Raw genomic sequence first — 72,089 nt, 5'->3', positions numbered from 1 at the left:
GGCCATTTTGGGAAAATGTGAAAAATGTAACTCCAATCTTCATTGCTTCTTTGTATTCGTCTTTGATGTGAACTTGCAAGGCTTTAGTCTTTAGCAGCTTTGGTTAATTGATGTTGGCTCAGTTAACATTCCCCCCTTTCAATTTTAGTGTCTGTCTTAGGGGACTATTGAAAAGTGTCCATGGAGGCTGTGGAAGGTTGTTGATTAATTGTTAATGGGAAGTGTTTTCTTTATTTTTCATTAAATTTTTTGATGAGGTTCATTCCACTGTAGTATCTTGACTGTCCAAATTTGTCTTTGATGTGAGAGATGATGTTGCATATGTCCATTGTAGCAACATATGACGAGGTTTGCTAAAAATTGACACAATCAAAGAGTGTAAATTATTCATTTGAGCTCAAAAATACAGCATTTAACCATTACACACATCAGATTTTCAATAAATCATCAAATCAATCATACACATTAATAAACTTTTATGCACACACACACTAATAATTGGCATTTTTTACTAACTTTTAGGTGCACACACACACACAAGTGTTAATCATGTCAAAATTGTAAACCAAACACACAAATCTTTAATTGGAAATAACCATATCACAAATCAATCATCCCATTTGCAAAATCAATAAGCACACATTGATTTTTAGAGGCACACGCAAGGGTAAATTAGTGCACCCCACACCTAAAATTAAGCATACACGCACTCAATTAAAGTGCACACACACTTGATTTGGATTCACACAATTTCAATTGACCATTCTAGCATGCAATTAGGAAAATCAACAATGCACATTACCACATGAAACCATCAATTTATGCACATTCAATTATAGGAAAAGGTCGGCATTACGATGGCATGCAAACACACAAATCAAAAGCTCAAAATCACCAGATTGAATAATGACGATGCATATTGTACAAGTATTGAATCCAACAGCACCACACATTCACCAATTACCCATTGTTTAGATCGATTTTGTCGAAGCTTCAAGCCCTAATCTTGCATTCCAAAAGTCAACAAAGGGTGAAGGGAAGGATTAGCACAAACCGGCATTGTTAGAATGCAATCCAAGCCTTTAACTAGGCAAATATCAAAGCATAAGCACAAAATGTTAGTACAACTAGTAGAAAATTATAGTGTAAGTTATCAAAAGTTAGTGAATTGACCAAAAAAATAGTGAGAAATTAGAGTGTGTAAGCGCACAATTAACAAGATTTGGCGACAAAATGAGGGAAATTGAACACGTTTTCTTATGCACACACATCCAAGATCCACAAAACAACAACACAGGTGAAATTAGTGAAGAAATTGGTAAGGAAACCTATTCAATTATAATTACACTAGCGTAGGCCATCGCTCCCCGGCACCCGCGCCATGTGAAAGAGTGAGGGAGGAGATGAACACAATACAAATATGAGAGAGACAATGATATACTAAAATAGAAAGCTTTATTGATCAAAGGACTAAAATGAGATACAATCTGAGTACTTAAAGTACGCAAATAGGTATTGTTTACTGTTTGCATGAGGTACTCTCTGGAGTACCTTGATATGTACTTCGGAGTACCTTGATAGGTATTGTAAAGTACCTATGATACACAGTACAAGTACTTCTGAGAGACTCAAAGGATGATCCCCAACCCAAGCTAGAGGCTAAAATCCCAAGTACAATGAGTGTGTTTTCCCAATTAACAACACTCTATACAAGATTCATATAATGCCTCACAATGTCTCTCGCTATGTTCTCTCTTCTTCTTCACAATGATACGGTGTGAGTGTGCTTCCCAGTATCATCACTTCGCCACCTTGCTAAGATCACTACTTAAGATGTAGAGCCATCCCTGCTCTAGCCCAATATCATCTTGGAGCTAGGCACCAATACTAGGCTCTAGGCACTAGGGTACTCCTAGGTACAAATGTGTACAAAGGGACCACTGCAGCCTTCTTTGTTGCACTCTTTATAGCTATTGTAGATGAATCCTCCAAGTGACTTTTGGGGATTACTTTGGTAGTGGCATCCCTGCTCTAGCCCAATATCATCTTGGAACTAGGCACCAATACTAGGCTCTAGGCACTAGGGTACTCCTAGGTACAAATGTGTACAAAGGGACCATTGCATCCTTCTCTGCTGCACTCTTTATAGCTATTGTAGATGAATCCTCCAAGTGACTTCTGGGGAGTACTTTGGTAGGTAGATCCTCCATGATGTACGGAACATTTTGTCTTCACACTTCATCAAGGGATCATTGCTTTGTCTTTTGGTAGGTCACTCCCAAGTTGGTATGTTAGCTCTTGTGTGCTCAGTTTAAAGCTCTGCAGCTTTGCACATAGCCAACTTGGCACCTTTGCCAAACATGTTGGATGTGGAACTAGACTAACCCCTTTGACCAAATTGTAGTGCATATTGATTAGAACAACTTATCTTTGTATTGATCCATAAGATCACTATTGTAGGTGGTTGGTATCACTCCTATAAGGCTACCTGCAAATGTCTTGAAATTGCTCTCGACTTTTAGGTACTTTTCGTACTTTACTACCCAACTGCTTGGTAGTTATTTTAGATTCTTCCCATGTGTAGATGGGATAAAATCCATAACCATGGGCATGTATTTTCATGCCATAACGTCATGCTTGAGTCCATATTGACTCACTTCCATATTGCCTTCTTCCTTAGCCCTTGTCCACACATGTAGTAAAGATGATGTGAACTTGCATATTTCAACACGCCAAATGTTGGGGGTACCATTGTAGCATAGCTCCAATGACCATCAATAATTGTCAATCTGGAACAATGACCCACCTAGCAAGGGCATGGAAACACTCACCCGATTAGTGATCTAATCATGGCAATATGAACGTCGATTCTATGGGGTGAGCTTCTTGGCCTATGGAGGAGCTAAGCCATAAAGGTTGGAAGTCTCCACATCCACTTCTCTTCACCTCAAATCAACCAAATCACACACACTAACAATTGCAACGACGCACACATCACTAATCTTATCGTGCAACACATTAATCACAAGTGCACACACATAATGTATTGAGCATCCTCACTCCAATCAAACCTACATGCACACACAAAGAATAGAGGGCATTCACACAATATTAGAGTAGGATTAACCACTAATTAGTTAAGGTCAAGCTAATCAAGCATCACTAACAATCACAAGAGAGTATGAGAGAGGCATAGTGAAACAAAATCAAGCATTGATTAGTGTTAATCAAGTCACATGAGCAAGGAGAAGCTCAAGGACTCCATAGCCATACACCTCATGAGCTCTCTCTAAAGAGTGGTCTCAACAAATGAGGCTAAGAACCCTAATTCCATTTACATATTGCCTTATATATCTAGGGTAAAAATATGCAATGTCTCAGCACCCAAGGCCTTTAGGGCTCCATAACTTATTGAATCTGAAATCTAGGTACACTAAATGACCTTTTCTTTATAGTTTGGAACCCTCATTGAGTCTGCAACACTTTACTATTATTACAATGGTTTGAAATAAATCAAGAAATTACAATACATAGCTATTTTGGGAAAATGTGAAAAATGTAACTCCAATGTTCATTGCTTCTTTGTGTTCGCCTTTGATGTGCACTTGCAAGGCTTTGGTATTTAGCATCTCTTGCTAACTGATGTCGGCTTAGTTAACAACGGTCCCTTCTTGATTTATCATCAAGTCCTTATTGTGGCATACACTCAAGGCCCTTAATGATAGCAAATTGGTATTGTCCTCAAGCATTGGCATCATTCTCTTGCACTCTTGCTCGCCCCTTCCCTTTCCAAAAACATCAAAAAACTTATCCATCAACTCTCCTAAAGAGAGCACAAACACATGCTCATGACAATCCTTTCACTCTTCATGAGAGAGCTCTTAAAAAATTCATACCAAAGAAAGAAACAATCCACCTTTTTCACTTCTTCTCTAATCCAAGAGTGAGGGAGAGAGAGAAATAGCAAGAACATCCAAGAGCATTACAAAGCTCACTAAGAACCCTGTGTTCATCCCCTCTCCATCACGAGATGCAATTATTTCAAACAAAAAAAACAAGCCCCTCTTCTACTCCATTGAGAGTGAGAGAGACCCGACCAAACTATGATTGGCTAAAGAAGCTTCATCTTGAGAAGTATCATTTCATGCCAATTCCGTTTGACCAAACCTCGAATGCAACATCTTTTTAATAGACCATACTAACTGAGAGTAGGATCATCTTGCGAGTATTGAATTAGTTGCTTAGTGCCTTCAAGTACATAGTGGGTGATGTTTTTTTGTCAAAGAAAATACATTATGAGGGTCTTGGCTATTGATTAATTTTAGGATCAAGAATTTGGCAAGTATTACACCTGATGCACCAAAAGAGATCAATTACACCAACAAGTTGAGTGCATATTGTAGTATGTGTGGATGCTCAAGGAGCTTCTTGCCTAGATTTCACATGCTAATGAAGACGAGTAAATTGCATGGACCAAGAAGACTGATCCTAAAAGCAATAAGAAGTGTTCTTGAAACCACTAGATTCTCACAAATGGGATAAGCAATAAGAAGTGTTCTTGAAACCACTAGATGCTCACAAATAGGATAAGCCTACAATTAGACCTGGCTACAAGGAGATGGACATTTTTGGCAAAGGTAATCATAATTATCCATGCACCTCTTCTTTGCTACCATGATGCATTGTAGGTCTCCACACATGCAAGCACAAATGCTATTCTAGCTACTAGTGCCACCACCATGCCAATTATTGTACAAATGCTTGCCACACCATGCTTTCAATTTCTAGGACAACTCATGGAAAATAAACATAAGGCATTGGTTCTGCAAACTTGGTGTTGCTATGTGCTTTTGGTTTCCAATGGACAACCAATGGCAAAAGGCATAAAGGCACAGTTGTAAGTAACTATTTTGAACTTCAAAATCAAGACAAGTTTTATAGACTTAGACCTTCAATCAAGATGCTAGCATTGGAATGCCCATTCAGATAGTTTAAGGTAGCCTTGGTAACAAAATCAAAGGTAGTATGTGCATGGCTACTTGGAGTATGAAATTTGGTCAAAAGTGGTTATTGCATGGCCACCTAAGTCCCTCGCTAGACTCACATGCAAGAGAAAACTAGATAGTTACCCATATGAGTTAGTCCCTCGCTTGAACCCTTAGATAATGGAGACATCTTAGATTGTCATCCTAGGAGGAGCTAGTCCCTAGTTCAATAGAAATGAACAAAAAAATACTATCAATCATGTTTGGCAATTAAGATACTAGTCTCAATAAAACGGAGCAATGATCCTTAAAAAGACTTTGTTAACAAACCAAACTTGAATGAAGCCATATGGTATGTGACACAAGGTTTCATCTAATAGCTTTGTATACATGTTTGTGCTTGGCTTCTAAGAGGTTGTTATACCTGACAAGCAAGTTTTATATGAGCACATATAACGTCCTCAAAGCAAGAAGTACAGAGATGAAAATAAGTTATCTTTAGGAAAACATGAGTCTAGAAACCATGAACAGAGAGTTTTTTACCTTATGGTTTTCTCTCCTTAGATCTCCAAGGATCTTTAGGAGGACATAAACTCTTCTTCAAAGGAAAACATGAGTCTAGAAACCATGCAAAGAGAGTTTTGTATCTTATGGTTTTCTCTCCTTAGATCTCCAAGGATGTTTATGAGGATGTAAAGTCTGCTTCAAAGGGAGGCAATGTCATGTCATCTATATCATTGAGACCATGGAGCACATGTGGCATGCATATTTGGGTACTTAGTGCACATTGTTCATGCAAAGCTAGGGGTTGGAGTCCATGTTAGGGATATTAGGAGGTCTAGGATGGTCACACAGGTGTGTAGCGTGGCAGCACACCACATGATCGTCCAAGCGTGATTGTCCATGGCCCAATATTAATTTGAGAGACTCCCATAGTTGGGTGGAAATTATTAGAGTGCTCTTATGTAAAGATCTCTCTCCTCTCAGAGAGCTCACATGAGACACCTCAGATTTCACTTATGTTTCCATGATAGTACCCAAAAAAAAAAATGAATTGTAGGAAAATTTTCTTGAAAGCCTTGTGTTGCCTTGAAGTCCATGCTTCACCTTAGCCTTGCTTTGCCTTGAAGAAGCTTTAGTTATGTATTAAAACCTTGCACAGGAAGGGGCCCTTAGAGTGGACTCTTTAGGCATGTTAGGGCACCCATTAATTAACTCAAATGTTAAAAATAAGGGATATGGCACTACAAGTCGATGGAGGCCACGTGTGGGAGAGAAGAAGACCTTTGAAGGAGAGAATCTAGGGCCATCAACAAATGATGCAAGTTTATGGCGACTGGTTGTGTAAGAGAAGACGACATTGCAAAGGAGAAGAATCTAGGGCTATCGACAAAACATGTTCACCTCAATATGCATATGCACTCCCAATAATGAGTTCAAGCATGCCTACTTGATGTAGGTTGGTGTAGGTTGATCGCAAAGATTGTATGTGTGTAAGCAGCTCTACACATACTACCTATATTTAATATCACAAGAGGAAGAGGGAGAGTTAGACACGCAAACTAACCGTGGCCATGCAAGGCTTTTTCCCCCTCCTAAACTTTGATACTAATGTGAGAACCACTAGGTGATGGCCTATGCACTGCTCCCTTCCAACCTCTATATACCGACTTTTTATGTATAGGGTCCTTGTGCATGCCATCTTTAAGGCTTGCTCCCTAGGGTCTTTGCCATGAGGCTGTGCTCCCTAGGACCCTTGTCTTGATAGTAATACTTGATGCATTTGGAGAAAACAATGCAAAAAACAGTGGATTACAACCCATATTTGAATGGATGGTAAAGCAAGGGCCCATAAGTGAACAAAATCAAAGGCTAAGGGCCCACAAAGACAAAATGGGATGGATTTCCATGAGAATGTAGAGCTATTACTGAAGGGTGAGAACGAGGTTCCACTGAGGGGATTAATCAAATAAGGGCTATGACCCCATTGAAACTACTTACTTTCACCACTAATTAATTCAAATGGTGTTTAGGCAGGGTATATGATCCCATTGATGATGCTTACCTTCACCACCTATTAGATGCTTTACTTGATATATTGACTATTTCCTATGATGTAAGGTTTTCTTGCAATGAGGGGCTATATATCCATTAACACCAATTACCTTCATCTCATTAACTATTTGAAATATAAACAATTCATACATGATTATGCTCATCAATAGTGTATGTTGGTCATTTTCTTCTAGATCCTAGTCCTCGTGACAAAGTTAGGTCAACAAGTTTTCTTGTTAGGTCTATATACATCGTCTTCGTCTTTCTTGTATTATGTCACAAGTACTTTGTTTTCAATAGACCAACATAGAACCTCATGATTGCATGCATACAAGATGTAAAAGAATGAATATAGATGTTCATAAAACTACTGACAGATAGTGATTATTGGACTTGAAGAAATGGGCAAAAATCAAAAAATTATTTGCACATTGTAACTAATGAAGATGGTCCAATATATCTTGCAATTAGCAAAAGGTGGATTGCATCGTAGAAATCAAGAAAACAGCATCAGTGTGTCGTGCCATTCAAATGGACATCTTGGTTTGCAAGAAAACATTACAATTATTACCTCTACATGGTGCACTAGCATTAGGAAGCATGGAATATCACTTGTGTATGTGAATAAACGTGGACATGTGTGGTTGTGCAACAATTAAATCTTTTTAGGAGGTTCATATGTGTGAAGGATATTGTCTTTGTGCAAGAGAATGGTGCCTTGGTTTACAAGTGTAAAGATTGTATCGAGGAACACATGGTGAACAAGGATTATGGTCAAGAAGTGCCAAAAATTATTGTTATCAAGCACAAAGCTAGATTGGTTACACAACAATGTGGCTCCAAAATGTAAGTTGATCTTGTGTGTCATTAATAAGGCAAGTAGGTTTGCTTTTTGCTGGAAATTTCACATGTTTTGGATATTTTTCCCTTTTTTTACTGGTGAAAATGTAAGCTACCTTGCAAAAAATACTCTAGATCACCATGAAAAAACATAAAATCTACAAAAATTGAAGGGCAAGAGTGTAAGTCAAAAATCAACCATGGGGCAAGGCACAAAGAGTGGGTCATGATCATCTTAGGTTGCACACATCCAAGACGTGTGGTTACCCCTTCATGATTTTGATTAATATTTATTAGGCTTGATGGAGAAGGTGACAATAAGAGTGCACAAAGGCCATGTGCCAAGATCACAGGATGACCTATAGGGTAGAGGAGTCAGCTTAGGGATGCTCATATCCTAAGGTCAAATTTAAGGAAATTCAAATCTTTGCAAATACATATGTTATGATATACCATGATTTTGAATCAAATTTATGCCAACAAATAGCTAATGTAAAAATCTTTATGCACAAATGTCAATCTCGTCAAGTATTCATATAATAAAAACTTTATAATAAAAACAGATAGCTAATGTAAAAATATTTATGCACAAATGTCAACCTCGTCAAGTATTCATATTCAACTCTTGTCTTAGTTTTTTTACCTATCCTTTTATTATCTTCTGTACCCTAGCACTTACTGATGCATCTTGTTGTCAAGAGATGGTGCATCTTCGTGTTGCCTATGTTGCCATGTTGGAATGATGAGCATCCCAAAAGAAGCATTCCATAGTGATATGGCATTGCCAACAGGGCAAGTGTCTAGTTCTCTTTCTTGTATTTGACACAACATTTATAGAAATGGCAAGATGTAAACCACATGCCTTTCAAGTGGAGATAAAATTCTCTGCAGATATGCTAGTGACCCCTCTACAATTCAAGTGGCTAACAAAGTTGCACTCATGTTGAAGGTTGTTAACATGCCATGCTCTAAGGCATATCATGTCAGCATACAATCAACCTATTGTGACTGCCTAGATTGGTATAGCAACTTAAAATGCCTATATGGCATGTAACTAATTTTGAGAGACGTCTTACCACACCATCACCACATTCTCCCCATCATTGGCACAATGATAGAGATGGTCATGGAGTGTTATCAAGTAGGCTTTGAAGTTTTCCCCTTGGAAGTACAATCGTCCATCGAGGTGGATGTGTAAGACCTGCTTTCGTCTTACACATTAAGCCAATGCATCAAGGAGTTAAAATACCTCTTGGATATGCTTATAGAGCACATGCCATCATACCATGAGTCACAAATTCAATCATTGATGGGACTATTGAGAGTACTGTGTGATGGTCTTTGCAATGGAAGAGCACCCACAAAGATCTATTTGTGAAACAAGGGAAGTATTTCACAAGTACATGCACATGCCCAAAGCACAATGTTTTCTCAATCAATGAGACAAACAAATGGGTTAGGATGAAAGCATCAAAAGGGTCAAAAACAAGTGTGGCCTTCAAAGCAAAAGTGGGTATTTTGTCCATTGCTACACAAAGACTCGGGGTGTCGAGACATGTTAGTAGACTTGTCATGCACTATTGTGCAGGCCCCCCATAGCTCGCTACATGAGTGGCCCTTGGCACATTGATAAATTGGCAAGTCACCATGTTTGATAAGTCATATGCATATCAATGCCTTGTTGTTGTCAAGAACATGCAAAATCTTCATTAGATTTAGCTTGCTTTAGGCATAGACTCACCTTTGCATAGGTTGCATTTTTGGGTGCATAACCAAGATCTTTTCCACATACACCTTCAAATCAACATGCTTATAACCAAAAATAGGATAAGACTATTAACATGAGATGGAACAAGATTGAGGCGGATTTTTCAAGTTTGACCCCCCACCCCCCCAAAAGGCTTTTCATTACTCATGCTCTTGGAGCTCTTTGCAACAAAGAGAAGCTTGAGTATACATAGGATCTTAGAGACTAAGATCTCTATGACCCAAGTAGCTTAACCGCTTCCTTGATCATCAGATGTTGTTCTCCTCTTCTTCAAAGCATCAGTGAATAACCAATACAAGTATGTTGTAGAGAAAAGGAATGGAATCCTTAGGGATGTCGTGTTGAGCTTGATAAGAAGAAGCTCTATAGCATAGTAGTATATGGAATGCTAGTAGAAGTTCCTAAAATTTCTAATAGTATCTGATAATCCCTTCAAATGGCTTTTGTAATCTCAAAAAGAGCTTTCAACTTATTCTACAAATTTAAACTTGAAAAGAGCTAAATTTTGATAAAAACACTTTTTATATCCAATCGTGGATGAGCAAGATGTGTCCGATTTAGTGGAGACTACTTTTTCTCCCCTTTTAGAAATAGTAGCTTTGAATTTTTAGGAGGAGGTGAAAGAGTCCAACCTATAAGAGTATGAACGTGGAAATTTGGTATCTCTTGGGACTTTCAAAGAGTCAAATGAATGTTCTAGGCCCCTTTCCCATTCACATGTCCTTCTACCCACTTTGCCTTCCGTTCCCACCCTTGGTTGGCCATATTCTACCATTTTGAGCCTCATAAAATTCTCATGGGATGCACTTATAAAGTGGCATTCATCTTTTGGCACTTTGCTAGCCATGAGTGCACTTCCTTGCATGCCTCATTGTCCTTTGACACGTGCTTTCTCTCTCTACTAGAGTCATTTCTAGAGAGACAAAAGCCATGGTAAAGCCTAAAGTTCATCAACATTAAATTTTGATGATAGCATGTGGTTTGAGAATGAGGATGAGAAATGTTGTTTGGGGTTGACATTGGACAATGGGCAAGACATGAGTGTGTTTTAACATCAACACATTCGATTGTACTTATGTGAAACAAGCTTGTTGACACTAGTGGTGAATGAAGTGTTCGAGTCTACCTATGATAGTCGGAGATCAATTGATCTGCTACTACCTTTACAAAAGGTAAAATATTAATGTGGGAGGTAGTTGAAGCACCCCATAATTAAATTGAAGCAGTAAATCTGCCTTTTATGATAGTGGGCACCTCAAGTTTGTATGCACAGTATGGGGCACTTACAACCTAATTAGAGGGCCCTTCCAAATCACCTTTTGGGGTTCTATGGGGGACCTCGTAGGCTCTTTATCACACGCACATGCATGCATACACACACACACACACACACACACACACACACACACACACACACACACACACACACACACTCATGAGGCATATTTATGCTTAGCTTTAATTGACTTAATAACGGTTCCAAGTTGATTGCTCCATAACCAACCCATCGACTTCCGTTCAAAGATGCTATGATGCAGCACGAATTGTTACTACCTATGAAGATATCATCCTCCACCTCTATTAGAATGCAACTCCATCATCTGGCATCGTTTGCTTTACCCTCTACCTTCAACATGCATCACCTCTTCTCATCAATGTATTATTGATGGCAAACTACATGAGAAATTTAGTAGGAAGTTTGTGAGCATGGAAACCTATTGGAGAGTAAATGATGTTGGAATTAGGGTTGCAAGAAAACACACACAACTTGGAGAAGATGAAGGAATCTCAAGGCACACAACATAGAGTGTATTACTTAGTTTGCAATGGAAAGATAAGATAGCCCTAAAGTGATGGGTGTATATACAATGCACGGGGAGAAAACCTCCTAGCGAGGGAAAAAAATGCCTCTTTGATCCTATATGTGTTCACACACATCACTACCACACGTGAACTCTCCTGCTAAGAGCCTCTCCCCGACATAGTGGTAATGCACCTCAATGTGCTTTGTGAAAGCATGAAAATTTTGGGTTCCTTGCAACAACTGCCAATGCGCTTTTACTGTCAGTGTAGATAGTGTTGGCAGTGTCTTGTCCAACACCCAAATCAGCCATAAGGCGTTTGAGTCATACACACTCAACCGTAGCTGTGAAGACTACCCTGTAGTTAGCCTCACAACTAGAAGTGGCCACAATAGGCTGCTTATTGCTCAACCATGATATGCATGAACTGCCAAGCATAAAACAAAAACCGCTTGTAGACACTCGTGTGTTAAAACAACCAGCCCAACCTGAGTCCGAAAAGGCATGTAAATCTAGCAGCAATTAAACAAGCCAAGCTGTAAAGTGCCACTCAAGTAGTAAAAAATCCTCTTGACAATCTGTCAATTCTTAGATCTTGGGCTATGCATAAATCCGTTGACATGTGAGACTACAAACTTAATATTCGGCCTCGTGTTGCATACATAAATAAGGCATCCAATAGCAGTTTGTTAAAGAGTGATATCAACACCATCACTAGCATCATGAAGACTCAATTTCAAACCTATTTCCATGGGAGTGGCAATAGGTTTGCAATCCTCAAGTCCAAACTTACATAACAATGTCTCTATGTAACTTGTCTGACACAAGGCAATACCACCATCACACTACTTAAATTGTATACCCAAGCAATGATGCAACGACCCCAAATCTTTCATCTTGAAAGTAGCATTCAAATCAGCCTTAAATTCAGCAATATGTCTCTCATTTGTTCTAGTGATCAGCAAATCATCCACATAGAGAACGACAATGAGAAGTACATCACCCTCATGCTTTACATACAATGTGCTTTTTGTGGGACTGTTACGAAAGCCTCATTTTACCAAATGAGTGCCAGCCTTCTCATACCAAGCACGAGGAGATTGCTTCAATCCATACAAAGCTTTCTTACATTTGCACACTTTATCCTCTTGTCCTTTCTTGACAAAACCGCGAGGTTGTGTTACATTAACTTCTTCAAATATGTCACCATTCAAGAAAGCAGTAATAGTGTCACACTGATGTACATCCCATCCAAAATGAGCTGCCAATGCACATAGAAAACACACAGTAGTCATACGACAAGTGGGAGAAAAAGTCTCTTAATAATCTATGCCTTTTTGTTGTGCATAACCCTTTGCAACAAGTCGAGCTTTATAGCAATCAATCTCACCATCCAACTTGCATTTCAACTTGTAAACCCACTTCGTACCAATGGCCTTTTTTCCAGGAGGCAAATCACATAAAGTCCATGTGTCATTTTCTATAAGTGCATCATATTTTGATTGCATGACAGCAATCCGATTTTTTGAATTATGTGCTTCATCAAAAGATAGAGGTTCCTCAACATCACATAAGTTAGACACAGCCACAACATAACAATCTGATGCATAAGATGCATGGTGAGAACCTAAAAGAGTACGACTAGACAAAGGTACATTCAATTTTCTGCCATACAAAGTATGCACCAGCCATTTTGGCATACCTCTAACCTGCTCATTCTCATACCTTTTGTCATAAAATCTAATATCTAACCAACCCAAATTATTTTCTCGTATTAAACAGATCATTTAATGCGAGAGAATAGACGAGAACAAGGGTTAGAATATAGACATGTGCTTACAGATCTATCTCAATACGGGGCCAATGGCAAAGGGGTCTAAATGAGAGATGGTCTATGAAAGAGCAAGGGTAGACAATGGAGCTTAAAAGACATTAGGGTTAGCTTCATTAAAGACCTCCAAAGGTTAGTGTTAAAAGTCCTTTGACCTTAGGTAAGCTAGGGCTGAGCTTGAGGTGGGAACTCAGCTCAAGCTCGAGGTGCTTGTCATGCTTGATGACTAAGGTGCTTGAGGTATTTGTCGTGCTTGCTGACTAAGATGCTTGAGGTATTTGTCATGCTTACCGACTAGGGATCTTGAGGTGCTTGTGGGAACACTACTCAAGCTTGAGGTGCTTTGTCATGCTTGCTAACTAAGGTGCTTGAGGTTAAGGTGTTCAAAACTCAAATCCCATCCCTACAAGAGAGGGGGCGATCCCTAAAGCTAGGGAGATGAGAGAGAACACACACACCCTCACACAAGGCAAGCTTGGTACAAAGAAAGCAAATAGGACACTTGTCAAGCTCCTCCTCGTGTTGCCCACATGGTGTGCCTAAAGCCTATTGGTTGACCTCCCATGGGGTCCAATGATAAATTAGTTAGTTTAATCAATTGTTTTTGCATTTATCAAGTCCTCTCTCTCAAAGGGGAAAGGGGGACACTTGTCCCAAGACTACCCTTGTTGCTTGATATGCCTCTTGCTTGTGATTGGCTAGGCCTGAAGGGGTCCAATGAGCTTCAAGCATGAGCTACAAGGGGGGGGGGGAGGGGGGGGGTCGATCGAAGAAAGAAGCTTGGGAGGTAGAGTGTTTAACACGTGTGTATACTCTGGTGATAAAAAAAATATGCTAAAATTTTCCATAAGTAAATAATCTTGATTATTTACTTTTGTTCTATTTTCAAACACTTTTGGGAAACCAAGCATACCACAAGCTCTATCATGTTGTATTGAGCATTCACATCAAATTTGGTAAGATTTGGATCTATGAAGTAGAAATTGTGGCCAATTTTATAAAGACACTTTGCAGACACAAAACTATTGACAAATTGAGCAAGGTTCATCCAAACTTAGTGAAACCTTGCTAGGGAGCTTAAGTTGAGTTGCTTTACCTGTTTGTATCATCATCTTGGCAAAAAATTGCTAAAAATCCTCAAAAGTAAATACTCGCGATTAATTACAACTACTCCAAATTTGAGAGTTATTGCACAACTGAGTATACCACAAGGTCAAGCACATCAAGTAGAGCACTCATATCAAATTTGGTGGAATTTGGATCACAAAAGGGAGACTTAGACCATATTCTCAACAAGTTTCACTGAAAATTGAGCCTGCGAACACTAAACAATTGATAACTTGGACAATTCTTGTTCAAACTCAGTGAAACTTGTTTAGAGTCTACAACAAGGTGTCTATATGGTAAAACAATTCTAAAAAGTGAAAAAATTTGAGAAAAGTAAATAATCAAAATTATTTACTTTTGAGTCCCAGAGACAAGATTTTTGACTTTTGAGCTTGTATAGTGTTAAAACAACATAATACAAGGCCACTGGTCAAGTTTGGGTTTCATCGAATCCAAATTAGGATATGTTAACTCAGTTTCCAAGTTGTAGATTAGTCCTTTAACTCCTTGCAAGGGTAGAATTTGGAAGTCTCATTTGCTAACTCACTTAGCTCAGGTCGAAGTGGTATACACGGACTAATCACAATAGTTAGCAAAAATTGTATAGTCTTTGAGAGAAAATTGCTAACTTGGTTAAAACTGACACAGGAACCAGGTTGTAGACAAAGGATTGAGAGCTTGAGAGGAGTTCATTTCAAGTCAAGTGGAAAAATGGATAACAATTCAATCCGACAGTACTCTATCTAGGGCATAACAAGTCTATATGAACCTTAGATCTGGTTGTATACTAGCAAATCAAGGCATATTTGGAGAGATCACTAGTAGAGTATACATCGGAAAGAGTGTGAATCAAGGTGATCAATTGGGCACTATCTTTGAAGAAGTCTCAGACACTTATTCCGACTCGACATCTGAAATGTCTTCCTATTTGACTCAGTCTAGGAACCGGAACAATAGTGCGATATAAGCACATACTCACCTTTTATAAGACTAATGTCCATGGAGCTTAGGTTTACCTGGATCCTAATGAAGAGTATGGCATTTACATTGATGACCATGACATAGAGTTTGAAGAGGAAATCAGGGTAAACAAACAAAGAAAAATGTATATGGATAAAACAAAACTCAGTATGTAAAAGTTGAAAACCCTGATGTGATAGACAAATGGGGGTTAGAAGTGAATATAATAATTTCGGTTATGGCAACAAAAGAAGGTCCACCGACTTTAGAATTTGAGGGATATGATCAAGTTGATATGAAACCTTTGAACGGCTTAACACTAATAATCCTAGGGTTGGAGTCTATTGTTGGGATGATAGGAACGTCAAGGATCTTTTATGGACTTCTCATGCCAAACCAGAGCAATTAACACACATGAGGATCATCTATATCTTCAAAATCAAGGACAAGGGTTCATCAGATCTACCATCTTACCTATTTAAGGATTGTTATAACAATAACTTTGTTATGATGAGTCCTGAGGAGGTAGAACATACCAAATATCAAGGGTACTCTATAAGAGATTGGATATTGGTGCAAGGACCTGATCATATTCCAAGAGAGGAACTCCACGAGAGATCTTTTGGGAGCAATGTTAAATAGAGATAACTACCTTTTCCAATCACCGTGCATGTTTTAGAATGAGTTGCAAAAAATAAAGCTTATAGCTTTTTAGACGGCTTTTCGGGGTACAATCAACTTTTGGTTGATCCAAAAGATCAACATAAAACTGCATTTGCAACCGAATGGGGTATTTTTGCCTATAGGGTTATGCCTTTTGGGCTAACTAATGCTCTTGCCACCTTTCAAAGATTGATGAGCCATGCTTTCAAAGAATATCTTAGGAATTTCTTGGAAATTTATATAGATGATTTATTTGTACATTTATCAATCCGGACTGATCATTTTGAACATCTCAAAAGGTCTTTGAAAAATGTAGACATTATAGGATTTGCTTAAATTAAGAAAAGTGCACATTTATGGGTGGACAAGGAAAAATTCTTGGACATACAGTGTTTAAAAATGAAATAGCGACCGATACGGATAAAATTCATGCTATTGCTAAATTGCCTAGATCGACACAATCAAAGGGGTTCAGGCTTTCATGGGACATTGTGGATATTATAGACGATTCATTTACATGTATGCTATAATAGCAAAACCCATGTATGGCCTGATTACATTCTTTGTATGGACTAATGTGAGTGTGAAGAATCCTTCATGAAGCTTAAACAAGCTCTCACTTCAGCCCCAATATTGAAAGCACTAGATTGCAATAAGATATTCCATATACATGTTGATGCTTTCAATTTTGCCATTGGGTATATATTAGCTCAACCACGAGAGGAAAAATTTGATTTTCCCATTTCTTATTCTAGTAGACAATTGAATGTGGTAGAAAAAAACTATACAACCACTGGCAGGGAAGGATTAGGGATGATCAATGCCGTAAAAAAGTATAGACATTACCTATTAGCCAGCAAATTTGTGTTCTTTGTAGACCACCAAGTTTTATTGTACTTGGTCAACAAGCCATGCAACACAGGGAGAATAGTGAGATGGTTCATCATTCTTTTGGAATTTGATTTCACTGTAGTTATAAAAAAGGGCACCACACACTAAAGAGCAGATCATTTGTCAAGGATTATTTCAAGAGAACCACCAAAAGGGATAGACAATGATCTACCAGTTGCATATCTGTTCTCTGTGGAAATGATACCCGTTGGTCAAAAATATGGTTTCATTGATGATTATAGCTTAAGTGGATTACACCAGGATTAATTGGCAATCAACTATGTATCAATTACTAGCTGGAAGGCTATACAAAATAAATCAAGATGGAATATTGCTTTTGTGTAAAACCTAAATCAAGCACATATGACCATAGTAGGACTTCACCTTGCGAAAGACCAAACTATGCAACGAATCTTGAGACTTGGAGTATTTTGGCCAACCATGAGGAGTGAGAATCACTCATTTGTGAAAGATTCTCTTCAATGCCAGAAACAAACACCCATACCTCATGTGATATTATTTGAAATCTCCCTAGTGCAAGTGGAGTAACTATATAGTTACTTACTTATCAAGCAAAACATTTTCAGAGAATATGAGCGAGTGCCGCCAAAGAGCTATTGAAACTGAAGCAAGAGACTATGCTCTTATTGGAAACCAATTGTATCAGAGAGGAAAGGATCAACATTTGCGTCTCTGTGCAAATGAAGATAAATATATTCCCACTCTAGAACAAGCACATGCTGGATTAGCTGGAGGTCACTTTTCTAATGAAACCACTGTTAGAGAAATTTTAATGGCAAGCATATGGTGGCCAACACTTTTTGCATATGCCAAAGAATATGTTCAAAGATGTGATGCATGCCAACAAGGGTAGATAGCATGGCTTTAAGACCAATGATGGGGGCTAGAGCTTTTGCAAAATGGGACATAGATTTTGTCGGATCAATACAACCACCTGCTTATAGAACTCAAGCTCAATATATCATTGTAGCTACGGACTATTTGACCAAGTGGGCAGAGGCTAAGGCAACCAGGAAGAATGATGCTAGAACCACAACCGCATTCTTGTATGAGAATATATTCACAAGATATGAACTACCAATAGAAATTGTTAGTGATAGGGGAACTCATTTACTCAATGAGGTAATTGAGTATCTGTTGAATGAATTTATGGTCATCCATAACAAATCCGCTCCATATCATCCACAAGCAAATGGACAAGTTGAGCACACTATTAAAATTCTTAGCCCGGTATTGACTAAAGTGGTTAGTTTAGGACGAATTGATTAGGAAATGAATCTACATGCCACTCTATGGGCTTATAGAGTTTTATTCAAGACAGCTTTAAATGCTAAAGCCTATGAGCAAAGTCTCACCAAGTTTGGACAAGATTTATCAAGTCAAACTCAAATTTTTGACAATTAATATAAATTTTAGTTTTTATCGAGTTTTTGGTATCTTTTGTGATCCAAACTCTATGAGACTTCACAAAAGATATTTGTAATCATGCATAGAGTCTTGGTATCAACCTTGATCAATTTTGAGTTAAAAGTAAATAATCACGATTATTTACTTTTGGCCTAAAATGAACACTTTTTACAAATTTTTCAATTGTGACATGTTTAAAGCCTTTGAGTCAAGTCAAAACTTAATTTGGCCTAAATTCTCAAGAAAATGTAAATAGTCTGAACTCTTGAAAATTTACCTCAAATGCATCCTTATGCTTACCCACTAGTTCATACAACTTTTATGAACATAATCTCCAGCTAGATTCAGTGGTTGAGAGTCGTTTCAAGTCGTAGACATGAAATTTTGCAACTTCACATAAACAACTCACAAATGATTCCTTTGGAGTGAGCAATGATTGAGATCCCACCTCGTATCTGCAACTTCACATAAACAACTAATAGATGATTCCTTTGGAGTGCAATGATTTGAGATCCCTACTCCTAGGTTCTCTTGTAATTGGGTTGTGGAAGGTGCCACAAACACTTGTTTCCTTGTTTTTTATGGTTTTTTGAGTCTTGATCTTAAGATTTGTCTTGTCCATCAATCATTCTCAAAATCCTAACCTAATCCTACAATCCTACAAGGTACTTAGCAAGTACAATCTACTCCCAAAGCTACCTCTACACAGCAAAAGACGACATTCTTAAGCTATGTGGTTTTAAAGAGAAAGTTTAACTCTAGGTGGTCTTAGAGAAAGTTAAAGGACAACTACACAAGACGCTCTTGTTTTCCCTAGTTTAGGTCTATTCTTCCCCGGCAGCGATGCCAAATGTGGATGGGTTTCCTAACCTCACTCTTATCTTATTGTAGACATAGCGAGAACCAGAAACATAATTGTCAATCCATGGGATGAAACTGACTTGACTAATGCATGGAGGATACAAGAGGGTGTCAATCTATTGGAAAGCAACAAACGACTTGCATCTAACACAAGCTATACTCAAATGACCTAAGTCATCAAAAGTTAATCATTAATCGGCAAACAAAACATAATTGTTACTGCATCAAACAAACGACATCCAAATGCTATGAAACTTCTAGGACAAGTATGTAAGACTTAAGCACACATGCTTACGGTCTCAAATCTCACTTTTGATGAAGTGCAAAAAATGTGATTATTAACATGAGTGAGATTTTGACCTAGTCGTTTCTGACCCCGAATGCATCTAAATACTTAGCAATGATGCCCCAATACCCCGCCTATGCTTATTTTGTGATTTCCTAGCTTAAATTCCTACTTATGATGAAATTAGGTTGCGGGTCCGGCGATGCCAAATGTTATGATTTATCATGATATGTTTACGTCAATGCGTAGAGCTCTTACCTGTGGTTGCAACGCAACAGATGGCACTGCAATGTGACAACCGACAAGGGAGATAAAAGCACGAGAAGGACATAAGTGAGTGTCGTAAGCTCACGCTGTGTATTTCTTATCCAAAACTTAGAATTAACTTTACAAATTTGGTTTTTATACCTTAGTCAAGGTTTCTTTGGTCAAAAACTAATTATTTGGGGGCTCTAACTAAGGATAAATTGATACAATCTGAAAGCTTATAGCTCCAGCTCATAGATTACAATATCCACTTGTCAAATAGTAGTTACAATATTCCCAATTTATCAAAGAATAAGTATTTTTTCAATAAAGCTCCCAAAAAATGTTACATGGGTTAGCTTGTTGCTAATAGTGTTACAACCCGGAGCTATTCTTCGGCATGAAAACAAGGTCGTACGACATGGTAAGATTATCCGACGATATCTTATTAAGTTCAGAAATTATCCTTTTGCAGATGCTAGATGGATGCAAGAAATACAACCTAAGGATAGTATGAACCTTGTCAATGCTTACAATGCTACATTAGAGTAATCAAATGTACAAGTTTATTTCAAATGACCAATGTTATTGTCTTATAAGACTAGCTTTCTTTTTATTGTGCATAACTTTAAATAGTATGCATGCTTAAAATTATGTTTGTGATGACGACGTCTCTCAAACACCGAGTAGAATTTGTCACTCTACTTGGGAGAATGAAATGGACTAAAGAGCAGACATGCTTGCGGCAGCTATGTCTTCCGAGCACCAAATGGATTAGTCATCCATCTTGGAATGATGTCTAAGGTAAAGAGGGATCCTCTACCCGCTAAGAAACATTGACTAATGACTAAGGCTTTATCTCTTCTACCTCATAGTCGAGGACGACGATGATTTCGAGAGAGAGGCAATGTCATAAAATCTATATCTAACCAACCCAAATGATTTTCTCATATTAAACTGATCATTTAATGTGGGAGAATAGACGGGAACAAGGGTTAGAATATAGACATGTACTTACAGATCTATCTCAACACGGGGCCAATGGTAAAGGGGTCCAAATGAGAGATGGTTTGACAAAGACCAAGGCTAGCCAATGGAGTTCAAAAGACATTAGGGTTAGCTTCATTGCAGACCTCCAAAGGTTAGTGTTAAAAGTCCTTGGACCTTATGTAAGCTAGGGTTGTGCTTGAGGTGGGAACTCAGCCCAAGCTTGAGGTGCTTGTCGTGCTTGATGACTAAGGTGCTTGAGGTGCTTGTCGTGCTTGCTGACTAAGATGCTTGAGGTGCTTGTCGTGCTTACCAACTAGGGATCTTGAGGTGCTTGTGGAAACACTACCCAAGCTTGAGGTGCTTTGTCATGCTTGCTGATTGAGGTACTTGAGGGTAAGGTGTTCAAAAGTCAAATCCCATCCCTACAAGAGAGGGGACGAGCCCTAAAGCTAAGGGGATGAGAGAGCACACACACATCCTCACACAAGGAAAGCTTGGTACAAAGAAAGCAAAATAGGACACTTGTCAATCTCCTTCTCATGTTGCCCTCATAGTGTGCCTAAAGCCCATTGGTTGACCTCCTAAGGGGTCCAATGATAAATTAGTTAATTTAATCAATTGTTTTTGCATACATCAAGTCCTCTCTCTCAAAGGGGAAAGGGGGACACTTGTCCCATGACTACTCTTGTTGCTTGATATGCCTCCTGCTTGTGATTGGCTAGGCCTGAAGGGGTCCAATGAGCTTCAAGCATGAGCTACAAGGGGGGGTCGACCGAAAGCAAGAAGGGGGCTAGCTTGGGGGATATACTCTCCCACACACACTCACACACACTTTGATTGTGTGAAGTGCAAAGTGCAAGAGCTCCATCTCCTTCTCCCAGCTAGTAGAGAAGTCGAGAGCCTACACAAACACTCTTGGCTATGGAATGCAAATCCAACCAAGAGCCATGCTTCAATGCTTAAGTTTTCCATCTTCTCCACCTTCATTAGTATGCTAGCAAGAAGAGTGATGATAAGTGAGGAACTATTTCTTTCTCCTATGGAATGTTTCTTCTTCCTCTTTCCTACCCTCATTCCCCGCTAGCTCTCTCCACCTTCGAAGATGTTTGAGGCCTTGGGACTGAGGCTTGGGATAGTCGATGTTTTTTGCAAAGTTTATGTTATGCTCGTGATGCATGAAGCTTTCCATCTTCATTGCATCACCCAGGTCACAAGCACAAAGATTGTATTGTATCAAGTCTCTCTTGATGGGAGAATCTATAATACACAAATGCCTATTGGAGGGGAGACTCGCTCTACATAAATCCGATCCTCAACTGTTGTCATGTTCTCTAAACTCTCTCTCTTGCAAAATTATCATTCATGCCAAGTTAACTAAGTACTATGTTTATGTTTCTACCATCAATAAGTTCACCCTCTATGCTCACAAAGTAATCTCACAATAATGATTTCTCTAATTTTCCTAATTACACTACTCTCAAAGTTCATAGGCCATCTACATTACACCTTTCCTCATCAAGTACATCACGTACATCTGCAACAGTAATAGGTTGATCTGTAACATTTTTAGAAATCCCCAAAGGCTATACATTTGCCTCATTGGAATTTACATTCCAAGTTTCGCCACTGAAAAGAGGCAACAAAGTGTCATAGATGTCTCGTGAGCTCACATTATTGTCTCTAGTACATGACAACAAGGACTGGATAGAATCTTCCACAAACACAACATCTCGTGAGACCAAGGTACGCTTTTCGGATGATACAACCTGTAACCTTTGCTTTCAGCATTATAACCAACAAAATTACATTTGACAGCCTTATCATCCAATTTTTTGCGCGCTACGTTAGTGGCACCGAAGCATATGCCAAACAACCAAAAACACACATGTGCTCAATAGAAGGCTTTCTATCATGCCATGCTTCATATGGAGTCATAGACTACAAAGCTTTCAAGGGATGCCTATTAAGTACATAACTGGCACACATGATGGCCTCAAGCCAAAATGAATGTGACAAAGCTTGACTTTTGACCATACATCGTGCCACTTTCATAAGCGATCTGTTTTTCCTCTCAGCAACACCATTTTGTTGAGGCATATAAGGCACTGCACATTGGTGTTTTATCACACGACTAGCTAGAAATGCATTAAATTCATGAGACATATACTCCCCTCCTCAATCTGAATGGAGGGTGCCCATAGTACATTTTGAGACATTTTCAACCATAGCCAAAAAAAAATTGAAGCACATAAACACTTCGGACTTTGCCTTAAGCGGATACACCCATGCATGCCTGGAGTAATCATCAGTGAAAGTCATGAAGTAAAGGTAATTGCCCAAGGACGGAGTTTGCATGGGTCCACAACCATCGCTATGCACAAGCTGCAACCTGCATGTGGCCCTAAATGAACCAGCCTTTTGAAACTTCGAACGTTGCATCTCACCCAAAATACAGCCTTCATAAACATGTTTGATAGTTGCTTCAAGAGGCGGCAAAGAAGCAACCATATCAGATTTCAGCAAATGTAGCAACCCGGTCAAATTCACATGCCCAAAACGTGCATGCCAAAGTTTTGGATGTGAAATAGCCTTAGAATCCACAACAGCATTTGAAAAATTCTGCCCACACTTGTCATACAAAGTGAGCTACGATATAAAATGCCAGATGCAACAATTTCATCACCAAAATTGAGATCATGTAACGTACATCTGTCTTCCACAAATTTGACTACAAGTCCAAGTCTAGCAAGCGCAGATACATATAAAAGATTCTTCTTGATCCCAGGTACATACAATGCATCAACAAGTGTAAAAGAACTACCATTTGCAATAGTAAACACAATCTTTCCAACTCCTTGAATCGGATAAGAGGTGTTGTTGGCATAAGTGACTAAATTCCCACGAGGGACGGACTCAAGAGAGGTAAATAAATCACGATGTGAGGTAATGTGATTTGTAGCACCATTGTCAAAATTCCACACATGTGAATCTACAACAACTGACATGCATGCATCATGGACAGTAGGATCATAAGTACACTCTGCACTGAAAGCCCATTCTGCATCAACATCAGCATCACAATCTCTTTTCACAGAAGACTAAAAAATAGCTGCATTTGTAGTGGAACCCGTCTCTTTGTTCTTAGCCTACCTTCAACTTAGGACGCTGCTTGATCACGTGATTGTTAGCTTTACAATAGTGACAACGCATCTTCTTTTTGCCCTTTTCACCAGAATTCCCATACGAATTTCTGTCAGCAGAAGCATTAGTAACAAGTGATTTACCACTCACAAAGAACCATGAGAAGTGGCTACATTGCCGTTACCACCTTTTCTTTAAGCAGGAATAAAGGTATGTTCAGCTGCACACTGTCTAGTTTTGTTTTTTTTGGAGAGTGACTCTTGCAACCACAATGTGCATAATGCATCAAACTTGACAACTTATGGATTTCCTTGGGTCATAAGTCTCCAAGTACTAGCAAAAGTGAGGTAAGAATCTGGCAAGGCATCAAGAACAGTCTGCACAAGGGAACTGTCTGAAATAACTTCGCCTGCATAAATAAGTTGCTCATTGATATCCTTAACATCAATAAGGAAAGTGTCCATGTCATCTTCCTCATGCATAATCTTCGACTCCAGCTCTTTACGCAGAAATGCAATTTTAGCCTCATTGCGACTTGCATAAAGACCAGCCAGAATATCCCAAGCTTGTTTTGCAGATTTCGCTGAACAAATGTGAGGAGTAATAGTGCGCTTCACAGACAACACAATCAATGCATGAGCCTGCGCATCTTTTACATCCCAACAAGCTTGCTCAACAAAATAGCTATGGCAGCAACAATCTTGCCAACAAAACTTGCAACATCCTCAACATCGCCTATATCCTCAAAACCAGAACGTCATCGATATTGGCCTTGCACAATGTTCCAAATGCCCTTTGACACAAGGACATGTTGCATCATGTAAGCCCACATAGGGTAATTGTCCCCATCCAATCTGTCCTCAGCAGCAAACATCTTGAACATATCTGTGTTGTTGTTAGCCATGGAAAATGCATGCACTTGATGTAAAATCTGTTTGAAAAGAGGAGAAACAAAGTGGGAACAACACGTGCTATATAGCACAAATCGTAGAAGACTGTAAGGGACATGTTATACAGAAAGCGGCATCGACAAATTTTTCTACACAAAATGACGAAATAGCCTTTGATGTACTATCTATAGTAGAAACAAAGGCCAAAATGAGTTTGAATAAAAAACATGAGCAAATTAAGCTCTAAGAGCCATCCCAAAAACTTTGTCAACCTGTTGACGCTCGCCAAAGATCACAGAAATCGGAGAAAGTGAGCAAGCGAGTGCTGGAGCTGCTTTGGCAACTAAGCCCGGGAGGATGCAACTTGCTCTGATACCAATTGTTGGAATTAGGGTTGCAGGAAAACACACACAACTTGGAGAAGACGAAGGAAGCTCAAGGCACACAATAGAGAGTGTATTACTTAGTGCGCAATGGAAAGATAAGATAGCCCTAGAGTGATGGACATATATCCAATGCACGAGGGAAAAAACCTCCTAGTGAGGGTGCAACAGTCCTAAGTGTGTTCACACACATCACTACCACATTTATATGGTAACAAACCCCCCTGGGAGTGATGCGATGAACGGGAGCTGGCACCTAGAGTATATGGAAGTGCCATGCCCTAAGGACATGATCAAATTACAAAGGGGAGTAAGCCCAAAGATTTGCGAAAAGCTTCAAACTTCTCACGAGACAATGCCTTTGTGAAAAGATTTGCAAGGTTGTCCTGTGTTGGCACATAAGCCAAGCTAATGGTTATGGGCCCACCACGCTTCCGCATGTATATGGTTACCATATGCGGTAGTGATGTGTGTGAACACACTTAGGACCTCCGGGGCATTTTTTCTCTCACTAGGAGGTTTTTTCCCTCGTGCATTGTATATGTGCCCATCTAGGGCTATCTTATATTTCCATTGCACACTAAGTAATATACTCTCTGTTGTGTGCCTCGAGCTTCCTTCGTCTTCTCCAAGCTGTGTGTGTTTTCTTGCAACCCTAAATCCAACAATTGGTATCAAATGGCCTACTAGAGATAACAATCGGAGACTGATTGACTTTATCCAAAAGGCACAAGTCCAATGTGGGGGGTGGTTGAAGCACCCCCCAGCTAAATTGAAGCGGTAAATTTGCCTTTAACAATAGTGGGCACCTCAATTTTGTATGGAGGATATGGGGCGCCTCCAACCTAAGTAGAGGGCCCTTCTAAATCATCTTTAGAGGGTCTATGGGGGAGCTAGTAAGCTCTTTAACTAACAGAAACACACACACACCCACACACACACACACCCACACACTCACAAGGCATATTTACACTTAGCTTTAATAAACTTGATTTACAGAAGGTTCTAAGTTGAGTGCCCCATAACCCATTGATTGCTGCTCAATGTAGCATGAATTGTTATAGCCTGCAAAGCTATCATCCTCCACCTCTATTAGCATGTGACTCCATCATTTGGCATCATTTACTTCACCCTCTGTCTTGTCTAGCTTCAATCTGCATCGTCTCTTCTCATCACTATATTATTGATGGCATAGTACATGAGAAAGCCAGAAGGAAATTTCAAGAGCGAAGAAACCTATTGGAGAGTCGATGACCTACTGGAGATTACAATCGAAGACCGATTTGCTTGGGCACCTCAATTTTGTTGGAGGCCCGATTCCCGAGGATATGGAGAAGGCCCTTTCAAATTGGAAGCCCGCTTCTGCCGGCAGGCCTCCACATTATCTCGCATGGGCATGCTCAAATAGGATCGACGGGGCTGAGGTGATCTGGGCCGTCAGATGCGCATTTGGTAAATTCGGGACGTTTGATAAATTCGGGAAGAAAAGTAAAATTGGATAGGCTTGTAAATCCGAGTCGATCCGCACCCTCTATCTCGAACCCTCGACCTCCCCACCACGAGCCATGTGCACTAACCATTACGCCCTCATGCGTACATTGAAATATAGAGGATTCAAATATGTCATATTGTAAATGTTGACCGAGTAGTAAATTCGGAGCAAACCTCAGCTCTGATGGTCCATAATTGACGGGCGTCGTCTTTTCCTCCTCCACCATTGATCCCATTTGACCATGCCCGTGTGATATACTGATGAGGGCAGGCAGGCCCGGAGGCGCACATGCGCACGCTCACGGGGCATATTTACGCTTAGCTTTGATCGACATAACTTAATGAAGGTTCCAAACGCGCGTATCAATTGGGAACATTCGTCGTAAGAGATTCAAAAACTATATACATACAGAGTTTCTGCGGTCGCTCCCTCCATTACGCCGTGCAAAAAATAGTGGAACACCTCCCGGATCGCAAGATCAGGTCTCTCTCTCTCTCTCTCTCTCTCTCTCACACACACACACACACACACACCCCCACCCACACACACACAGAAAGCTCAACTTCTGTCGACGCTTGGGGGTTCTCAGCAGCTGCAGGTCATAATCTCTTCCTCTGTGCCTCTCGTGTGTGTGTGTGTGTGTGTGTGTGTGTGTGTGTGTGCACTTCATCCTTGCCCATCTATCTATCTATGCGTGTAGCGCGCCGCGCCCCCCCCCCCCCCCCACACCAACACAAAAAAAACAAAAAAAACCCCAAAAGCCCAACCACACAAAAAGAAGGGAGGATTTCTTTTTACTTGTTCTGCTGCTTTAAAGCTGCACAAGCATAAAAGCTTCACACAGCTGGTGAATTTGAAAGAAACTATGGATCCTTACTCGGTTGGAGTACATTAGTGTAGCTAGTGGCGTGGAGAGAAAACTAGGGTAAATCAAGGAGTTTGAAAGCTTGTTTTTTACTTTCTGTGGCTCCTTGTAGGCTTCCACATGCCCTGTTTTTTTAATATTCATTATTCCTGCTGGAAGTTTTATTTGTTGGGCTTCTGGGCTTTTTGTGCATGGGGAGTTACTGTGGTCAAATTTTTTGTAAGATTTTGAGTGTATTAGTAGAAATTTTGTGATTATAGTAACTCGTTTTGAGTCTTTGAAGTTTTGTCCAGCTACATTCAGTTGTTGAAAATATCACATGAACAGGATTCTAATAGAAAAGAGTGTTTTGTGTATGAGAAAATTCATACACTGTTTACTTTTTCTGCAACCATTAACTCTGCCAAGAAAGAATTTTGCTGGTAATTAGCACCTTTGGCACAAGGTCCTCCTGTGCAATGTTTGCTTTATGCAGTTTTTACCGCTTTCTGACAGGATAGAGTGCTGGAAATTATACCAGAACTTTTAGCAAAGCTTCCTATCCTTGTGAAGTAACTTCATTCTTTTGTGTGGCTCTTTGGCAGGAGGGTTCCGATTTGTTTTTCTATTCGTTTTTGACTTTCTTCCAAGTATTGATTTTCTTCCAAGTAAGTATAGATCTCTTCAAGCGAAAAGACAAAGGACTCTGGTGCCATGTCGGATGCTCTCGTAAACGGGCTTGCTGGAGCCGGGGGAGGCATCATTGCTCAAATTCTTACGTACCCTCTGCAAGCAGTAAGTTGTTTGTTAAGGGTGTTCATGATTGTTGAAATTTGAGCTCCTTTTAATGTCCAAAGAAATGACTCTCTGCAGAGTAAGTAGTCAATCGATTGTCTTCTCTTGGCAGAGTCTTGCTTCGATAAGCACTAATGACCTCCCAAATCAGTGATCCATCAAGTCAATGGTTAAGGTCGCTGCCTGCTTGTTTTTGAGGATAATATGATAATGAACTCGAATACCTATTGTCACTAAAAAGGGTTTCAATCACCAAATTTTCTCTTATGAGTCTTCTCTGAATGAAAAAGCAAATTTCTTGATGAAAAATGTTTTTCTGTCTTTTGGAACAAAATGTCTACTAGCTCTGTTGTGATCGAAAGAAAAATCCAGCAGAATTTGATTCTAGACAAAGATCGTAAGCAATTTCCCACAGTAAGTTGTTTTTGTCTAGCAGTAACAGTAGAGACAGATTTTGCAAATAGAACTCCAGCAGAGCTTGATCATAGACAGGTTTAGGAAATTTCCTACAGGAAGACGAACATGAAAGAGTTAGCAGGAAACCACTGCCTTTTTAAAACAGGTTTGGCAGGAAAGCATTACCTTTTAAAACAAGCAGAGTCTGGTTTTCAGGTAGGAAAAGAATAAGTGGGGATAGGTCATGCTCCATACTATAATCATACATGGGCAAAGCTCCATATATAAATTTTCGTTATCTCTTATTTGGAATTGTACCAAATTACTTATTGTCAAGGCATTCTATTTCAAATTATTCCTGTTATTGCAGGTCAATACCAGGCAGCAAACTGAAAGAAAAGCGAAACAGTCTACTGCGCAAGCTTCTCAAATAGAGAAAGGTTTGCCAGAAGATGATAGGCATAAAAAAAAATCTCTTGGTACATACAAGGAATTGTGTAAGGCAAGCACTCAAAAGGCTAAAACCTTAAGTAGAAAAATGAGAGCCTAATGGCGAGTTCAAGTTCTGTTGCTGTTTGTAGGTGCTTAGAGAAGAGGGCTGGGAAGGCCTATTCAGAGGGTTGACACCCTCATTAGTTGGAACAGCAGCTTCTCAGGTGTGCAGTAGTTAATGCAATATTCAGATTAATTGCTAGTTGCTTCATTTGTTTTGTTTCACTAATCATAAGACTCAATGACAGGGAGTTTATTACTACTTTTATCAATTATTCAAAGATGAAGCTGAAGCTATTGCACTCAAACAAAAGAAAAGAGGTCTTAGTGATGGTTCAACAGGGATGCTTTCTGCTTTGATTGTGGCAGCATTAGCAGGGTACTTTCAAAACCAGTCTCTTGAAATACTAAACTAACTCTATCTGTTATGCTTTGTATAAGTAGGTTTAGCTCCATACACTTGATCCATAGCCTAATATCAGCATGAACGTGCAGATGCCTCAATGTTTTGCTCACAAATCCCATTTGGGTATTGGTTACACGTATGCAGGTAAAATTATCAGTCTTTGCACGAAATGATGATTTTTTTTGATTGGTCAAACAAGTATGGATGGATCCCCTGCTAATCAATACTTCGACTTTTCTAGACCCATGCGCAAGCAGAAAGGAATGCTGGCAAGGGCACGGATGTAACAGAAGATCTCCTGAAAGTTGAAGCTGGAAGCTCTTGTCAGAAGTCGTCAAATACACTCTCTAAGCATAAGCCGTATGGAACATTGACTGCTGTATGTTATTCATTCTCAAGACTCCCTTCACTTTGTTTGTAAGTCTCTTTAATAAATTGAAATCAGCTGAGCAATACTTGTGAACTATTGGAAGCATGAAGGATAGGCATATCCTGGATGGTGGACCGTGGTTCCCACCTGCATAACAACTGTAGCTTTCAGTCTTCTTATTCTAGCTCCCAGGGGATTCACTGGTAATAATAAGGGGACGTCACCTGTGTGCATGAAATGCCCCTTTTTCACCCCTATTTCTACATATGGGACCATTCTTTTTTGAAATGTCTCTTGCTTCTTTTATAATCCCCCTTCCTTTCACTCACGTGCTACCCCGAGTTCTTGCTGTGGTTACAAATCAAGTTCGCTGTTGGCTTTAAGTGGGTGGGTTAAAGACAAGGAGCATGGATTTAGGGCAGGTAAGAAGTTACATATGAAGCCAATTTAGCTCTTTCTTAAACAAAGAATGCGTCAGTGACTAGCAGGACCTACTAATTGGTGCACATACTTTCTAATTCTGTGTTTTGGTAACATTATTTGATTGGAACCGTTAGGTCTTTCATGTTTATGTTAGGAAAGCAGGTGCCACCTGACTGAAAAACGTAGTTTTGACCTCAAGCTGTTTTATTGGTGACAATATACGTGCCTTACATGAACACTTATTGTGGTTACATCATTTTAGAAGACATCTATCAGTGTGTTTATAAAAGTATCCATCTTCGGTGTTTAAGAAATTTGGTTATGTGGTTATTGCAGATTCGGGACCTATATGATGAGGCAGGGATAAGGGGATTCTGGAAGGGGGTTTTCCCAACGCTTGTCATGGTTATTCTCATGCCTTTGCTTTACTATTCATGGGTTTTGGGGATAGTAACTCTGTACTGCTTCTACTCTCAGGTAAGCAACCCTTCTATACAATTTATGCTTTATGAGGGAATGCTAAAACAGCTTCGGAGAAAACGAGAAGAAGATGTCAAGGGCTCAACAGGTGTAACTGCTCTAGAGGTTTGTGCTTTATGGTAGATGAGATTTATAACACACATATTCAAACGGTCCACCTCTTTGTCTCTTTTGGTCTTCAATGCTGTTTTCAAGCATTGGATCTCAGATTTGTCTCTAGTGGCAACTTGTCTTTAAGACAACAAGAGCAGGGATTTTTAAAGCTTCTGTTTGTGCTTCGGTTTGATACTTGTTACTTTGGTTTGCTGTCAATTTATTTGAATACCGCAGATATTTCATGTAGGAAAAGGGTAATCAAATGCTTTGATAGCAATGATGATAATGATTTAGCTTTTCTTATTTCATGTTCTTCTATCAACTTGTTGGTTGCAAAACTAGGATTTTTTATTCTTGACTTCTCTATTCTTACATTGTTTGTTTCTTTGTTGCTTTCTTTTTGATGTCATTGCATCTCTCTCTCTCTCTCTCTCACACACACACACACACACACACACACACACACACACACACTAGACTTATACGTCAGGATTTGATTCATCTAGATACCAGAAGCACATGGATACAGCCGATACAAGAGTTGGGCACGAAGGTGGCTTTCTATAGAGAGAATCTTCTCCAACTAATAGAGGATGGATATGTGATCAGATCGGCCTATATGGACGCTCGTTTATCCTATGGGATACGATGTGCTATTGGTCAGATGCGCACATCATCGCATCAGCTAGAGATTGAGACTAACAGATTTAGGAGAGTATTAGCAGAAGCTAGGATATGCCAGTTGTGTCATATAAAGCCAGAGATAGAGTAAGATCACTTTTGTCATTGTTCGGTATACTATGAGACGAGGCCGCTTTCACTGTCTGATCAGAGAGGCCTTTGGACCATTGGCTAGGGTCATGAGATATCAGAATGAGAGATGCCTCGGGTTGTTTTTGCTAGAGCTGCGCAGACACAGGGAGAGTGTTGAGGAGACCAAGCAATGGGAGAAATTCACGGAGGTAGATCAGTGACTTCTTTAGAATAGGGACTTAGCACCCGGATGGGCATGCTTCACAACAGACTTCAGAGCCTACCTCTACCAGAGGCATATTAGTGGACGAGCTTGAGAGAGCTAGACGCCCACGGCCCCACGCCTATGGGGGCGACCACGACATTGACGGAGGCTCCATTAGAGAATCAAGAATATTTTAGCATGACATGGGAGACGCCCAGTACGAATATTTACAGAGGCGGACATTGACGAAGCTCTTCAGCGGCGATGCATCAGTTTCTCGGACAATGCCCGATGCTTGGCATCCTCGGGCATGGATGATGATGATGATGATGATTTTCAGGCTGACGATTTGAGTCTTTTAGTTTTAGTCTTTCACTTTACTTCATTTTATTTTTTTACCCAGACATTGGATTAGATCCACAAGGATTGTATGAGTTTGGGGTCATAGGTCATTTTGGCCTTTTGAAGACGTTTAATATAACATTTCATTTCATTTCTCTCTATCTCTCTAGATCAGTGTCCTTTATGCACAGTCTATGGGATACACATAGAGGCAGATATACTAGATTGGCTCTTGAGTCTTCTAGACAGTTAGCGATGCAGGGAGATGCATCATGTTGGTATGCGCAGATGACCTCATGGTTTCAGAGGCATGGTCTCAGCATGGATAGATTGCCTCCTTTTCAGTATTCCCTAGATGCACCCTCCCTGCTAGTCACACGGACGAAGATCACTAGACTCATTCGTCAGGATCTAATACAGTTGGACACCAGGAGGACATGGGTAGAGCCGATGTAGGAGTTGGGCACGAAGATGGCTTTCTACAAAGAGCACCTTCTCCAACTTTCAGGAGATGGGTTTGTGACTCGTCCGAGCTACATGGACACTCATTTGTCTCATGGTCTGCGATGTGCTATTGGTCAGATGCGCACATCCTCACACCAGCTGGAGACTGAGATGGGTAGATTCAGAGGGATACCGCCAGAGTCTAGGATATGTCAACTATGCGGTAGAGAGCCAGAGACAAAGCTACACTACATATGCCACTGCACTGTGTATTATGAGATACGAGGGCGCTTCCATTGCTTATTCAGGGAGGGTTTTGGACCCCTAGATAGAGTCATGAGGTATCAGGATCAGAGATGCCTTGGCTTATATCTACTTGAGCTACACCGACATAGAGATAGTTTGTTGCGGAGACATGGAGCACGACAGTCGCAGAGACAGATCACAGACTTCTTTGGATCGAGGGAGCCAAGAGACCAACCACCAGCACAGGGTACCCACATTCATACGAGAGGCACCCTCATTGACAGGGCGACTGAGCTCGGGAGATCGAGACGACCACGATCGAGACATAGGAGCACACTCCATCGACGGAGACTCCAACAGAGGATCAGAGGCATTCTAGCACGACACCCAGATTGTCATTGAGGGCCTATTCTACATTTTCACATTTCACATTTCACACTTCATTTTCAGTTTTCATTTTTACTTTCAGTACTTTCTGTACTTGTACTTCAGACATTGTATTAGATTCAGCACTTTGTATCTGATGGTCTCATAGGTCATTTTGGCCTTTTGAAGACGTTAATATATCATTTCATTTCATTTCATTTCTCTTGCAATGAAAGTGGGGCTTGACCCTTTGCATCACATAAAATCGACCATCGGTCCATATACAAGAGAGATGGGAAAAACCTTGATGGGTGTACAATCAAATCATCCTAACAAACCACATGAAAAATCTGGGGATAAGAATACTTTAACTAGGCGGAGAAGTGTAGCTATCTGGATAGTGATTAAGTCTACACAAATCTGCCCAAAGCTTTGTCCACCTCGGGTGATGTAGTGAAAACCACCAAGCCCAGTGCTGTTTATATGACCGATATTAAGCATCTGCTGTAAAAACTCTTGTAGCAGCTCACAAAAGCCAAGGGACTATGCCGTGCCTCCAAAATCATTCGCATCCATTCTAACATTTTGTGATGATGAACTCCAAAACAGGATGCGGATCTACAACACAACCAATCTATAAGAGAGGCGGGGGGACCCAATCATTGTCCACCTTAAAAGCCAAGGGAAGGTACCAAGATGCACATCTCTTTGACTACACCAACCTCAAACAAATCTGCAAACCGCTTGATATTCATAAAGGAATTGCCCTCAACCATTGTCTGCTCCTGTAGGATATCGTAGACAGCCTCCCTCGTCTAGAAGGAGTCACCATGTAAAACCTGTACTCTGAATCTGATCATGGTTGGAACCTCCTCTCGATCCTCGTCTTGTGATCTTTCCTTCGGAGATCTGACTGTGGGTTGCCCTGCCTCTACCAACCTCTGTCTCACTACCCTTCTGTAAACAAGCATAGGCTATGCCTGTTCCTGTCTACTTGTCTGTCTCTGTGTCTGCTCTACACTGTGCTGTTGCTCAACACTGTTGTTGCTGACTCTGAGCGGGGTTTTGCTGCTGTATAGAATTCTCCTGTGGTTGTGAGGGTTGTCTCCTCCTCTGACCAGTTTGTCTCTGTTGGTGTCCTCTATGGCAATCCCTTACCAAGTGCCCCATCTTATGACATTTAAGGCATTGGTTCGGGCTGTCCATAACCACAACAAGGTAGGATCCGTATGTACGTACGGATCCGTACGGTACCGTACCGTATGGATCCGTACTGTACCAAAAAAAAAAAAAAAGAATTTCCTCTTCGCATTTTCGGATTTAATTTCGCCTCTGTTTTGGGGGTTTGGCCGCCTGGTTATTGAGACAGAGTGAGTTTGGGCGTCTGTTTATTGCAAACTATTGACTACAAAGTACTACAGAGAGAGTTTGGGCGCCTGTTTATTGCAGACTCCTCATCTTCAGAGTCTGATGTGGATTTTTGATTCTCATTCAGTTAGTAGTATGTACTTTGCAGCAGTGCAACTGCTAGCATGCTTCGTAGTTTTATTGAGTCGGGACTTGTGGCTTTCTTTGTGGATTATGGTTTATTAGATGTCATTTTTTTTGTATGGATTCTATCATGATTCATCTTGGTATTTTGATGAGATTATGGTCTACCATCTATGATTCTGTGTCATTTCAGTACTTTATGAATTGTATTGCCTCTCAAGTTTCAAGTCTCGTTTGTCGAATACTATACAGTGTGCAAATCATGATGAATATGAAGTTCTCTGTAGTTTGAAGTTTGAAGTTTGTTGAAGTATATTTGAGAGAGAACCGAAGCTTTGAATTGTATTTGTTTGTGAATATTGAATGTCGAGAAAGTGGTCATGACTCGCCTTGGATTGTCTATTTATGACAGCCTTGGATAGTAGAACAGTGAGCTAATATCCTAGAAGTGATACTTATGAATTTATTATCAAGTACGGACCGTATTGTAGGTTTTTGACGTTTTCGAAAAAAACCTTACGAATTTTACGTACCTTACCACTCAATCCATTCGGTACTACGTATAGTACGTACCGAACACGTACCGTACCTTACGTACCTTTCCACCTTGAACCACAATCCTCTGCAAGTGTAGCACCCCTTTCCACTCAAAAGTGATGGTATTTGAAAAGACAATGGAAGGGATAGTAGCCACCTTTATAGATGGCCTAAATGTCTGGGTCTGCAATGAGCAAGGTATGCCAAAGATAGAGCCCATGTGCCTCAACATGCCTGGCAACCAAAGTTGTGCTGGCAGCTTTGGAAAAGCTATTTTTACTGGATACTTTGGAACCTGACATCTGTCCTCAACAACAGCCAAAGAAAAACCCTCGTACCACAGGTACATAAAGACTAATCTGTCTTCGAAGCCGAGAGGAGTGCGGTTGATGACCTGAGAGGCAAGTTCCTTTGGAAAAAAAATGGCAATGAAAGTACCTCTGCCAAGCAAGATGATATCCTCTACTTGCCTTCGTCTGAACCAGCTAGAGTTCACGAGAGCCACTCCCGGACGTTGAAACTTGACACGAGCATAGGAACACGCTACCAGGCGGCCAACAGCCCCTCTTTGAGAGAGAGTCTCAATACGATCACCAATTTTGCGCGTTGTAAATCTTCTGAAATAACCATAGAAGGTGCCATAGTACTTGAGAGAGAGCCGATGAAAAATACTTTGAGCCGAATTCTAGGCGTTTCCTACCTCATCCCTTAGACGAAGAAGTGCAAAAAGGTAAAGCGTGAACGGGCTGTAAATGTGTGTGAGTGCGGGAGAGCGAGCTGGCTATGTGAGTACGGGAGAGAGTAAGAGGCGAGCTGGCTGGGCAGGGGGGGTGGGGATGGCCGGAGCAGGCAGGTTTGGATAGGTGGATGGGGGTGGGCTGAGCAGGTTGGGATTGCAGGGCGGGTAGGTTCGGCAACGTGAGCAGAGGTGGGGTCGAGCAGGGCACAAGGGTTCGACCTACAGTGGTGTGCAAATCCTAGGACTGCAGGTGTCACTGAATCGCGCAGATCTTATGGCTGCTGGGGCGCAGGTTCGCGCGCTGCCAGGGTTCCACTGCGGGCTAGGGTTCACTGCAGGTTCTCGTGCTGCGGCGTTAGGGTTCGTGACATAACAAGGGTTTTGCTTTGCAGCTTAGGGTTCGCGTCATCTCCTCTCTCTCTCCCCCTTAGCTCTGCCATTACATATGACTAGATTGTTCTTAATTGGCTTAAGGACTATCAACTTGTATTATTTTAACTTAATTCTCTTATCTGATCGCTAGAATGCCTTTAGAGTCTGTGTCCATTGTCACATCTGGCTGACTTCTGCTGGATTTTCCTTTGGCAAGCTTCTTATTGGGGCTGTGAGCCATTTGGATTGAGTGAGTGAAGGTTCAGACCATGGGTTGCTTAATTCAAGGCAGCTAATAATGGTAAGTTAAATCACAAAGGAGACAGGTTAAATTTGGAAAGCTGATTAGGTAAGGAGCTTTCAGAAGAAAGGAGTACTCTTTTTAACTGATAAGCATTCAATGATATGGAAAGTAGTGCCTTTTTTGCTGACAGAGTTTTTGATACTGCAATGATAATCTCTTTTAACAAAGGCATGATTTTAATGATAGTAGCATGTGATACTTGGTAACTTTCACATGAAAATTATTAAAGTGTTTTATGGATATTGATTGAATCTCCAATTCAACAATTGGAGAGATAATAGCAGGACATGATCATAAAAATCAAAAGACATGAATGATAACAATTAAACAAAAACGAAATGACAATGAGGTTAACTGGTTTCTTATTGGGATTGAATTTAGAGACTGGTTATAAAGAAGCAATTGGTGTCTATTGATGGTTGCATCAATATAATGGTTATTTTTCTGCCAAGGTTTTCTCACAGAGAGTGAACTTCTTTTATCGAAGAAGAGCTGTTATTTGGAAGTTGTCCCAACGGATGGGTCGCTTGAACGAGCAAGGACTAGGAATGGAAGTATTTGAAATTGCTCGTGTATCATGGCACCTCTGTCACCTATCAGATTTCATAGTTTGTGAAGGACTTGGCAAAGCACAGTAGTAGTTTAAAATATTGAAACAAATCAATCACAACATTTGGATTTCAGCTAAAGTCATAGTTTGTGAAGGACTTTGCAAAGCACATTAGTAGTTCTAAGTTTTGAAACAAATCAATAACAGCATTTGGATGTTTGATTGTCCCTGGAAGAGTATCAAAGATGCAATCAATCCATAATGTTTTCTTTAGATGCAAATCATGACCAGGAGGTTTTCAAATCAACCACATGCGTCCTCTGTTCAATTTGCCAGAGCCGATCAACAATATATTCCTCTTAGCCAGACCTGGCTTGACACCTATTATTTAAACACATTTAGCCCATGCTACTCTTTTGGGCAAAGTTTTGACCCTGCAATATATCAAAAGACTCTGAAGAATTTGTGACCTTTAATTGTTGTTGATGTAAGGTTTCAGTAGCTGAGACATGTTTATTTTCAGGTCTTTTTGCTTGGAGCAATTGCAAAGCTTGGTGCAACTGTTGCAACATATCCCTTGCTTGTGGTGAAGGTATACAACTTTGTTTTCTTATGCTGCATGCTTATATTGATGTCTGTCATCCTTGTGTGTGCGTGCGTGCGCCATGTTGCATGTATTGGCACAGAGGCATCCTGTATTTACTAGCTTTTTACTTCAGTGGACTCATTGGGGCACTCAAGTTGGCTATCTGTCTTTGGGAGCTTTTATGCTGCTGTTGTGTTTGGAGAACTAACTTTCTTTCTGATTTGTCTATGGTTACAGTCACGGCTACAAGCAAAGCAGGAAATTGGAGGAGAGAAAGCTCTGCAATATTCAGGTATAGCTTGAATATAGCACTTTGTAAATTTATAGTCTTGTTTGTTCATTCTTCGTAATTTTGTTGTCAAGTGTGTGCATTCTTTGTAAGTGTGCACATGCACACTTGCACAATGGACACGTGTCTTTTCAAACATACACAGTCTATCTGCTCATAGAGTCCAAACACAAGCTTTTTTCTCTATGAAAGGCAGCAGATAATGGATCGAAGTAGTATACATAGCATGACGCCAAGAGCTAGGTGCATGGACTCCCTATACACTTTTACTTCAGAGACTGATTCTGTCTACGTAGATGGTATCTACAGACGCTTATGCATAGAGGATCCGTGGAGACCTTTAGGGGAGCTCACTTATATATTGACAGAGACACTACAGGATGCAGCAGCAGAGGTATCCCCATACTGAGCCTGGGCAGCGCCAACGTTCTGGAAGCACACTCCAAAGTAGTTGGTATGATGAGGAGTGCAGAGAGACGAGATCCCGACTTTAGAGAGAGGTACTTCTTGGTGTCATTACAAAGATTTGCTTGCAGAGCCTTCCAACAGTGATGTTCAACTGTGCCATGTGCTACCCGATACTTGGAGTTTGTCCACGATCGTACCTATCTTCAAGTCAAGGGAGCCCGTGAACTATCGCACTATCATGATTGGACACACATTGGCACGGCTGAATGCATCCATCCTTGAGCAGCACTTGAGTAGATGGGCAAAGAGAGAGAGTGTACGGGTAGCGGGACAGGCGGGTTTCTGGAGAGGTTTCTCTACTCTTGATCATATTTTGACACTCAGAGCCATTCTTGAAGAGGGGAGATCACGTGGGAGACGACTCTATTGTTGCTTTGTGGACTTCCGCCAAGCCTTCGATACAGCACCTAGAGCCTCCACGTCTTATGGAGTATGAACGAATGGAGGTGCAACGTCAACAACAGGTTGATACTTGTGCTAAGCAGATGCTACAGTATTCGAAGGATCCCCAGTACGAGGAATTTTTGACCCGGCACCCGATTGATGAGATGCATTCCCGATGGCGTCCGGCCATCGATTCACCATTAAAGTCCGCATTGAAGAAACCACTTGCCCCATGAATGTACATTGAAAATGAACTTGATGTGATCGAACGACGAGCCAGCCAAATATTGAAGACCACGAAGCATTCAAAGAGACGGAGCAAGGGAACATATTACCCTGGTTATTTGGGTCGATAGTCTTCTTTTGCAAATTCTTGAAAAGCCAAGAAGCGTGTATGCTTCGAGGGTGTGTCCAGTTCGTTCTCATCCTCTTCTGAGAGTTCTGACAACTCTCCCTCTTCTGTTTCTATTGATGAGGACAGAAAGGGCAAGAAACGATAGAAGAACCAAAGATATGGAAAGAACAAGAAGAAGGCCAAGAAAAGCAGATCACACCGTAATTTTCTGATAGTTCTGAGGAGGATTCATCCTCTTTTGAGAGTTTGGACTTTGATGACCAAATGTTTTATTCTAAGAGGAAGCACTTTTATAGAGCCAATCAATGCGACTTTCTCAAAGATAAGAGCAAGAAGACCAAAGAATTCAAGGAGGGGGGATAAGCAATAAAATTTGATACCTTTTCAGGTTTTCGAGATGCGCACAAGGCCCTCACTTTTCTCCAACAGTTTGACATAACTTTTTCAGGAGGGCGCTACTGAGAGCATTCCAAGATTAGAATGGCAGCATACTATTTGAAAGGAAATGCACGGACATGGTGGTCCACTCTACTATTGCGAAAAGAAGCACCGACAATGTGGCTAAAGTTCAAGAGACTTTTTATTTCTTTGTGGCTCAGAGTAAGAACGTAATGTGATTACTGCTTGGTACTTTGGATGGTGAAGGCAGATACTCTGGATACTTATTGCAAGCCATTTTGGGAGATAAAATCCATAGCTATACTTTCCCATGGCTTATCTGGAATAGGCAATGGTTGCAATAATCATGGTGCTTTTTGCCTGTCAAACTTGACCTTTTGGTAAATCATGCATGCTCGCACAAAGGAATCCACATCTCTCCTCAAAGTAGGCCGATAAAAGAATGTTGCTACAGTTTTACTATCGTATCTATACCACGATGCCCTGCATAGAGTGGGAGATGACTTTCTACCATAACTTTTATGTCGCAATGGCCTAGTGACACAAAGTCTACCATGTGTCACAAGACGGGCACCACGTGCCAATAGAAAAGACCAGACTGAACAGACTTGTAGCACTTCAATAACAACTGAACTTAAAGAGACACAACACGCGATACGGAGTGTTGAAATTCCACCCCAAGAGAGCACTGGCCCCAAACGCTGGCGCTCCTTTCGGTATTTCTTTATCATTGCTGATTCGCAAAGTACAATAGCCGGGGAGCACCTCCTTTGCAATCTGCGCGCTAAAGAGTGCTAGAGAGGGCCAAGGCTCATATTTAAAGGCCCAAAGCCTAAAAGCATCAAATATGAAAAGCTAACCCCAAAAAAACACTTTCCTAAAATTTCGGGCTTTTCCTAAAAATCCACCGCGATTTGCGGAACGTCCGTACAGGTGCCACGTCATCATATTTTGTTGTGCAAAGTCTTCCGAGTGTGTTCTGCTTTATTTTTTAATGCCTTTATGTCACTTGGGCCCCATTGGACGGGGTCCCGTAAGTTGGTGGAAACTCGTTTGAAAATAGGCCACTCATCAAGACTTTGTAAGTCTGTAAAACTTTTTCTTCTTTTGCTGCTTCTTCTTAGGGTTTTGGCTCCTTGGCCGGGATCTGAAGGTTGGCTCCGTTCTTCAATGGCTTGACACGTTAGCAGTTTGTGACATCCCCCCTTGAAAGAAAGTAATCGTCCGCGATTACAACATATCTGCAAAACAACTCAAGTTAGTTGAAAAATTTCCGAGGGTCATTTCGAGGGACAATCAATTTGCTCTTTTTTTTGGTAAAGGAGTTGGCTTCTCCTTTCAGCTCTTTTGATCAAGGAGTTGGCTTCTCCTTTCGTTCAGATCGAAACTCTTGATATTTCGGCGTAGTAAAACACCTAGACCGAATTGATCTTCCACGCGTGTCTTGATGCACTAAAATTACTTACCCAGGCAATTTCATCCAATTAGGAATATTCAGTGGTTGGCACATCACAATGCAACACAAATGCTCACATATGCATGTTACAAGACATAGAAACATAAAGCCGCCAATAAACATTCCCCCCTCAAATAACCATCCAGGTCCGGGCCATGAGCTGTTCTCCCTCATCACTCCTCCCGCAAATAACCTAAGAGGGTCCGGGCCATGAGATATAGAGACCTTTTAGAACCAAACGCCCCCCAGACCGCAGCCTGCGTCATTTGGAGGTGCCGAGAGTAACCACTACTCAGACTTCTTATTACTCCCCCCGCAAATAACCACAAGGGTCCGGGCCATGAGTAAAAACAACACTTTTCAATCATTCGATACTTCCTCCGCAAATAACCACAAGGGCCTGGGCCATGAGTATGAACAAGCATTCTCAACATAGTCACAAGGGACGCATTCCGGGACGAGAAACGGGGGACGGGGCTCAAATTGATTTTTAGTGTCAAAAAGTGGGCGGGACGGCAAGTGGGGACGGAAAAGTGGGGACGGGAAGCCCAAAAAAGGGCGTCCCCTGTTACTATGATTCTCAAACATCATTTTTTATTACTTCACCCGGAAGTAAAATCACCAATCATTGAAACCATTATTAAAACCAGAGAAATAATTCAAATCGGCACCAAGATAGGTTCAAAACAAATACCATCTATTTCAAACAAATTCCAAACAGGATCACCAAACAAGTTCTAGATAGAGTCTCTAACAAAATTCAAACTTAAAAAGCAATCTCGACATCAGTCGAGCTCGAAAAGTCGATTGACTTTCCATCCTAAAACCTGCACCAAAAAAATTAGGGCTAGGTTCCTTCCATAAGGTCGTAGCTGACCGGACCATGGTCCATAAGCTCTTGGACAGACAGTGTTCCTGTGGCGGTGATGGGAGTCCCAAGACATAGCAGTCACACCAGACCTTCAAGGTTATCAACAAGAGACACCTACTAAGAGACGTCTAGAAATTTCAAGTTATAATCTGCTAGGGTTTCCATGGCAAGCATTTCAGGATACCTCACTCCAAAGGAAGATGTGAGAAACCATATAACTTCGGGCAAAATAATTTTCTTGAAAGCTTTCCAAGTCCTTGGGGTGTGCGGCTTGGTAGCTATAGACATCAACCTCTGTATGGCATTGTCTTTGAGAAAAACAGCAGCTTGAAACAAATCTTGGATCCTTCGTTGCAAGTGCCTGTAAGAAATGAGCGGTAAAGACGGGAGCGCGCTTGATGCGCGATTAAGTAAGGGTGGGAGTGTCTAATAAGTCCGGGATCGGGACACCAAGATACTTCAAATAAGATTCCAATAGACTTTGGAAGCGTTGGTATGCTCTGTCTGCTCTTTTGTAGGACCAATATGCTTTCAGAAAAGCACACGCCTGATGCTATGATACCGCTGTCACAAGACATGCACCACGTTCTAATAGAAAAGAACCGACTGAACAGACTTTTAGCACTTCAATAACAACTAAACCGAAAGAGAGACGACACGCGACACGGAGTGGTGAAATTCCACCCCAAGAGAGCACTAGCCCCAAACGCTAGCGCCCCTTTCGATATTTCTTTATGATTGCTAATTCGCAAAGTACAACACGCGAGGAACACCTCCTTTGCAATCTGTGCGCTAAAGAGTGCCAAAGAGGGCCCCCAAGGCTCATATTTAAAGGCCCAAAGCCTAAAAGCATCAAATATGAAAAGCTGACCCCAAAAAAACACTTTCTTAAAATTTTGGGATTTTTCTAAAAATGTGTCGTAAATTACGGAACGTCCGTAGTACAGGTGCCACGTCATCATATTTTGCTATGCAAAGTTTTCTGAGTGTGTTTTGCTTTATTTTTAATGCCTTTATGTCACTTGGGTCCCATCGGACGGGTCCAGTAAGTTGGTGGGGACTCTTCTTTGAAAATAGGCCACTCGTTAAGACTCTGGAAGTCTGTAAAACTTCTTCTTCTTCTCCTGCTGCTTCTTGTTAGGGTTTTGGCACCTTGGCCGGGATCTGATGGTTGGCTCCGTTCTTCGGTGGTTTGACACGTCAGCAATTTGTGACACCTTGCATCATCATAAAACCGTCTGTCACAAGACGGGCACCACGTGCCAATAGAAAAGAACAGACTGAAGAGACTTTTAGCACTTCATTAACAACTGAACTGAGAGAGAGAGAGAGACGACACGCGACACGAAGTGGCGGAATTCCACCCAGAGAGTATTGGCCCCAAACCTTGGCGCCCCTTTCGGTATTTCTTTATATTGCATCAACACAGTACAAGCCGGTACTCGAGACTCCGCACCTTCGCAAGGAAGCATGCCAAAGAATGAGCCCTAACCTCATATTTAAAGGCCCTTAGCGTGAAAAGCAGTTACAGTGAAAAGCCTTCAAAACTCAAAAGCTTTTGGTCCAAAAAGCAAAGCCAAAAGCTTCCAGTGTATTTTACGGAAATCCGTACAGCATGCCACGTCATCAGCCAGTGCAAAAGGTGGAAATCCGTACAGCCTGCCACGTCATGATGCTAGTGCAATTTTCAAAAATTTGCCACGTCATCAACAGCTACGCAATTTTCAGAAATCTGTTGATGCTTCTGCTTCTTCTAGGGTTTAGGCCCCTCGGCCGGTAGCTCCGTTCTTCAATAGGTCGACACGTCAACAGTTTGTTACATCTCCCCTTCTTGAAAGAGAGTAATTGTCCGCGATTACAGCATATCTGCAAAACAACTCAAGTTAGCTCTAAATTTTTTTTTTCCGAGGGTCATTCCAAGGGACATTCAATTTGCTCTTTTTGTTAAGGAGTTAGCTTCTCCTTTCGGCTCTTTTGATGGAATTAGCTTCTCCTTTCAGCTCTTTTGATCAAGAAGTTAGCTTCTCCTTTCGTCCAGATCGGAACTCTTGATATTCCGGCGTAGTAAAATTAGCCATCACACCCAGACCGTACTGATTTTCCACAGGTATCTAGATACATTAAAATTACATACCCAGACAATCTCATCCAATTAGGAATATTTAGTAATTGGCACATCACAATGCAACACAAATGCTTACATATGCATGTTACAAGACACAACAAACAGCGCCGTTGAGCACTCCCCCGAGACAAACGGTCTGCGGTATGAAGCTACTCACCGACTACCTTGTCATTCCCCCGCAAATAACCTAAAAAGGTCCGGGCCATGAGCTTAGAGGACTGTACAACCAAACGCTCCCTAGACCGCAGTCTGCATCGGTTGGAGGTTCAAGCATATAACCAAACGCTCCCTAGGCATCGGCCTGCGTCGTTCAGAGGTTTTCTAGCATACAACGGAACGCTCCCCAGGCATCGGCCTGCGTCGTTCCGAGGTTTTCAAACATACAACGAAATGCTCCCCAGGCATCGGCTTGCGTTGTTTCGAGGTTCAAACAATATTGAAACTGTCACCAGCGTGTGACTACTATCTATCCTTTTTTGTTGATTTCTTTCTTATTATCTATTTACTTTCACTTTTTGGAAACACCCCTCGGGAAATCTAACTGCCCTGCATTGCATAGCTAGTGTGGAACTATCCAGAGGGAGTCCAGGCCTGAGGGCAAGAGAGTACTAAAGTTGGACAAGGACTATGGTTAGCCAAGTGGGGTCATTGACTAGCCAAACTGGAATCCTTTGTTATAGAGGCTACATTTCAGTTCTGGGTGTGGCTGTAGTGTACAAAGGGGGTCAGATGACCTAGAAAGATACAATGGCAGCATCTCCTAAAATTTAGGGAACTGCTATTTTGGGACCTCAACATGTGTTTGCGTCATTACCTCCGGAATGACAAGGGGAACATTTTCTTACTCTGCCGTGAAGTCAACTAGGCAACCGGCTGGGAGATTTTTAGGCGGCAACCCCGAAACGGGAAAATGCTTGTAAATGTGCCAAGTGGCACCTTCTGGTGCACTTTCCTCATGCAACAAGAAGTGGCGCTGATTTTAGAGAGGAGAAGGGCTCATTTTCAGTCTGTCAACACAGGTTAAGAGCTATGGAGTGCTTGCTTTCCCTCCTATGTACAGTGAGGTGCCAGGAGTGATGCCCTGGATGCTACGCACTGCCCTCTCTCTCCCCTATGGCAGTATGTTATGCCCCTCTAGTGGGCTTTTCATTTGACCAATGTACAGTTGTGTGGGTTCATGCGCGATTGCCGAGGCAAGAGCCTCTTGCACAGGTACTGGATTAGCTAGCGGCTAATCCCCCGCAAGTATAGGTGAATTTGGAGAGGTTTCACGCTAGAAATCTCGTCCGATTCAAAGGGCAAGTAGCCCTACAGGTGCGGAAGCTCGAGGACTTGCTACGTGTCACAAACGGGAGCGCATAACAATATAAAATATACTCAGATAAATAGAATTTATCTCTTATTATTGAAGCCAAAGGATATATATATATATATATATATATATATATATATATATATATATATATATATATATATATATATATATATATATATATATATAGAGAGAGAGAGAGAGAGAGAGAGAGAGAGAGAGAGAGTGAGAAGATCGACACAGTATTGGGGACCAGAAGATGGGCTGGTCCCCCTCCTTAACGAGAATTCTTTATTAGGGAGAATCTTTTTACAAGCACAAGAACCGGAGAAAACCCCTCCGTTCTAAGTGGCTGCCCACTTATTAAGTGGACGGCCGGCATATTTTTAAAATTGGTCTGAACCTGTCCAAAAACTCAATAAAACCTTATAAGTTAAAATCAATGCTTTCACAGCACTTCCCAGGCGTCCCTGGATGCAACCACATGCACGAATGCAATGCAAACATAGATTCCTCGCGGGAAAGCGTTTGCTCTTCCCGGAAAACTCGTTCAACTTTTCCGCTTTTTAAGAAAAGCTTCTCAGAACCCATCTTTATTCTTGTACTTGCATCTTTACGCGTATTCCTCTTTCCAATTCGGATTTCCTCTCGACTATGGATATCCCCTTTCCGATGCACCCGTCACCCACCTTGTGACGCATCAGGAATACCCATCACCTAGTCCTTTCCTACCGAACTTACGGTACAATCCCCTTCACGATGCTCTATGTCACCCATCCTATGACGCATCAGAGATGTCCGTTCTCGGATGGTCGGATACTTCTTCCCGATGCTCCCTGTCACCCATCCGATGTGACGCATCAGAAGTACCCGTTCCTGGTGGCCTTATAGATATTCTCGTTCACAGTGCTATCGTCATTACTTTGAATGACGGACTAGGAATACTCTGTACTCGGATGTCTCCAGTGAGAAAAACCCTCACTTAAAATTCCAATAATTCATTTAGAATTATTTTTCCTTGATGTTCCAAGCGAGAAAACCCTCTCACTTATAAATCCAATAATTCATTTAGAATTATTTTTCTGTCAGATAAAGCCAATTTAGCAACATCCCTCTCACTTATAAACAATTGTCCTCAACTGTAGAGGTCCAACTGAACTGCCGGGGAGAAACCGGAAAGATTCCAAATCTTGCTCAATGGTGAGTTGAGCTAGTCCTTTCTCAAAAGAGAACTTAAAAATTAAATTAAACAAAAATTCAAGAATTCAATACTTACCTTACCGCTTCATGTCCTTCCTCTAGTACCTCGAGGATATCCTTCACCATTCATCAAACTTACGAGCCATGTAAGAACTCGTCATTCGCGTCTTGCCAACAGATTGGAAGTTTCCTCATACGAGAATCTGTTAACTCAATTCCACCTTCTCAATCCCGAGAAGAATAATCCTCCTAGAAATCAATCTAGGTATCTGTCTTTGCGCATAATCCTGCGCTGTTAGTCTAGAGGGTATTAAACCTCTTGTGTCCTCCCACATAGGGAATGCTCAAGTCATAGAGCATTAAGCTCGATGTCTTTCTTCCACAATTTGCGATCACCTTAAAGAAGGTTCTTGTTCCAAGCCGTCGCTCAACGTAGGCGGACGGTTCCAGGCCGAAGATTCCTTGTGCACGACAGCACTTTCTTCCAATCGTTTCCTCCTGCGAGTTATTACCACCAGCAGTGATTTTCCGATGCCCATTAGCGTCTCTTCCTTACAAAATCATAAAAAATGATTCACCTTGCGAGCATCAATGACGACTTGCAAAATCTCAGGCAAATAGGATTCTAGCCATAGCATTTTCTGAACGTATGTTCAAACCCGGTTCACAATAGAGCGAACCCTCTTTGATTCTCAGGGATGTTCTCCCATATGTAATTCTTACCATTTTGAAACGGTTGGCGAACTATATTCTTACGAACATAATAGTTCGAATTTATTCCAGCAGCGTGTAAATGCTACTTGACCTGCTCATGGAGAAACATATACCGCAACCAAAAGTTGCTACTGTAATGGTAAAAGCACATAGCGTACTCAATGATCAACGACCGTCGGAAAATCTCTTCTTCGTAGATTCCTTCTACCAAACACATCTCAAATAGAGATTCTCGTGTCGGAATATTCTTGCGTGCAAAAAGGCGCTCAAGAGAGTATAACAAACTCTCGTCCAGTTCCTTGGCATAGGTCTGCATCTTCGTGTGTTATCCATGTACTCAAAAGTGTACATAATTCTTAAGCTGTGTTAGAGTTTCAATGAACCTGGGAAATTAGCTTCCCTTCGTAAGATCCTTAGAGCAAAGACGCTCAACTTGACGATCCCTTGGCTCGATCTTAGAGCAAAACCCGCTCATCAAATAATCCAGGATTTCAATCCTTGGATTCCTCGAGCACAGGCCGTAGTCATCGCTTGTTCCTTCCCTCGTAAAGAGTGTTCATTCACTTGTGCGAAAAGCACTACCATATCTTCCCTTACCAGGTAGGGGGTGTGGGCTTAAAGAGTATTCAAGCTTAGTGAAAGCTTTTCTTGGTTGAAAGATGTGAATGGTTCCTTCCTTTCTGCCGTCCTACCCGCAATAGCAGGTAATTTGTTTGTGAACTACCGGATACGAGATCAATAGTTGACCTTTCGGATGGTTGAGCAAACCAATTCATCTCAGAAAACAATGTTTCAAATTGATCCTACTCTCATAAATACGCGAGAGTGATTGTCTTGGTCAGACACATGCATATCTCGTGCATAAAAGCAATACGCATTTTATGAGTTCCTCAAAGATTTAACTTTGATCCAAGACCTGCCCTCTCACTTAAAGTTTGAGGGTCAAAAACTCGGGAGTTAGATTGAATTCCCTTACTCCAAACTTTCTCCGGATAGCAATGTATCCTTCGAGGAGAGGTAACAAAAATTCGTTGTTTCTGTGTTCAATGGTTCTCGTCCCACTGTGGGGATTGTATTCTATGTACATCAAGGTGTACACTTTCAGCTTTTATTGTTGACTCCACCATCTGCTGCAAAGTATCTTGCAGATGGGTTTACAAAATTCGGCAAAAGTCCTTCGTTGAATTTCTTCATCTTTCCTTCCTTAGAGAGGGTCAAGAGTGGAGCTACCTTGGCAAGAGTGAACCACTACTTGCTTGGACTTGCTCGTATTTCTATTGGGCAAACCGATCCCAATCTTCTTGGATGCCTTCCTCAAAGCGTAGAGGAAAAAAATTCAGCCTTGAATTGAATCCAAGTCTTGTTGTAAGTTCCTTGCAAAGCTTTGGTATACCACCAAGTGCTTGCAATCCCCTTGAGGTGTTTGGTCACATGCCTTACCTTTGACGCTTCTCAGAAATTGCCGTTTGCAAAGGCAACTTCATGCTGTCAAATGAAAGCGGTAGCTTTCGGGGCATATTCTCTTCCGTCAAAAGTATCAAACTTGATCGGAGGGTTCTGAGATCTAAAGACCTTCTTCATATCCTTCCCGAGATGACGGGATTTCTTGGCTATGGTTCTGGATTGATGTTCATGGATATCTTCTGAATTCTGAAGGATCTCGAGCATTCCGCCCCTTGGATTCTCTAGGTTCTTTAGCATCATGTTCTTGTTGCCTTCTCAGAGAATCCCAAGTCTTGTGTCGACTTCTTGCAGAGAGAAAAAAAACTCGAACTCTGCGAGCTTTCTCCTGCAAGACTTAGGTTTCCGCCTGCTTACTTCTCTCTTGGCTTGTCATGGCTTCTTCCCGTATCTTCCCAGAGTCGTCCTCCTTTACAGAGAAAGAGAGGAGACCATGCTTTGATACCACTGTCACAAACGGGAGCGCATAACAATATAAAATATACTCAGATAAATAGAATTTATCTCTTATTATTGAAGCCAAAGGATAGAGAGAGAGAGAGAGAGAGAGAGAGAGAGAGAGAGAGAGTGAGAAGATCGACACAGTACTGGGGACCAGAAGATAGGCTGGTCCCCCTCCTTAAAGAGAATTCTTTATTAGGGAGAATCTTTTTACAAGCACAAGAACCGGAGAAAACCCCTCCGTTCTAAATCTCTGACTCGATGGTCGTTCCTTCCCGTAAGGGAAATCCGAGAGACAAGCTCTCAATCCTCTTTCCGTCTGTACTCGGAGTTGAGACTCCGCAGACAATTTTCGAATTCTGTTTCCGGAATTCCCAAGCGTAGGCCGAAGCCTTCTCGCTTCTCCTTCGCGATGAAGTACCTGCAAACACACACGCAAACACACGACAACAATTCGTATGGCGAATCCACAATAGGTACCTGTCGCTCTTGCGCGAGAAAAGCGACTTCTGTGCCTCGTAGTCTCGCGATCTCTCGCGTCTTCTGGCGGCAGAGTCTTCTCTTGCTGGCGCTGGCAACCTCCCTTCGGTGAGGGCATGTGGTGCTTTTATAGCTCCACCACGGCACGAATAGCTGCTCGTGGAGAGATCGCGGCTGTTTTTTTTTTTCTTTTCTTTTCTTTTCTGTTCTACCCGAAATAGGGAGAGAGAATTCGCTGGTTGGTTTTGTTGCTTTATTTTCTAAGTGGCTGCCGACTTATTAAGTGGACGGCCGGCATATTTTTAAAATTGGTGTGAACCTGCCCAAAAACTCAATAAAACCTTATAAGTTAAAATCAATGCTTTCACAGCACTTCCCAGGCGTCCCTGGATGCAACCACATGCATGAATGCAATGCAAACATAGATTCCTCGCGGGAAAGCGTTTGCTCTTCCCGGAAAACTCGTTCAAATTTTTCGCTTTTTAAGAAAAGCTTCTCAGAACCCATCTTTATTCTTGTGCTTGCGTCTTTAAGCGTATTTCTCTTTCCAATTCGGGTTTCCTCTCGACTATGGATATCCCCTTTCCGATGCACCCGTCACCCACCTTGCGACGCATCAGGAATACCCATCACCTAGTCCTTTCCTAACGAACTTACGGTACAATCCCCTTCACGATGCTCTATGTCACCCATCCTATGACGCATTAGAGATGTCCGTTCCCGGATGGTCGGATACTTCTTCCCGATGCTCCCGGTCACCCATCCGATGTGACGCATCAGAAGTACCCGTTCCTGGTGGCCTTACAGATATTCTCGTTCACAGTGCTATCGTCATTACTTTGAATGACGCACTAGGAATACTCTGTACTCGGATGTCTCCAGTGAGAAAAACCCTCACTTAAAATTCCAATAATTCATTTAGAATTATTTTTCCTTGATGTTCCAAGCGAGAAAACCCTCTCACTTATAAATCCAATAATTCATTTAGAATTATTTTTCAGTTAGATAAAGCCAATTTAGCAACACTACGGATGCGACCGGCACGCGAAACGGAGCCCGAAACAGTAAATTACAGCCTGCTGTGTATTTTTGCAGGTTTAGGGTTTTGGCCCTAAACGGTCCCTAATACCCCCAGGAAGTTCGGGGACGCGAGGGGACCGTTGTACAGGTGATCTGGCGCATTTTCGGGGCTGAAAACAGAGAATTCAGCGTGCTGCAGATTCTCGCCAGGTTTTGCAAAGTGCCCGTATGCGTCGGGAAAGTCATTCAATGCGTGGGAATACTGACTGTGAAGGTTCCTAGTATAGTTATGTTGCCAAAATCGGGCTGGAAAACTTGAAATTCAGCCGAGCTTGTGCAGGGCAGCTTGTAGGGAACCACAACGTTTATTCCCTCTTTTAAGCAATAAAGAAATACTGAAAGGGGCGCCTAAGTTAGGGGCCAATCTGGTGTCGGTCTACTCATACAGGTGCAATCTAGCAGCGTGTATCCCTCTCCCCTTTGTTGTGTCTTGAACGTATAGGTAGAATAGACGACTAATAATGGGTGAAAGCTAAATCAAGGTTTAAAGTAAAGTCTACCATCCTTTTTGGATTGAACAGGCCGGTTACATGGTTCCATCGACGGGATTAGATCACTTTTTCCCATAGAAGTGAGCCTTGGTCAGGTTAGGCTTGAAGACACAGGGGATCATAGACCAGACACAGGGAATTGCAATTATGGCTGACAGACCAGATGATGTGACTGAAGAGGTTTCCTCTTCACAGGGTCAATAGACACATGAAGTGGGTGAGTCCTCAAGACCACCACAGACGGATGATGATGTATTCAGGACCCAATTGGCTACTGTTGTGGCTATGTTCACACAAGTAATGCAGAATCCGAGGTTTTTGGCCTTTCTGCAACCTCCTCTTCCGTCTCAGCAAGTTGGGTCACTGGATCATATTCAAAAGCCTGTTAAGGCTCGAGCACAGGTGATTCATACTGCACAGTCAATGGAAACACCTGTACACTTAACGGAGAATATGTAATCTCCACAACCTGTGCCTAAGGTGCAAGAACAGGTGACTGTGATGCCAGTCTTTCAAGCTGTACCAGTTCAGTCCGCCACCTTTCAGCAACCTATAGCTGGTTCTAATGGGCAGGGAAGCAACCTACAGCCTATGCAACAGGTCTTCCCACCACCTTCAGTACACCCTGGCTATTTTGGAGGTGGATAGATATTCCAGAGCATGGCTGGTCATGCACCTGGAAATCAGTTTTACACGGAACAGTGTTCGGGGGTGCTCAAACGATGATGCCTAACCCCATGTATGGTGTCACGGGCATGCTACCATGGTTTCAAAGCACTCAAGGCCAATTTGGAATGCCACAGGCAAATTTTGGTATGGCTGGAATTACAAATCAGCAGCCAAATATGGCATTTCTAGGTCAACTTAATTGCGGTCAGGGAACACAAATGAACCCTAACAGTGTTCCCATTTTTGAGTCACTTCCATATGACAATTTAACGCCATTGGAGAGGCCAACTCCGTACAAAGAAGGTGGCAAAGGTGTGACTTTCACGACCTTTACAGGGTTTGATGACAGGAAGAAGGCTCTCTCATTCCTCCAGCAGTTTGACAAGGCCTATGCAGGGGGAAACGTTACAGAGGCTTCAAAGGTCCGCAAGGCAGCCACTTTCTTGACAGGGAATGCGGGACAATGGTGGACAACTTTATTGCTTCAAGGGCAAGCTCCGTCCACATGGATTTACTTAAGCAGATTTTTGCAGCAGCATGGTTATCTGATGACTTTGAAGCAGATGTCATGACAAAATGGCACCAGCTTAATGCTGCTACTTGCAAGAATCTGGATGACTACAATCGGAAGTTTTGGAAAGCTCTACTTCCAGTAACTTCCTATAGGTTTGTGCCATTGACAGAACAGATTGAAAAATACTGTTGTGGCCTACCCAAAGGATTGAGAAAATACTGCACGAAGACCAAAGTCACTACTTCGAGGCAGCTCATCGAGGTAGCAAACACTGGCAATGGTTTGCTCAAGGGAGAAGACTGTGAATTCAATACTGGCGTCAAGGAAGTCTCAGCCAAGAAAAATTCAGCGAAGAAGTATGTTCCCAAGGAGGTTCCTAAAGTAACTCAGGGGTCAGCCAACGCAGGGAAAGGCAAAGCTACGGCTGAATCAGAAAAGGGACCAGCGAAGAAATGGAAAAGACGTTTTCCTCGCAAGTCGGAAGAGCAAAAGAAGGTCCTGAGATCAGAGAACAAATGCTTTATCTGTGAGCAGCCTGGCCACATTGCTTACAATTGTCCTACAAAGAAAAGGCCAGCTGATTCTGAAGACAAGGAGGATAGGAAAGGAAAGAAGCCCATGGCTAGTCTAGTGCCAGATATGGTGGGCGACAAGCTAAATTCAGATGCAAGTGAGCTTTGCAGAGCATGGGGAAAGGTCAGGGATCAAACAGTGCTTATCTTCTTTGATCCAGGTGCCAAAGCCAACTTCATTTCCCCAGAATTGGCTTCAAAGTTGGGAATCAGACCTGAAGAGATGGGGTATACAGCAGAGGCAGGTTTGGCATGTCCTGGCCATACAGAGGCTGTCCCATCATTGGAAAGTTGCGTCTACATATCCAGTCCTATGTAGATGCTGAAGAATTTTACATCATGCCGCTGGACGGATGTGATGTGTTGTTAGGTATTCCTTGGTTATTTCGTGTACAGGGAATCATGGATGCCTACAACAAAAAGATCACTGTACAAAGCAGGGGAAAGACTCACATTCTAGATGTAAAGCTTAAAGGGGAGTCCATTCCCACTGTATCAGCTTCTGCTATTACTTCTGTAATGAAAAAGCATCTTTCTACGTACTTGGTTTTTGCACGTGAAGTGTCAGATTGTGATGAATCAAATTTATTTGTGCTAGATAAAGAAAGGTCAATGTTTTTACAACAGTATAGTGACTGTTTTTCCGATTCATTACCGTCTCAATTACTGCCAGAGAGACCCGAGGACCATGCGATAGATTTGGTGCCAGGCAGTAGCCCACCAAATAAGCCTCCGTATAGGGTTAGTGCGGCTCAGCAGAAAGAGATAATGGACCAAGTACAGGAGCTGTTAGAAAAGGGGCTGATTCAGCCCAGTTCATCTCCATTCTGTTCTCCAGTGTTGTTGGTGCAGAAAAAGGATGGCTCATGGCGTATGTGCATCGACTACCGTGCACTGAACAAGAATACCATCAAGAATAGGTTCCCTATACCTAGAATTGATGATATTCTGGACAAATTCGAATCAGCAGCTATGTTTAGCAGGATAGATCTAAAGAGTGGGTACCATCAGATCCGCATTAGATCAGAGGATGTGCACAAGACTGCTTTTAGAACGACGTTTGGCCTTTACGAATTTTTAGTGATGCCCTTTTGGTCTCACAAATGCTCCTGCTACGTTCAATAGGATGATGGACATAATTTTCCATCCACACCAGCAGTTTGTTGGTACATTCTTTGATGACATGATAGTCTACTCAAAGAATGAAGAGGAGCATAGGCATCACTTGGCCATTGTGTTCAAAGAGTTATGCAGTCATAGGTTGCTCATCAATGCAAAGAAAAGTGAATTTTTTTTGGAAGAGATTCACTTTCTGGGACACATTGTCTCAAAGGATTGTGGCAGAATGGATCCTGCAAAAGTTGAAGCGATCAAGTCATGGCCAGATTTGAAGACGGTGCACGATGTCCGAAGTTTCTTGGGACTATGCTCCTATTACACAAGGTTTATCCGAAATTTCGCTGAGATTGCTTCACCTTTACATGCTCTTCAAAAGAAGGCAGTCACCTTTAGATGGACACAGAAAGAGATTTCAGCTTTTAATCTCTTAAAGGAAAAGATGACTTCAGATCCAGTCATTGTGTTGCCAGATCTTAGGAAGTCATTTGTGGTCCAGTGTGATGCCTGCGGTAGTAGCATTGGTGCAGTGCTAATGCAAGATGGCAGGGTAGTAGCCTATGAGAGCAGAATTCTGCAAGGGCCAGAGATGACCATGCAGGTCTATGAGAAAGAGTTACTGGCTGTGATTCATGCGCTCTTAAGTTGGAAACACTACCTGCTAGGTGCAGACTTTGTTGTCCAAATGGACCATCAGACCTTGCGATACTTCTTGACACAGGCAAAGCTATCTGAGAAGCATATGCGATGGACAAATATCTTGTCCATGTTCCACTTTCAGATTGTGCATGTGGAAGGCAAGAAGAATGTTGTGGCTGATGCCTTGTCAAGGAAGCCACAAATTTCAGCTGTGTCAATTCCTTATCATCATGAACTTGATGATATGAGAGAACAGTACGTAAATGATGAAGATTTTGCAAGGGTCTTTGAGCAGCTAATGGATGGACAACGTCATGAACACTATCTTCTCAGAGACGGGTTCATGATGATGCATGGCAGATTGTGTGTCACAAAGCCATTGCGACGCAAAGTTATGGAAGAGAGTCACGTCCCACCGTATGCAGGGCATCGTGGTATCGATGCTACAGTTAAAGCGGTTGAGACATTCTTCTACTGGCCTACATTGAGAAGAGATGTGGATGCCTTTGTGCGAGAATGCCTAATTTGCCAGAAGGTCAAGTTTGACAGGCAAAAGACACCAGGGTTATTGCAACCACTACCTATTCCAGATAAACCATGGGAAAGTATTGCTATGGATTTTATCTTTGATCTTCCGAGAACGCAGATAGGAAACGATGGTATTTGGACCATTATTTGCAGATTTAGCAAACAGGCTCATTTTATTCCTGTCAGGAAGAAGATAAAGCCAGATCAGATGTCACGCTTGTTTATGAGCAATATTTTCAAGTATCATGGCATGCCATAGCCGATTGTTAGCGACCGTGATCCACGCATGACAAGTTTGTTCTGGAGAGGCTTGTTTGAGAATATGGGCACAACGCTCAAATTCTCTTCGTCATTTCATCCTCAAACAGATGGGCAGTCAGAAGAGGCAAATTCTACTGTCCTAGATGTGCTGAAGTGCTATGTGTCAGAGCATAAAGGAAAGTGGGAGCAGTATTTGCCATTGGTGGAGTATATACAATAATACTGTGCATTTATCAACTGGCAAGGCACCTTTTGAGATAGTTGAAGGTGGCAAGAAAGTTCCTCCCATACTGCATACAAAGGACAAGATATTTGAAGCAGATAAGTATGTTCAGGACATGGATGAAATGTATAAGAAGGTCAAAGTGGCCTTAGAAAAGACTCAGGCAAAGCAAAAGAAAGCAGCTGATCTTCACCGTCGTGAAGTGGTATATTCACTTGGTGATTGGGTGCTTTTGCGTTGTGAAAAGGCAAGGTTAAAGAAGATGAAGGGCAAGGAAAGACTGTTTCCAAAGCTCAGCATGCGTTACTATGGGCCTTTTCAAGTATGCGACATAATCAGTGATGTTGCATATAGGCTGAAATTGCCTGACAGTTGGAAAATTCACAATGCGTTTCATGTGAGTGTTCTCAGATCCTATGTGGGTGATGTGCCAGAGGATATGCCAGTTGAAGATCAGCCGGAAGTCGAGGAACTTGACGAGATCTTGGTTCCCGAACAAATTTTGGCACATAAGGAAAGAAAAGTGAAAGGCAAGGTTGCTAGGCGTTACTTGGTAAGGTTCAGAAACTATCCACCAATGGATGCTAAGTGGATGGAAGAAGGTGAACTTGCAGAGTCACCAACTGTGTTATCACTTTACCTTGAAGCCTTCGATTTGCAACCTACCTTGACCCCTTGAGTTTCAAAGCTACATGGATTGTCAGTGTGACAATGGCTTTTGAAACAAATGATGTACATGGTATTTAAAGTGAGCTCAAATGAAATACCTGTTACATGAATTTGGCAATTGCTCTTATGGAATGTCCAAAAGTTTGGTTAGTGCTATAGAAGTGATTATTTCTTGTCAGTGCGGGATGCCTCCTTTGAGCCGACGCCCACCTTGGGTATGGCAGTCCTACCGGACATCCGTTGGACGGGGGCCTTTTTCTACCAGGCGAAAATCCTGGAGTACCTGGGCAAGATTGAGTACGGTCTGTGAGTTACAAGGGTTTGTCCCTCTCTCTCAGCCTTGGTCCTTAAATGCATCACTGAATTCGTTTGGTGATTTCCCGACGTTACCCTCGGGTGGCGTGACTAACAAGGGAACATGGACTGACTAACATGGCATGAAAAGACTTTTTACTCCCCCGAGGGGGAAACTTGCTTCCATTCCCCGTTGACATGCCACGATACGGCATGGAAGCGCTTTTTCCTTTGTCGGCAAGTCCGCAAGGTAATTTGTCTTTGACTCGTTTGCGTGCACGCGAAGCAAAGGCAGTTCCTTGTTGGCTTGCCGGCTCTAGCCCAAAAAAGTAAAAAGTAAAAATTTCTTGTCAGTTTGTCAAGGATACAGTAATTGCTTCTATTAAAGAGTACATGTGTAACTGCATTCTTAAACTGTTGGTTTGGGTATGCTCGAAAGTGTTACTGGATCCAACGTGTACTATAAGACAGTGGCAAAATGTGCAGCTACCATTTTGTCATTGGAAAGTTAGTGACTCGAAGCAATGGCAGAGTGCGAAGCTACCACTATGTCATTGGGACAGGGTTCACACGCAAGCAATACATGTGTCGACGAGGTGTTGAATACACCAGGGTTGACAATGAGCATGTATGTGTCGTATATGTGTTGACAGGTGTTGAATACATTAGTGTTGACCGTGAGCATGTACGACATAGATGCAAACGAGGACGTTTGAGATTTCAAGAGGGGGGTATGTCACCAGCGTGTGACTACTATCTATCCTTTTTTGTTGATTTCTTTCTTATTATCTATTTACTTTCACTTTTGGAAACACCCCTCGAGAAATCTAACTGCCTTGCATTGCATAGCTAGTGTGGAACTGTCCAGAGGGAGTCCAGGCCTGAGGGCAAGAGAGCACTAAAGTTGGACAAGGACTATTGTTAGCCAAGTGGGGTCATTGACTAGCCAAACTGGAATCCTTTGTTACAGAGGCTACATTTCAGTTCTGGGTGTGGTTGCAGTGTACAAAGGGGGTCAGATGACCTAGAAAGATACAATGGCAGCATCTCCTAAAATTTAGGGAATTGCTATTTTGGGATCTCAAAATGTGTTTGCGTCATTACCTCCGGAATGACAAGGGGAACATTTTCTTACTCTGCCGTGAAGTCAATTGGGCAACTGGTTGGGAGATTTTTAGGCGGCAACCCCGAAATGGGAAAATGCTTGTAAATGTGCCAAGTGGCACCTTTTGGTGCACTTTCCTCATGCAACAAGAAGTGGCGCTGATTTTAGAGAGGAGAAGGGCTCATTTTCAGCCTGTCAACACAGGTTAAGAGCTATGGAGTGCTTGCTTTCCCTCCTATGTACAGTGCGGTGCCAGGAGTGATGCCCTGGATGCTACGCACTGCCCTCTCTCCCCTATGGTAGTATGTTATGCCCCTCTAGTGGGCTTTTCATTTGACCAATGTACAGTTGTGTTGGTTAATGCGCGATTGCCGAGGCAAGAGCCTCTTGCACAGGTACTGGATTAGCTAGCGGCTAATCCCCCGCAGGTAAAGGTGAATTCGGAGAGGTTTCACGCTAGAAATCTCGTCCGATTCAAAGGGCAAGTAGCCCTACAGGTGCGGGAGCTCGAGGACTTGCTACGGATGCGGCCGGCACGCGAAACGGAGCACGAAACAGTAAATTACAGCCTGCTGTGTATTTTTGCAGGTTTAGGGTTTTGGCCCTAAACGGTCCCTAATACCCCCAGGAGGTTCGGAGACGCGAGGGGACCGCTGTACAGGTGATCTGGCGCATTTTCGGGGCTGAAAACAGAGAATTCAGCGTGCTGCAGATTCTCGCTAGGTTTTGCAAAGTGCCCGTATGCATCGGGAAAGTCATTCAATGTGTGGGAATACTGACTGTGAAGGGTCCTAGTACAGTTATGCTACCGAAATCGGGTTGGAACACTTGAAATTCAGCCGAGCTTGTGCGGGGCAGCTTGTAGGGAACCACAACGTTTATTCCCTCTTTTAAGCAATAAAGAAATACCGAAAGGAGCGCCTAAGTTAGGGGCCAATCTGGTGTCGGTCTACTCATACAAGTGCAATCTAGCAGCCTGTATCGCTCTCCCCTTTGTTGTGTCTTGAAAGTACAGGTAGAATAGACGACTAATAATGGGTGAAAGCTAAATCAAGGTTTAAAGTAAAGTCTACCGCCCTTTTTGGATTGAACAGGTCGGTTACAGAAACAGTATTTCTCACTTCTCCACCCGGGAGTAAAATCACCAATCAATGAAACCAGTAGTAAAAGGAGAGTCAAACATTTCAAATCGCCACTAAAACTCGTTCAAAACAGAGACTATCCATTTCAAACAAATTTCAAACAGGATCACCAAACAAGTTCTCAAACAGATTTCAAACTTAAAAAAGCAATCTCGACATCAGTCAAGCTCGAAAAGTAGACTGGCTTTCCATCCTGGAACCTGCACCAAAAATTAGAGTTAGGTTCATTTTATAAGGTCATAGCCAAGCACATGATGGTCCATCAGCTCTTGGACAGACAGTGTTTCTTTGGAGGCTATGGTAGTCCCAAGATAGCAATCGCACTGGACCTCCAAGGTCATCTGCTCGTGAAGAGACACCTACTGAGAGATGTGGAGAAATTTCAAGTTATAATCTGCTAGGGTTTCCTTGGCAAGCATTCAGGATACCCCACTCTGCCAGAAGTTGCACTTTGAAGGAAGTTGGCAGAAACCATATAACTTCACGCATTTTTTTTTTCTTGAAAGCTTGCCAAGTCCTTGGAAGTGTGCGGCTTGGTAGCTATAGACATCTGCATGGTACTGTCTTTGAGAAAAACAGCAGCTCGAAACAAATCTTGGATCCTTCTCTTGCAAGTGATCTTAATGGCTTATGCCCTATAAGATATGAGTGGTGAAGACGGGAGCGCGCCCGATGCGCGATGAAGTAAGGGTGGGAGTGCCTAATAAGTCCGGGTTGGAGGGCGAAGATACCTCGAATAAATTCCAATAGCTTCTGTCTGCTCTTTTGTAGGACCGGTATGCTTTCAGAAAAGCACACGCTTGATGCTTTGATACCACTATCACAAGACCAGCACCGTGTGCCAATAGGGAAAAACAGAGTGAACAAACTTTTAGCACTTCATTAACCACTGAACTGAGAGAGAGAGAGAGAGAGAGAGAGAGAGAGAGAGAGAGAGAGAGAGAGAGAGAGAGAGACGACACGCGACACAGTGGCGGAATTCCACCCCAGAGAGTATTGGCCCCAAACCTTGGCGTCCCTTTCGGTATTTCTTTATATTGCGTCAATACAATACAAGCCGGTACTCAAGACTCTGCACCTTCGCCACAAGCATGCCAGAGAATGAGCCCTAACCTCATATTTAACGGCCCTTGGCCTGAAAAGCAGTTACAGTGAAAAGCCTTCAAAACTCAAAAGCTTCTGGTCCAATAAGCAAAGCCAAAAGCTGCCAGCGTAATTTACGGAAATCTGTACAGCCTGCCACGTCATTAGCCATCGCAAAACACGGAAACCCGTACAGCCTGCCACGTCATCATACCAACGCAATTTTTGAAAATCTGCCACGTCATCAACAGCCACACAATTTTCAGAAATCTATTGCTGTTTCTGCTTCTACTAGGGTTTAGGCCCCTCGACCGGTAGCTCCGTTCTTCAGTAGGTCGACACGTCAACAATTTGTTACACCGTCCCTACGGAGATAGTGTTCATGGCATTGTCCATCTTGCAATTGTTTTAAGATTCTTGCAAAATCTTTATCAGTAGCATATATTCCTTCATGTCATCAAGCTCATGATGATAAGGAATTGACACAGCTGAAATTTGTGGCATTCTTGATAACGCATCTCTTCTTGCCTTCCACGTGCACAATGTGAAAGTGGAACATAGAGAGAATGTTTGCCCATCGCATATTCTTTTCACATAACTTTGACTGTGTCAACAAGTATCGCAAGGTCTGATGATTTGTTTGGACAACAAAAGTAGCAACTAGCAGGTAGTGTTTCCAACTTGAAAGCGCATGAATCACGACCAGTAGCTCTTTCTCAGATTTGCATAGTCTTTTCTGGTCCTTGCAAGTTTCTGCTTTCATAAGCTACTACTCGACCATCTTGCATTAACACTGCCCCAATGCTATTGCCACACGCGTCACACTGGACCACAAATGACTTCCTTAGATCTGGCAAGACAATTATGGGATTTGAAGTCATCTTTTCCTTCAAGAGATTAAAAGCTGAAATCTCTCTTTGTGTCCATTTGAAAGCGACCTCTTTCTTTTGCAAGGCATGTAGGGGTAAAGCAATCTCGGCAAAGTTTCGGATGAACCTTCTAAAATAAGAACATAACCCAAAGAAGCTACGAACATCATGCACAATCTTCAAGTCTGGCCATGTCCTGATTGCCTCAACCTTGGCAGGATCTATTCGGACACCATTCTTTGATACTATATGGCCTAGAAAGTGAATCTCTTCCAAGAAGAAATTACTTTTATTGGGGTTGATGAGCAATCTGTGACTGTATAGCTCCTCAAACACAACGGCCAAGTGACGCATGTGCTCCTCTTCATTCTTTGAATAGACTATCATGTTATCAAAGAATGTGCCAACAAACTTTTAATGTGGGCGGAAAATCCGATCCATTATCCTATTGAACGCAGTAGGAGCATTCGTAAGACCAAATGACAGCACTAGAAACTGATTCGTATCACATCCTTTGGCTTGATACGAATCTGATGGTATCAAGGTAGGATTGGGGGGGGGGGTGTTTGGTGTGGTGTGTGGGGAAAAAACCCCCCTTAGTGTCGGCAAATTTTGGTTTGCCCTTCTTTAGCCTTATCCTAGCGCCTAATTTTCTGACATTTTCACACAACTTTCATTTGCAAAGCACACGAATGTCATTGCAGTGGTGAATATAGGAGGGCAAGTAGGAGCAAGAACTTGTATGAAAGCTTTGCCTTGGTTTGTAGAATAGTGAACTAACATCCTTGGAGTGATACTTATGAAATTTTTTATCAATTACAGACCATATTGTAGGTTTTTGGTTTTTTTAATTATAAAACATACGAATTTTACGTACCTAACAACTCTATCCATTTGGTACTATGTACAGGTCGTACCGAATACGTATCGTACCTTAGCACCTTGGATGGTATCCACTTTTAAGGTCTATAGTCTTGAAAATTGTCGCACACTCTAAACGGTCAAGAATATCATCAATCCTTAAAATAGGAAACTGTTCTTGATGGTATTCTTATTCAACGCACGGTAATCAATACACATACGCCAAGAGCCATCCTTCTTCTACACTAGAAGCACTAGGGAGCAAAAGGGTGAAGAACTAGGTTGAATTAGCCCTTTTTCTAACAACTCCTCTACTTGGCTTATAATCTCTTTCTACTGGGCCGCACTAACCCTGTAGGGAGGTCTATTTGGTGGGCTACAACTTGGCACCAAATACAACATATATACAATACGTTAGTTCACTTAACTACAAATAGACATCTAAATTACCACAAATAAACCACAAATCACTAGGAATTCACTGTTGGATAGTAATTAAAATTCATTAATCAAAAGTACACATTACAAGAGAGTTCTTAACAAAAATCACTAGTCAATCTCTCATCTTCTAGGAGAGCATATACACCAAAGACATCTATCTCTATGTGAACTTCTACATCTTCGTCAGCAAACTCCATGGCTCTATCCATCGCTCCATCTATCTCAGTATCTGATCGATCTTCTTTAGGTTTAGGCATCCGCTCGAGGAGAGCACCGACTTCAAGTTGAGACTCCTCATCCCGATCATCAGTAATCTCTGCACGGAGCTCAGGTGTCGCTTTCTCCACCTTGGCTTCCAATGATGGGGTCCATGTCGAAGAATACATCCAACATCTGTTCCATCTCAACTTCTTAAAAAGTAACATCGATGGTTGATGGGTAGACTTCACGGGTAGTGTTTCATTTGATGTTCGCCTCCTCTGTTGAATCCGTGTTGAGAGTGGAGCGATATTGAAATTCAAGATTTGATTGACGCTCTCTTGACCATGAGATTGATAACGCAGATCTTGTAGCTGCTCTACGGGAAAAACGCCGTTGCGTATATGTTGATCACATATCTTTCGTTTTTGACCATCCTATCATCCATAATTAATCTAAAGATTGCAAAACAAATTAATAAGTAATAGTGAGTGTACACGACTTGACTGTTATTAGAGTGTATAACATGAGCTAACAAATAAATGTGAACAAACGGCCAGCTAGCCCTAAGCGGATCAGAAAGGTCTTTGCATGGCTAACCATGATGGCCAAACCAAAAGCCGCTAGCCCGAATCGGCCAAACCATAAGCGTCTTCGCTCGGCTAATCCTACTCAGCCAAACCATTTGCCGGTAGCCTTGATCAACCAAACCAACATCGTCTTTGCAGGACCAGCCCTAATTAGCCAAATCAAAAGCAGATAACAATGTAACTTAACTACCTCACAATCTCTAGACACAGCGTACCCTGATTGTTCGAACACTGCGTGCCATCTATAAGCGGCCAAACCAAAAGCCGCTAACCCTAAGCGGCTAGCCCTAAGTTGATTGAAATGGCCAAACGCTACATTAATCCGATTTGGAGCGGCCAAACCTAAGCGGCTTTACACGGCGTACCTTAAGGCTCCAAATACAGCTATCTAATAACGACCAAACCAAAAGTTGCTAACTGTAAGCCTCTAACCCTTAGCAGCTAGCTCTAAGCAGATTGAATTGGCCAAACGCTCCCCTGATCCGATTTAGAGAGGCTTAACCTAAGTGGCTTTGCAAAGCGTACCTTAACCGTCAGAAAACGACGTCCATCTATTAGTGGCCAAACCAAAAGCCGCTAATCTCAAGCGGCTAGGCCTAAGGAGAGTGAAATGGCCAAACGTTACACTAATCCGATTTGGAGAGGCCAAACCTATGTCACGTGCACATCTAACCCTATGTGCATGTGAACAAGCTACTTCAGGCCAGGGTTCAGGTTAGCTTAGGAAGTGTTCTGGCACCTTTGTGAGCCTGTGTGCAGGCCGTGCATATCCAGGCACTTAGAGTAGCTGCATATCCTCTGGTTGAACACAGCATGATCATCAGCATGACAATCAGTACTCATCATGAGCATTTTACAGTGCACAGAACCCATTTTCACTATTTATCCATTTTTCACTTATTATCAATAAGTGACTTTGTTGGGAAACTGGGTATGGCAATTTTGCCAAGTCAATATAAAACCTAGCGTTAGCACTTTCTAGTAGAAGAGGCAGCACAAGTTCTAGCAACTTGCAGTGCACCTTCTTAGCAAGACCGGCAGAAGGCCTAGCGTTTTCCAGCCAACAAGAAGCAAACAACGTTTTTGGTTGCAGATCAGCCTAGTGTTTTCTACAACAGAATCAACCTAGCATTTTCAGCAGTACTAGATCAGCCCTGGCATTAGCAGATAGCAAATCAAGACCAACGTTTTTGCTACAATTCTTCTGGCGTTTTCAGTTGCAGATTTGACCTAGCGTTTTGTAGATTTTCGGTGTCAGATCAGCCCCTATCATCAGCGTTTTCAGTTTTCAGCACTTAGACACCGCAAGATCAGCCTGCTGAAATCTGTGGACAGTGGGCTGAATCTGAAAACGCTGGCTGATCTGACGATGCGGCGAAGATCTGCTTCTGTGGGTAGGTGAAATTTGCGTCTGCGTTTCCGGCGCATCGTTGCCGCGTCGTCGCCATCGCCGTCCTCGCCGACAACGTCAGAAATCAGCAGTTAGCAAAATTCAGCCTTAGCGTTTTCAGATTTCAGATCGTCTTCGGTGTCATCGACATCGTCGGCAAGGCCATTGCATCTAGACCATTGTATCAGATTTGTGCAATCAATAGCATAGACCTCTCTCGCCATAATAGAGATGCCGGCCCTTGGAGGAGGGTTTGAGAACCGTCGGGTGTCGTATCCTTCTCTCTCTCTCTCTCTCTCTCTCTCTCTCTCTAAGTCTCAGCACCTTCATTCACAGTGTCATTCACTTTGTTTGTGATCATTGCACTCTCACTGAAGGAACGGAAGGCTCTCCCTGCCGTAAGTAAAAGGAACCCTTGAGCACAATCTGGAGCACTCATCTTGAGTAAAGTTCAACATTCACTTCCGCTGCACCTTACAACCTAAGTGGCTTTACACGGTCTATCCTAACGCTCCAAATACGGGATCTATTAGCGGCCAAACCAAAAGTCGCTAACCTTAAGTTGCTAATCCTAAGCGGCTAGCCCGAAGCGGATTGAAATGGCTAAATATTGCCCTAATCCGATTTGGAGTGGCCTAACCTAAGCGGCTTTACACAACCTACTTAAACTGTCTAAACGTTACTATCTAACAAACACTAAGCTGCTTATCCTAAGCGGCTAGCCCGACCCTGTGCAGACTGAAATGGCCAAACGTTACCCTAACCCAATTCGGAGCGGCCAAGTCTACGCGGCTTTACACGACCTACCCTAACTGTCCAATATAGCCATCTATTAGCGGCCAAACCAAAAGCCGCTAACCTTAAACTGCTAACCCTAAGCGGCTAGCCTTAAGCGGATTGAAATGGTCAAACATTGTCCTAATATGATTTAGAGCGGCCTAATCTAAGCGGCTTTACGTAGCCTACCTTAACCGTCCGAACACGGCCATCTATTAGCGATCAAACCCTAAGCAGCTTTACGTGACCTACCCTAACTGTCCAAACACGGCCATATAACCAAAAGCCGCTAGCCCTAAGCTAAGCGGCTACCTCTAAGCAGAGTGAAACGGCCCTAAACGTATTGAAACGGCGAAACGCTAAGTTTAAGCCGATTGACTAAAACATGTAGCTAGCCAATTCTAAGCAGCAAGTTCTAAACTGATAAAAATGACCAAACCCTAACACTTTAATCTAAGTGTTTAGGTCTAAACGTATTAAATGGTCAAATGTATTAAATGAACTAAGTTTTAATAAATTGATTTAAAATAACTCACGAATGATTCTTTTTCAAATGTTTTCTTATTATCAAATTTTATTATTTTTGATTTTGAATGATATTTTTTTTGAAAATATCGAATCTAATATAATTTTTTTAGTTTTTTTATTTTATATTTTTAAAAATTTTGTGTATGTGCGTGCGCACGTAGTGTGTAAATTATGTGTAAGTTTATGTGCATCTTTATTTATTTACATATTTAATTATGTGCATGTGTGTATATGCCAAAAAAGAAAGAATAGTGCACTCACAAGCGGCCTAAGTGAGCACAAAACGCAAGAGAGGATGCGGTGGCGCCAAATCTGCAAAAAGAACACACACGCAGTATTTCACACACTTTCACACACACACACACACACACACACACACACACACACACACACACACACACACACACACACACACAAACACAAACCAAAAAACCTACCATAAATGTACGAAATAATCTCACCTTCTTGTTGCCGGCAAGTGTATGAGCGCACACAAAAAAACAAAAAAACCTACCATAAATGCACAAAATAATCTCACCTTCTTGTTGCCGGCGAGTGAGTGTATGAGTGCGGATCTGAAGCCCGGTAAGTCCCCTTGCAGCAGATCTGAAGCAAGGGAGAAGAGGAGAGCAAGAGACTTTTTGAAAAAATGGGGCGAAACAAGAGAAGAGAACCCGTGGTTCTGTTTTTGCAGGTGGCATCAGTGCAGGTGTCGGTATGGTCGTCGGTATATGCGTCGGTATATGCGTCGATAATTCAAAATTTAAATTTTTTAAAAATTGGATCTCCCTCCAGGTTTAGCAATGCATATACCGACGCGCACCAACGACGTCGGTTGGCGTCGGTACCTGAGCCATCTCTTGTAGTGGTTGTGCACGTATATTTACTTGTGTATGTTTGTTTATTGTTTTTGTCGAGTGGGTGATTTAGGTTGGGTCAGGAGGCTTATGCCTTGTCCCGCTGTTTTGAAGATGCTTTTGCAAGGTGATAGCTACCTTGTCTTGCGCGGTTGAAGATGCTAAAGCAAGGTTCCCAGAATTCAGCAGGATGTGGTTTTTTCAGAGTGCTGCATCACTTGGGAGCAGATTCACGTGGTTCCCTGAGGATCTTTGACTCGTGTTCCATTTCAACTCACATCCTTTTTCCAGTCCTGATCTGTTTTTTCCCCTCAGTTATCTTGAATAGTTTTTTCATCTAATGCTTGTGTCTTGTAATCTGGCTTAGGCCATATTTTGTAAATTTGCTATTTTTGCCTTGTATCTAATATCAAGGGTACAAGCCCATTATTTTATTTACAAACGTACACATACACAGGCGTGTGCAGACACACACATTTCATGTGGGTGTGTGCATGTGCCCACGCCCACTCATGCATATACAGCAATAAAAAGGCATTGTCTTATAAAGCTGTCCTAATGTTTGTCAGGTACCTTGGATGCTATATTGAAGATAATCCGGTTTGAAGGTGTTGGTGGGTTTTACAAGGGAATGGGCACGAAGATTTTGCAAAGTGTATTTGCTGCAGCTGTTCTTTTTATGGTGAAGGAGGAGCTTGTAAAGTCAGTTCGTTCGCTTGTGGGTAAAAAGACTGTTATTGCAGAACGGTTACGGCTTCTGCCAAAGTAAACAAAACTGTCTGCTGGAGCTCTTGGCTATAACATTTTTGTCCCTGCAAATTCAAAGTAATTTATTTGGGGGGCTTATTCATCCATCTAAGCGCATATTGTACAAGACATATGTATACTTTCTGTGAATAATACTTGGAAAGTCCAAGTATCATTTCATTTTTACAGGATATAGGAGAGATTTTCGCAGAACTTCGCAAATTAATTTTTTATATTCGGCCATTTTTAAAAATAGATCAACCGGTTCCTTTACCTTATCCAATTGCTTGTCGCATGCACCACATGGTTTTAGCTGGGATTTTTGCTGTTATGTGTAAAGGCAGCACCCTACCTTTGAGCAATCTGAGAACAGGTCTGGTTTTTTCATAATAAGTACTCATGATAGGACGTGGTTTTGCGCTGAAAGAAAGCTTAAGAGAAGACTTCCACTTTACTCAATTGCAGATCCAAAGGGTAAGCTATCCTCTAAAGAAAGAAAGTAGGCAAGGAGGGTGTCATCATTAGCAAAGAATGTACATGTATGGCTTGTCTAAACTCTATTCCCTTTTGTTATCCTCTCTATTTAAAAAGGTTTGCAAAGGAGGATACTACATGAGAGAGAGAGAGAGAGAGAGAGAGAGAGAGAGAGAGAGAGAGCCCAAAATAGAGTAAGAAAAGAGATTTTAATGTCATAGGAACAATCCAGAGAGAGAGAGCCCAAAATATAGAGTAAGAAAAGCTCTAGTTGTCATGTGGATGCCACATGATGCCACATGGATAGGTCAGATGAGCTTTGTTGCAAAAATTGCTCTTATGCATCCTATAGAACTCAGAAAATGGTTGTGCACGGAAGCACCATGAGTGCTTAATTTTTTGAAGCAAATGTATACAATTTATGTGTAATTTTAAATGCTTCTCCTCCAGACAAGCTAGACTAAGCGTGATAAGGTTCATACTTGACAACTGAGATGTATAACAGATCAATGGCATAGAGTCTGTCAAGCGGCTTTATAATTATGGAAATTGATGTCGTGCAACCCAAGTGAAAAAACGCTTTTTGTTGGTTCATTGCACCTCCTTCAGGTTGGTTGAAGAAAAAGTTTGATGTTGCTTACAAAAACAATTTTACTCTGAAGTGATTATCAGGATTTTTTTCGAGCTCTTCCGAATGGGCAATTGTGGAACTCGCACCGTTGCAAGTGCATTTCAGAACTCCTATCAGTGCGTTGTTCGCGACAACATTCTTTCCCACAACAAGGGCCTCTACATTGAGGACACACCTTACATGGCAAACTGTATGATAGGATAGCCATAAAAAATGACGAGTTCAAAGTTTCAAGGTCTGTACAACAACCTGCTTTTTGGGTGGCATCTCTCTTCCTTCAAGAGTGAGTAAAGGTGCGGAGAATATTTTGTCAAATCTTGGGCTTTGTGTGTGTGTGTGTGAGAGAGAGAGAGAGAGGGAGAGAGTCTTTGTATGTGTGGGGGTGTGTGGATGACCTTCCCAAGAAGCCTTCTTGGAAAGAGTACTGTTAATTCAGAATAAACATAAAGCCCCACCTACATGAGTCATGAGGTCTAACTTCTAAGGGCCTACCCTCAGGCCTTCATACCATTATAAACCACTTGAGTTATCCAACAGTTCCAGCTTTTGCACTTCATAAGCAGGCTAATAAGAAAGAAAAACACACACACACACACACACACACACACACAAAAAAAAACAAAAATGGCGTGTCTTGGGCGCATTTGGAGTGGGCTCTCCGTCCTCCTCTGCCTGCTTGCAGAGGCTTCTGCATTTCCTTCCACTTACCCAAGTTCGTTCCCGTTTGGCAACCCCTCTGGTGAGCTTGCTGTAGCCGCTGTTGGGCTAAAATGTGTGTGTGTGTGTGTGTGTGTGTGTGAGAGAGAGAGAGAGAGAGAGAGAGAGAGAGAGAGAGAGATGTGGGTGGTAATGCAGACGCAGTGGACAGGACGACGCCAGCTGCTTCGCCTTTCGTATCGTCGCCTCCGGTACACTTTCTGTCTCGTGTCCCGGCATTGTTCTAACGACTTTAACATTTTCTGTCGAGATTGGCCTTTGTTGGAAATTTCTTGCCGGGCCCCCCCCCCCCCCCCCCCCCCCCCCCCCTCTCTCTCTCTCTCTCTCTCTCTCTCTCGGGGAAGGCGTATTGAGTTCAAACCTACTTTCTCGTCTTCTTCTTCTTCCCCCCCCTCTCTCTCTCTCTCTCTCTCTCTCTCTCTCTCTCTCGGGGAAGGCGTATTGAGTTCAAACCTACTTTCTCGTCTTCTTCTTCTTCCCCCCCCCCCCCCTCTCTCTCTCTCTCTCTCTCTCTCTCTCTCTCTTGGAAGGACTTGCAAAACAATGAACAAAGCTGCCTTTCCTTTCATAAAAACTTTCACCTTTCTTGTGAAGAGAAATTTGACATTTATTCACCTTAAAATTTGTCTGCTTTGAGTAGATCATTGAGGGTTTTTACCAATTTTACACAAAAATCCTCCAAATTTAGTCGGTTTCCTTCAAGGTGACCCTCAAAAGTAGCTGGGAATTTTCAATTTTTGTCCTTCAAATATACACTAAAAGCCGATTTTCTGTGAACACTCAACATAAGTGCTTTGAATAGATAATGTGTTATGTACAAACAACTTGCCTTACATACAAGCATCAACACCTTAAAATAAAAATAAAAAATGTCGGTGCCAATTGGATTTAGGTGACCTTTCACTCACTCCGGTGAACATAATGGTGCCTATACCTATAAGGCTATCATGTTGATTGTTTATGGAACATATTTTGGTGTACAAGAATTATAATAGTAACAATTTTAGCAGAGTAAAAAGGTCTATCATCTTTTGAGCCCCATTATGAGTCCAAAATCGACATTGTTTCAGCCTATACATTCCTAATCTATGCCTTTTCTAATTTTGGAAATTAAATAAAGTGTGCAATCATTGATGCCATGTGAAAAAAGAAAATAGTATGATGGTAATACAAGCACAACAATGTAGAATGATATTTACTAGAAGTGGTTTTAACATGCTCACAAATTGACTTCATGCCATGAGCATATCAAAACCTAACTAAATATTCTATAATGTTTGTTGTCATATTTTTTATTTAGCTCTTTTTTGTGTTCAATCTCTCAGTGACAACAAGAAGTTTTTGAACAATAGAGTTATCACATTTCTAGAACAATGCTAACAATCTTGTCTATAGATTCTCTGATGTGTTAACTAGTCACTCTTGCAGACATCAAGACAAGGAGGACAAGGTAAAGGAGGAGTGGAGACAAGAGTTAGTGGGAACAAAGTTTGGTGCATTGCAAAGCCAGCTGCTGATGAACAGACGCTATTAGCCAACATTGCGTATGCTTGCGAGGAGGGGGGCATTGATTGTGCACCCATCCAACCTAATGGATCTTGTTTTAGTCCAAGTAGCATTATTTCCCATGCTTCCTTTGTCATGAACATGTATTACCAAAAGAATCAACGAAATTGGTGGACTTGCCATTTCAACAACACTGGCCTTGTTGTCTTTGCTGATCCAAGTAAGTCTCTCTCTCTCTCTCTCTCTCTCTCTCTCTCTCTCTCTCTCTCTCTCTCCCCACATCCCCAAACAACAAAGAAACCTTCAAGCACCGAATATTGAAATATTCTTTACTGTTTTAATGCTTAGTTTCACATCAATTTTTTCATATGATACTTCATAAGGAAGACCTCCAATGGAAATTCCAATGTTGAATTCTAGACTTTAAATCACCACTAGAAATTTGTGCTTCGCTAATTCATTTCAACCTTACATTAGTGCATTGAAATATAAATAAAAGCATCCATGAACTCATCTATAACTAAAATCCCATATGAGCAAGGTTATTGCTTTACTTTATATATAATATGCTCATGGAAAATGTGTTGTTTTTGTTTTCTTGTAGGCTTTGGAGATTGTACTTACTCACCACAGTAGAGGTCATCTTTCAGAGAAGCTAAAAGTAGCAATTTTGCATGCACCATAAGCACAAAAACCCTTTTGTTTATTTTCCTAGTGGGTAACTTACTATCAATAAGAGGGGCACAACTGGCATGTTGCCATGATGATGAATGACCGTATTATTGATCTTGAACCTCAAATTTTGTACAAAGCCTATACTTCGACTTTTAAAGAAACGTTGTAATTAGGATGCTCTTGATTAAGTACACGAATAATGGTCACTGAGAAGAATTGGTTTGTAGGAAGATTCAATTGATAAAACTCTTCAGACATTAGATTGCTCATGTATAAGTTAATGCATGTGAACTCACATCATAAAAAAGACTCCATTGGAGCAACACATGCATAACACAACTATTCATATTAAGTAGTGATCATGCAATGCATAGTTGTGGATTAATTTTTGAAATAAATGTGCCTCATGCATGGTCACATGCACACTGTCAATTTGTCTTATATGCAACTATGCAAGTATATTTGTAACTATGCGGATTTTGGCATAGTTGCATCAATGACATATTATTGAAAATTGGTGCACAAGTGATCATGTCCATCTACTTCCACAATGTGTGCATGCGTGTGTCTTCACACATGTGTGTTTGAAAATTATTATGTGCTTGCAAACTGTCAATCATTACATGAGCAA

The 72,089-nt window shown here is 41.7% G+C and overlaps 2 protein-coding genes and 1 long non-coding RNA gene across 4 annotated transcripts; 2 read left to right on the top strand and 1 right to left on the bottom strand.

The window, feature by feature from the left end:
* The first annotated feature begins 26,942 nt into the window (after window positions 1-26,942).
* PXN (Mitochondrial substrate carrier family protein) lies at window positions 26,943-67,733 on the top strand. Of its 2 annotated transcripts, none has more exons than XM_086519953.1 (12): window positions 26,943-27,101; window positions 28,069-28,258; window positions 29,025-29,156; window positions 29,236-29,310; window positions 29,395-29,525; window positions 29,642-29,696; window positions 29,794-29,931; window positions 30,682-30,750; window positions 30,823-30,930; window positions 37,794-37,862; window positions 38,094-38,148; window positions 67,278-67,733. In XM_086519953.1, the coding sequence occupies exons 2-12, from the start codon at window positions 28,178-28,180 to the stop codon at window positions 67,475-67,477; spliced, it is 1,113 nt and encodes a 370-aa protein (XP_086376079.1). In that variant the 5' UTR covers window positions 26,943-27,101; window positions 28,069-28,177; the 3' UTR covers window positions 67,478-67,733. The 2 variants fall into 2 exon arrangements, with proteins under 2 accessions (XP_086376079.1, XP_086376080.1); XM_086519954.1 differs by having other exon boundaries at window positions 27,054-27,217.
* Window positions 30,937-67,270, bottom strand: LOC147451008 (uncharacterized). The gene is made up of 3 exons (XR_015189178.1): window positions 66,390-67,270; window positions 66,113-66,163; window positions 30,937-37,313 (listed from the first exon to the last, which is right to left on the bottom strand). It is a non-coding gene; the product is annotated as an uncharacterized LOC147451008 (long non-coding RNA).
* A 1,298-nt stretch (window positions 67,734-69,031) lies between the features above and the next one.
* Window positions 69,032-71,715, top strand: LOC147451006 (major pollen allergen Ole e 10-like). Its single transcript, XM_086519955.1, has 4 exons — window positions 69,032-69,299; window positions 69,416-69,468; window positions 70,706-71,003; window positions 71,388-71,715. Exons 1-4 carry the CDS (start codon window positions 69,185-69,187, stop codon window positions 71,417-71,419), a joined length of 498 nt encoding a protein of 165 aa, XP_086376081.1. The 5' UTR covers window positions 69,032-69,184; the 3' UTR covers window positions 71,420-71,715.
* Window positions 71,716-72,089: the final 374 nt, after the last annotated feature.

This window comes from Adiantum capillus-veneris, chromosome 9 (assembly GCF_014529385.1).
Source record: "Adiantum capillus-veneris isolate H3 chromosome 9, ASM1452938v2, whole genome shotgun sequence".
NCBI classification, from domain to species: Eukaryota; Viridiplantae; Streptophyta; class Polypodiopsida; order Polypodiales; family Pteridaceae; genus Adiantum; species Adiantum capillus-veneris.
Note: the sequence above shows the minus strand (reverse complement) of the source record. Positions and strands in the feature narration are given on the sequence as shown.

Coding starts and splice junctions, on each gene's coding strand:
- PXN (XM_086519953.1), top strand. CDS start 28,178: ATGTCGGATGCTCTCGTAAACGGGCTTGCTGGAGCCGGGGGAGGCATC. Junction 30,931..37,793: donor CAGGTGTAACTGCTCTAGAG/GTTTGTGCTTTA, acceptor GTTTATTTTCAG/GTCTTTTTGCTTGGAGCAAT. Junction 37,863..38,093: donor ATCCCTTGCTTGTGGTGAAG/GTATACAACTTT, acceptor CTATGGTTACAG/TCACGGCTACAAGCAAAGCA.
- LOC147451006 (XM_086519955.1), top strand. CDS start 69,185: ATGGCGTGTCTTGGGCGCATTTGGAGTGGGCTCTCCGTCCTCCTCTGC. Junction 69,300..69,415: donor CCCGTTTGGCAACCCCTCTG/GTGAGCTTGCTG, acceptor GTGGTAATGCAG/ACGCAGTGGACAGGACGACG. Junction 71,004..71,387: donor TGTTGTCTTTGCTGATCCAA/GTAAGTCTCTCT, acceptor GTTTTCTTGTAG/GCTTTGGAGATTGTACTTAC.